The 60,948-nt window shown below is 26.4% G+C and overlaps 1 protein-coding gene across 1 annotated transcript; it reads right to left on the reverse strand.

The window, feature by feature from the left end:
- Nucleotides 1–28,709: 28,709 nt before the first annotated feature.
- On the reverse strand, nt 28,710–42,115 carry LOC145834091 (lysosomal alpha-mannosidase-like). Its single transcript, XM_082941433.1, has 21 exons — nt 42,022–42,115; nt 41,061–41,166; nt 40,238–40,411; nt 39,624–39,817; nt 39,177–39,309; nt 38,598–38,743; nt 38,258–38,374; nt 36,723–36,917; nt 36,284–36,434; nt 35,548–35,660; nt 34,838–35,041; nt 34,118–34,198; nt 33,547–33,685; nt 32,598–32,835; nt 31,717–31,788; nt 31,118–31,286; nt 30,698–30,827; nt 30,153–30,232; nt 29,731–29,883; nt 29,429–29,549; nt 28,710–29,233 (listed from the first exon to the last, which is right to left on the reverse strand). The coding sequence occupies exons 1-21, from the start codon at nt 42,085–42,087 to the stop codon at nt 29,139–29,141; spliced, it is 2,877 nt and encodes a 958-aa protein (XP_082797559.1). The 5' UTR covers nt 42,088–42,115; the 3' UTR covers nt 28,710–29,138.
- Between the last annotated feature and the right edge of the window lie 18,833 nt (nt 42,116–60,948).

The raw sequence follows: 60,948 nt of genomic DNA on the forward strand, positions 1-60,948 counted from the left end.
AAATGTACTAGATTTTTTTAAATCTATTCGAAGTACATCCTGTGATTTTCTGCTTCATGCTATGAGGCAGAGACCAGATATATTGGAATCTCTTAAAATACTTCTAAATGCTTTAGAAGTACAAGTAAGTGATTCTTCTTCTCTCTCTCTCTCTTCCTCAAGCTCTTCTTTTTTGCAACCCCTTAAATTTGGTAAAGATAAATTTTTTCAAACAGTTTCCCAGTCCACTAACAACAACATTAATTTAGAAAGTCAGAATTCGGTAGAACCTATAATAAGTAATTTTTCTTCTCCTACATCTTCTCTCTCTCTTTCTTCCTCAAGTTCTTCTTCTTTTATGCAACCGCTTAACTTGGGTCAAGATAAATTTTTTCAAACAGTTTCCCAGTGCACTAATAACATAATTAATTCAGAAAGTCAGAGTCCTGTAGAACCCATTATAAGTAATTTTTCTTCTCCTACAATAAGCTCATTTACAACACCAATCTCCCCAAACACTAGTGCCAATAACAACTTAACACCTGAAAACCCTGTAAATAATGTCAGTATTACACCAGCTCTTCCTAGTAACTCTGCCCACAACTCATTATTTAAAAAATTAAAACCAAAGGAAGCAGTGCATAAGATTTTAAATTGTAAAAAGTTTCATGATATTGATGAAATGTTAAGTACGGATATTTCTAACAAATATTTTATTTTAGAAAACAACTTTGACCACAAGCATATTGTTTGTGTCTGGAAAGCTGGAAACAGGATTATTCATAAATTTAAATTTTCTCGTGATACTGACACAAATATTTGTTCTTTATTTAATATCAAAAAAGATAACTCCAATTTAATTCCTGTAATTCCTGATAACAATACTATTCAACTTTTTTATAAATCTTATAAAGCTGCATGTGGAAACAACTTCCAGATGCACATATTTCACACAACAGAACTTAAAATTGTTCAATTTTTAGGTGAAAAACCAAATTGTACCTGTTGTAATTTATATGATCAGAAAAAAAAAATTCTTAAAAATAAAAGTTTAACCCCATCAAAAATTTTTTACAAAAACCCTTATGTATATAAGGACACGCAACAGGTGTCAAATATGAAAAGAAAATGTGCTGTAAATGATAGTAGTGGTAATAAGTTTAGAAGATTGAACAATATAGCAGATGAACTGCAATCAATCGAGCGTTTGTCACCAGATGGTTTTTTTCAAAAATCTTTTAAATTAATAAATAACACTGATGACAACTTGATTGATCGCGATTTGCCTGCTGTCATATTATATGATATAAAAATTCTTAAGGAAATGTTGTTTTCTTCACTTAGAAATAAATTGATTCTTTACTTTGACAAAACTTATAACTGCTCAGTATATCATATCAGCACAGTTTCTTTCCTTTCAGAAAGGGTGATAAAAAAAAAAACTAGGTTAGGGCCCAGATACTAGGGATGTATTTATTGCACAAATCCAGCAATAAAAGAATATTTACCCAGTTTTTTTGTCATTTTAAGTCAGTAATGGAGTCCCTTATAAGTAAATACAATTTGAACTATTCCTTTGAGGATCTGTTTGCGTTCTGCACAGATCAGGAAGGAGGAATAGTTTCAGCTTTAAAAGAATGCTTTAATAATATAGACACATTTTATTGTTGTATACATGTAGAAAAAAACATTTCACACAAACTTAATAGTAATTCTAACTTAAAATTTTTGCTAATTAGTTTGACAAAATGTAAAAAAGTAGAAGAATTAAATGATAAATATGCTTTTATAATAAGGTCTGAATATTTTATAAATAGTAATAAAAATATTCAAGATTATGTAAAAAATATGTATTCTAAAATTAAAAATTATGTAATATACCCACTTAATAAATTTTGTAAATGCAGCACTGACCTGTGCAATTGTTCTGCAATAACGAACAATTGTGCAGAGTCAGCAAATGCTAAGATAAAAAATCATTTAAATCATAAAACTTTAACTCCCTTAACACTAATTAAAAGTTTAAGAGAATTAAATAATCAACAACTTAATCACTTCAAGCTAATGTTTTCCAATATGGGTGACTTCATATTTACCGGTGGTAGTTTTGAAATGTTGGGTATAGATAAAGAGTTTATAGATTGTTTGTATGACCAATTTTTTGAAACTGACCTTTTTTCTTCTTCAGTTGAAGAAAGTGTTATCCAACCAATTAGGAGAAGGAATTTTAAATTAAGAGGGGGTAGTACCAGAAAAACCATAAATAATAAGGTCTATGCTGAGTCATCAGATAAGGTTAGTTTGTATCCAATTTCATCATTATCCACAGCCCACAAACCCTGCAATGGGAATAGAAAAACTAGGTCTCCTAAGAAATGATTGCTTTTTTTTCTAACTTACTATTTGAGAGAGTTTTTTTTAATGAGGTAAAACTACAGGTGATGTAATTTAGCTTTAATCATTGTAACATTTTTTGTTGCATGGTAAAAAGTTACTACTGATGTACTTTTGCTCATTTTTCAATCACTTACTGTTTTCTTTTTTCTTTTTAATAAGGCATAAACTAAGTCTGATGAGTTTTTTATTTAAAAGGAAGATTATTTTGGCTCAAGGTTGCTGTGTTTGTTTAGTTTTTTAATTTAAAAGATTATTTTTTTGCTTTAAACTAAGGGTTTTTTAGTTTAGTTAGTGTTTGTTAAGTTTATTAATTAATTTTTTTTTTTTTTTGCTTTAAACTCAGAGTTGCTGTGTTTGGTTAGTTTTTTAATTTATTTTAATTTTTTGGTATTTTTTTTAACTCAGGTAAATTCAGGATGGCAGTGTTTATAATAAGATAGTTATTAATCTTATTATAAAATGTGCACACTTGATAGTACTAAGATTTTTATGTTGTTTAACTTAAAGTTACATTAACATAAATATTTGGTGCTATCATTTCCTTCACGTGGTCACTGCTGTTACGAAGTTTACCAACTACTTTATATTAAGAATATATTATTAATACGATTAGTTTTAATTGTCTTAATGTGATTAGTTTTGTAAACTTCAAACCAAAGTGCACTTAGGAAATAATAACAAAGTATAAAAATTCATTATAGTTTTGTTGACTCCAAATTTGAGACATGAGCAGGGTTGCCACCAGGTCAGGAAATCAGGAAAAACTATCAAAATTGAAAAAGCTCAGGAACAATGGAGGGTTCTTGAAATTTGACAAAATTAAAAAAGAAGTCAGATTTTGTCAGTTTAAGTTTACAAAATTCCTTATTTTTCAAAGCCTTCAAACAGTTTTTGTAAGCTTTTCACTATTGATGATCTGTAGCAAGGACATTTCCATAGTGAAACATATACACAAAAGTTTACCTAGCATAATACTAAAATCAAAGTGTTTTTTTTTTAGTAAATAATTGAGTTCATTATAATTAAGGCCATAGGGGGGTAAGCTGTTGATCATTTTTTTCTAAGATTCAAGATGGTTTTTACCATTTCAAAAAATTTAAATTAGTTTTTGAGATATGACCAGTCAAAGTCGTGCTGCATAATAGGTTACTTATAGGGAGGGTAAACTAAAACAGCAAAAAAATACTATTTTGTTTAAAATCTATCTCATAGATTTTTTAAACAATCTTGTTCAAACTTTCACAGTCTAACCTTTGTACAATAAAAAAAAAAGTTACTTTAGACTTTGAAAATTTTGAGTTAAAATATTTTTTTTTTTTTAATAAAATTTTTATTTTTTTAATTCATTTCGAAATTCAGTAACATTTTTTCTTATTATGTAAGGAACATATTTGATTTAGAAAAGTCAGGAAAATTTTAGTAAAAGGTCAGCAAATTTTTCTCAGCTTGATCTGTGGCAACCCTGTATGAGGGTACAAAGTAGTCCAATAGAATTGTTTTTTTGAATTCTTTTTTAGTGTCCATTTACTGTGGTTAAAGCTTAATGATTTGTTGTAAATAGTTTTTTAACTAATAAAAAAACTATTTTCAAACAGTCATACAGTTAGAAACACACAATCAACAATATTTTGTAGCAATAGGTAAAAATAAAAAATATTGAGAAAACTTTGGTAAAAAGCGCTACAACCCGGTTTCGAACCCACAACCGTCTGATTACAAACGTTACGTGACGAACTATACCACTCGGCTATCGAGGACTCTGTAAAATTGCAAATTTTGCATTTATATATTTACTAAATTTTGCTTTTTGATAACAAAATTATTTATTATTATTTTAGAAATATGTGATAAATCAATTTTTGCTGTTTGTAATTAAATTTTTTTTTTTAGTTAAGGCAAATAACTATATCGTTGTTTGTAAATTAAAAAATGATAAACTAAAACTAAGATATACTATTCAAACTTGTACAAAAATAATTTCTAATTTCATCTGACTTCTTTATTTATACTATTATCTTTCACATTAAAGTCATTGTTAAATTAATTAACTTACTAGTAGTTGTTCACCAATAAAAACTGGTTGCAGAGATTGGTACAACTAGTTAGGAAAGTTAATTGTAAGGGGTATATGTAGCAGAGTGGACTTTTCTCCTTGTGAAATAACTGCTTATACTTAAATAAATACAAGTGTGACGACATTGGGTGTATTTTTTACATATTTACTTTTTATTTTCATCAAACCTAAACATCCGCAAATTAAAAAGCTATTTAGTGAACCAAAAAAACAATCTATACTTGATTTAACACAAGTTTGTTTTTCAGATTGTTTTTGTTCCATAACTTACTATTTTTATAAAGCTAAAGGTCCTGACTGCTGAATATGACATTACTGTTCTGGTGTACGACTTAATAAGTGAAAGGTTTTTTCGTACACCAAGTCCTTGGACAAAACTTTTTGAGCGTATTTTTGTCGTTCAATAAACAATACTGTACATTTGATTACTCTTTCGGGTTAATTTTTTGTTATATAAGTATTATAAGGTATAAGATACAAAAAAACGTAAATTTAGTTCTACTAAATGCAACTTCGTTGATGTAAAAAATTAAGACACAATATTCAAGTTTTTTGTAAAATTGTATCTATTAATATACAAGTCTTTATGATACAGGTAGTACGTATTAATTGATATTACTGTGCTGAAAAATAATAAGTTTTTAGCATTTAATTAAACTACTTATTATATGTTTTAAATACCTAGTAGAACATAATTTTCATAATCACCGATTAATAAGGTGAGGATTCTATTATTATGACTGGACATGTCCTGAAAATAATTTTAAACTGTTTTGGTGTGCGACTCGATAATTGAAAGTTTTTTTTGTACACAAAGCCCCTGGACCAAAGTTTTTGAGCGTATTTTTTTGTCGTTCAATAAATAATAATGCGAAATATATTTCTATCAAATACAATTTTAATAAAAACTAATGAAGGCTAAACAAATCTTGTAACTATCTAGCCTTTTAAATACTAAACCTAATTATTATTTCAAGTATTTATGCTTAAGATTTTTTTTTGTTTGTAGTATTAATGTTAAATTTGTAGTTAGATTAATAGTTTAGTTAGTAAGGTAGTTTTAAGTTAACTAAAAACTGAACAAAAGTTTAAATTTTACTATCTAAAGCAAATTTTCTTTTTAATATTATCTATTTACAAAAAATCGTCAAAGATTTAATGTAATTAGTTTTTAATTAAATTAATTTGAGTTAGTTTTCAATCATTCGAGTAACTATTTACAAAATATATTATAGGTCCGGTTGTTCTTGCCACTACGAAGTGAAAACATTATATTAAGTTAAAAAATCAATTTAATTTTTAACAAAATCAAATATAAGTGTTATAATTTAAAACTAATTTATAAAAAATAACAAAACGGTTCAAAAAAAATTATTACTTGATTTACTGTATCTTCTTCCATAAAAAAAATATTTAAGACAAAATAGAAAAATAATTAATTTAAATGTTTTGTAAGACAAATACGTTATACTTAATCGTTTTTTAAATTTAAATTTCAAACTAAAAAGTTAAATGTTTTTATAGTTACTATCTTTTTTAATTAAGTAGCTTTTTTTTTGTTTGCATAAGTTCTTTAGTTTGTTTAAAAATTAACGATCTTTTATTATTCACTTTCCTTCTTTGTTGCTAAATTGACTTATTAGCTTACATATTGTCTTTAATTTGTTTGAGTTGAACTTTGAAAAATAGTACTTATTTGCATATTATGTGCTTAGTGAAGCTTAGTGAACCAGTAAAAACTGGTGTATATCTAAAGGAAAAAAGTTCACGTTTGGCAAGACACCCAGGCATTTCCACTATTTTTTTCTAAGCTAATCAAAACACTCAAAAATGTAAAATCCCCTTTGATACACAGTAAACTCAGAAAAAAATAAAACTAAAAAACCAGCGCAAAAAAAATTAAACAAAATTACAAATGCAAATAACGAAGTAATACTTTGAAAAAAAATAGCAAAAGTTAAAATTAAAAAAAAATTTCTTATAAGTTGATATTTAAAACTAATTTATATCGGAAAATAAAAGTTGCAAACATAAACTGGTAACAAAGAATTTTTTCTAATAAATTGTGTTTTAAATGATAAATATTATTTTAAATTTAATTCTATGTAAAGTAAACTAATTATTTAAAGTTAAAAAAAAAATTAAATTACAAATCTAATAGTGTACTTAATTAATTTTTTTAAACTCTACCAATTATTTTAAATTTACAGTTTGTTATAACTTTTATAAACTTTAAAATACCGATTTGTCATAAAATTTCTTTTTGCATGTTTATTTAAAAGTTTTACATGATGTATTCAACTGATAATCTCGTTAAATTTAGTTAATTAATTGAAATTGTTTTGTTAATAAGATAAAAGTTTTAAATTGATCATTCTTATGATTATTAAGTCCAGAAATTCCATTGCGATCTATAAAGTCAAAAGTACACGATTTGGTATGGTATATAAAGATCAAGTAAAAAATAAGAAATATTCTAAGCAAATGCGATATATTTTAAATAAGATTACTTTTAAGGAACAATAGATACTAACAAACTTAAATTTAATAATTCTGTAACAGAAGTTTGAATACAACTTTCAATAAAACTAAACAATCTGAATCGTTTTAAATATTTAAAAAAAATTAAAGAAATGTTGAAAAAAAAAGAATTTTGAACTATAATTAGCAACTTTGATTGAATTTTAGTCAAAAAGTAATACATGTTCAAAAATATTAGCTAAATTATTACTACAAAGATTTTATTACTGATTTAAAATTAATTTTATCATAGCGAACATTTTAAAAGACAATGAAATTAATTTAACTTTAATTGTAAAGCTTTTGTCTTAAAAGATTTCAACTAAGAATAATAATATAAACTTAAATATTTTAGTATCTTATATTCAAAACAAAGTCTACACAAAAAATCTTATTAAATTGATAAGTCTAATTATAGTTAAAAGTATAAGTATAGTAAAATACATTATTAGACTGATTCTTTTCTATTTGGGTTTCTTAAATTATTGGTTTTCCTTTTTATTATATCTTAAATATAAAAACACTTTTCCGTTCATTAAAATGCTTGTCAAATTTTTTAGAGCCGACATTTAAGTAGCGACTAGCTACAGTTGTTGCGTTAACCAGCGACCAACTCGCTGTAGGCTAGAGGCTTCAAAAAGCTTAGTTAGAATTATTGTTCACTTCGCATACGGGTTTCATAGTCTTTCAATATCTAAGAACCAATATTTCTATTAAAATAGGTGACGGTAACATTCGCACTGCGAACCTAATCCAAACCTCCAACAGCAGTCTGGCCCAAAAATGTATAATATTTTTAATTTCGTCCACGTGTACACCAAGACCTAGATTGTATTATATAAATTGAACTCTTATTTGTTTTAAATTTCCGTATACAATACTAGTACCAGCTAATTAATTATATTATTAGATTTGTATTTTTATTTTACTTTTTATTTATTTATTAGTTTACTTTAAATAGCATTAAAACTAATATTTCTTATTAAAATTTATTAAAAAAAATTCTTTGTTACCAGTTTATGTCTTGCAACTTTTATTTTCCGATATGAATGAGCATTGAATATAAACTTATATGAATTTTTTTTTCATTTTCAAATTTTACAATTTTTTTTTCAAAGTATTACTTCGTTATTTGCATTTGTATTTTTGTTTACTTTTTTTTGCGCTGGTTTATTAGTTTTATAATCTTTTTAGTTTACTGTGTATTAAAGGGAATTTTACATTTTTGATCGTTTTGATTAGTTTAGAAAAAATTAGTGGAAGTAATAAATATACCTGATCTAAAATTTAGCTTAGGTAATTATCAAAACCATTTTAAAGTAGCTCAAATTTGAAACTATCATCATTTTTTCAAGTAGACTAGTATAAAAGTTAAAATCAAAATAAATACTCAAGTTCACAGTAAACTGAGGTTGATTAATAAACGTTCAAAATTATTTTATTTAAATTTCCTTAAAATAGAATAAAAATTTCAAATTAAAAATACTATAAATTAACATTTATAATAATCATGTTTCAATAAAAGAGTTAATTAGTGAATTTAGCTTTTATAATTTTTTATTTGTATGGTACATATCAAGTGATTTCTATAAAGCCTTATATAATAATTAGCTCCAAACTTAAAATTAAATTATATTGTGGACAGTTTGAAGTCTTGGTTCAAAAAGGATTTTTCTCTGAAAGTTAAGCTACATCACTTAAAATTTTAAAACGTCTTTAATACTGCAATCATGAGGTTAACAAGTAAAATTGTTTTTTTTTTAAAGTTTAACTGTATTTACTTTTCTACAGGTTAGTTTAATTTGTATCATGGATAATTTCAGTGAGGACGTATCTGATCAAGTGGCAGGAAGAAGTACCCCGGCCGAAAATTCATCAATTGTTGTGGAATTCCGTAAAGGTGGAGAAGGCAGATGTGAAAGACCAGGAATAAGTTCTAAGATCAAGAAAGAAAAAGATCAAGAAAACAAAATCAAAGACAGCATGTTTGCCCCAGGTTTCCAGATTACTGTCGAAGATATAGCCAAGCTCAAAGATTGCGATGTGAAATCTTTTGTTGAAGCAGAATTCGGTCAAATCAAAACCTATAAGAGGACAACAGAGTTAAAAAGACCTGTAGGTATGAAACACAGATGGACGAGTCAATGTATTGTCACATTGAAAAAAAACGGTGTTTTTAGAGATCTGTCAAAAACGATCAAATGTAAAATAATGGGTCAAAATGTAGTCGTCAAACGAGTAAGACAGAGTCTGTTAGACGACGACGACAGCAAAATTCAAGTTTTTCTACGGCCAAGACACCGTCATTCATGGAAAAGCAACCCTCACCCAAACAAAAACAGAGAACATCATGTAACAAAGAAAAACAAGAGTTCCTATGTTGAGGGTGAAAAGAAACAATACTACAGAAGTTGGATTGAGGTTGATGACCAACATGATTTGTATGAGCCTCATTTGTATGGAGAAGTCGACAGTGGTGCCTCAAGTGATAATGATGACGAAGAAGTTTATACTGATGATGACAGCGATTATTGAAGTTACCAGTGAAGTTTGTGTAGAGTTTTCATGTTTTCGTTGTATTTTGTACATGCATTTAAGTTAAATATTTTCGTTTTGTATTTTCAATAAATATATATGTTCTAAATGATATATTAATTTACTATTAACTGCTAAAGTATGTCCTTTACCACAGTTCAAATAAGTAGCTATAAAGGGGACGGATTCTAAGTCTCGGTTTGAAAACTCACTTTTAAAATTAAGCTGAATCATTTGTAAAAATGCAAGCTAGAAGTAGCTGCCTATAGATAAAACATAAAATCAATAATAATTACATTTAGTATAGGAAAAAGTGTTGGTATGCTTATATAAAAGCATTTGTATTAAATTTTAACTCATTCTTGTAGTTAATGTGGTGATTAAGTGGTGAATGTCACTAAAACTAAACTGCAATAAGTATTGTACTATTGTAAATTTTTCAGTTTGTTTTTGTTTGAATGTACTATTGCAAATATAATCTTAATTTTTTTATATTTGTTGACCACTGGGTTTTGATCTTGCAATGTTCATCTCAGAGTCCACAAGACCCCTTCACCATCAAGCCACAAATTTTGAAATTTCTTTTAAGAAAAAACAGAATTTTGAAACATGTTAATTATTTAATTCTTATGTATTTAGTAAAGTATTCTGGTTAGTTTATAGTAAGAAAAAGCAGGTATTTAAGTTTTTGTATATCTGTCAACCACTAGTAACCATTGTTGCAATGCTCAAATCAGAAACTGGGTGCACGACTATTTAAATTAGACAATTCATATTCACTAAAATAAATTGAAACAGCCACATATAAAAAAGTAATGTATATTTTTTAAATATAACGTATACCTATGTAGGTCATTTTAATATCTACAAGCCATTTTTTTCTATTTTCAACACATTGAATATTTTTTAAGATATGGCTTAAATAAAGTAAAAAACATAGTTTTTTTAGTAATTTTGAAATATCGTGAAAAGTATTTTATATTTTCAAAAAAGATTCAAATATCTTGTATAAATTAATAAGATCTACATATGTGTTTTTTATTTTTTTCAAATTTATATCACTTTTTGAGATATAGTCTTTTAAATATTTTTTTAAGAATTTGAATTGTCGGAATTTGAGTTGTCGAAATTTGAATTGTCTTGTAACCAATGCTCAAATCAGAAACTTCATTAAATTTATTAATAGCACTCTGTTTTATTAATAGCTGGAAATAGTATTGAAATGCTTATATGTTTTTTGTTGTTAGATAACAACAGCTTATATTTTTTTATTACTCTTTTGTATGTAAATTAAAAAAAAGTTCCATTTGAATTTTAAGTTTCAAATTTTTTTAAACTTTTTTTTTTTTAAACTTTTTTTTCTTAAACTTTTTTTTTGGGCTGATTGCTGTTGGTCTTATAAGCTGGGTGAAGGTAGAGCTGGATTGGTATTGTTTAAAACTGAATTGTTTACAAATCTATAAAACCGTTAAACAATTTTTTTTTGTTCTATTTTTATTTACCTACAAACAAATATACTAGTAATTCAAAGACACTATTTTAAAATACATGGCACTATTTCAGCTTTATGACATTACTAAATATTTTATGTATACTGACATTACTAACTCTCCCCATTTATTTAATTTTGAGATATATGTTGCATTTTTCGTGGTTGCTCTTGTAGAAAGGGCAACAAGAAAAATGTGAATGTACATGATCATAAAAATAGAATTCTAGGGGAGGAGACGGTGTGGAGCCCATGGTAGACTATGGTTTCCATGGTCAATATTGGCAGTAATGGGTTAAAAAAGGGTGCTTACCATTTTTAAAAATTGTATATACATTTACTTTCTAAGTTTTTGTTTTTATTTTTTCATTATTGTTTTAAAGTTAGCTCAAAGAATTAGTTACAAGTAAATGGTGTGCAGCTCGATGACCGAAAGGTTTTTCTCCACACCAATCCATTGACCTTAGTTGTGAGCGTTCACATTTTTCTTTCTTTGCCAGTAGTCCTTTTATTTTAAAACAGGTTTAGTTTTTAAATTTATTCATATTTTTTTTTTAATTTTAAAATAACCAGTTATTCGTCATAAATCTTTACTAATTTTAATATCCAGCCTGTTAAAAATAGTATAACTTTTTTTTGCTAAAAAAGCAGCTGATTATAAAAATAATTTGGTGGGAATTATTAGAATAATCAGATTGCTTGTAATTATTTACTTTTTGTGTTAGTAAAAAATTGCTTGGGGATTTGGGCTTAATGATTTTCCCACACTTAGTGATTTTTAATTTTGAAATTTTAACCAAGCAATTATTTATAGAATGACGTTCCCACCGTGGGATTTTTAGTTAATTTTTTTGGATAAGTTTAATAAGGGAACTGTAAAAAAATATTATGAAGTTTTATTTCTTAAATTAGTTTATATTGTTATAAAAAAAAACCATGACAGGTGATATTTTTCAAAAAACAAAATAACTTAAATAATAGAATACAAAATTTTATACTTATATATTTTACAGATTTATACAAATTAATTGTAGTATAATACAAATTGAAATGACTAAAACACCAGAGCAACTCATGGAATACAGAGTACAGAAAGCATTTGCCATCTCAATTGGGTAAGGAGCTTATAGAAGCAGATCCTTAACCATCTTTAATGGTCGCTCCTCCTTGTAGCAACGAAATATGTAAAATACAACTTACTGAAGACGGATAATGAGCTTTCGAATATGCCCAACGAGTACTTGCTAACTGCAGATGGTTGACACATACAGACTACAGAGGATCAAAAGTAGTTATCTTCATAATTTTATATGTTATCAGCAGTACTAAATTTTTTATGTAAATTTTTATTTGAAGACTTTATACATCTTAAGAATAGTAATTGACAATGATACAAATCATTTTCTATATGTAGTATAACTTTAAATTTTTAGTTTCACTTATTTATTAATGATATAATAAGTAATTTTCTAAAAAAAGTGTATGATAATGATGAATAGTAAATTAATTTTTATTTTCATGTTGTTTTGCATCAAAAAGTTTAAAATTCATAATTTTGTTTATTTATGTTTTATTTTGAAAAACTTACTGAATTGCTTTTTAAATTTATTTGTTTGTTTCGATATTTATCTTTAATCTTAAAAAAAATAAGTCTTAGTTTTAAATGAACATATCTATTTGGTTATTTTTATTTTTATCAATGAATCAATTTAAAGATTTTGATTTAAGTGTTCTCTTTTTAAAGTCAAGTTGAAATTTAGTACAATTTCATCAGTTTTTTTTTCAATTTTTTTTTTTCGGAAATATGTACATTAAAATGTTTTTAAGAATAAAAAAATTGTTTAGTTATTTTTAGGAACATTTGAGATTACATATCAAAAATATTTTGTTAATTTTGTGAATATAATTTAAATTTAACATAATTCATTTTTAAACTTGAAATGCAAGCTTTTTTAATGGTCATACAGGAGTCTAACATTTTTTTTTGATATAAAATTATATTGGTTATAATTTGCAAACTTCAACTGTAAATTACAATACATATTTATTTAAGAAAAAAAAAATCTTTTTTTATTAATACAAGTTACTTTTATTTTTTCAAGTTGTTATGTTTGTTTATTTTGTTATGTTGTGTTTGATTTGATCACTCATATTTCAAAACTTATTTTGAATTTTCTCAAGCTGTTAAAAACTTATGGTACCTATGTTAAAACTCTTAAGAAAAATAAACCATAAGTGGATCCCTAACCCCTATTGTTTTAATTTATAAAATATAATTCATTTTTAAAAGGTTACAATTCAGTATTGTTACATTTTTATGTTCAACAAAACCGAGTTGTATGATAGACTAATAAAATTAAAAAAATTATCAAATATTTTATAAATCCTCAAATAAACTAATTTAAGGACATAGGGGGACTAAAACAGTTTTTTAAAATTCTGTTTTACTTTTTACTTAATCACATAAGCTACATCTTACATTTTACCGCTTGTTAAATTCAAAGTAACTTAAGAGATATATGCGATCAAAGTCAGAGCAATCTACTGTTTTTTAATGGGATGCGCAAGCTAAAAGAGCAAAAATAGACTTTTTTACTAAAAATCTATCTCATTTAATTTTTTAACAGTTGTTTTAAAAAACATTCAGAATAATTGTTAGAATTAAAAAAAAATGTATGTAACAGATTTTTAGATTTTAAGAACTTGAATTGTCAGAAATTGAGTTGTCCGAATTTGATTTGTAATTAATAATAGCCACTTTTATTAAATTTTTCAAATGTTAGAACTTTCCTATGCCCTTAACCTTAACATTTTAAATATTAACCTGTTAAGAGCAAAGTGATGGAAAATAGTAGATACTGAGATAGACAAGACACTTCTAAAAGAATTTATATCTAATATTTTAAAAAACTTTTTACAACTAGTTATATTATAAATCGTTAATTTAAAAAAAACTAGTTTTTTAAAAAATAAATTCAAAATTTTTACCTTTTCCTATGTAAATCGTTTCTCAATCAATGATCTAGATGTCAAAATTTCGAAAGAAAAGCCAAAAAAGACTTAAAAAAAAATTAAATGCTTTTCTTTTATATCAAGCTGCAAGCTATAAATTTAGAATTTATGGTTTCTATTCAAATAGTATGATGTGCAGAAAGGCTGACCTTAGTGACATGTATTTATTGTTATTCATACAATTATTATAAGTTGTTTAAGTAAAAATAATATAATAAAATATAAAAAGTGTAATTGTTAAATGTAATACAAACATTTTTATTTTTTTACTCATACTATGAATAAGTTTTTACAAAATTTTTGAAAACAAACTAGAAATTTGTAGGTTTTTATGTTATATTAGTCATTATAATGAATTAGCCTAGCTGGTATCTTATATGCTTAGTGTACTAGGCTTGTTAGTTCATAAATTATATAGTTTTAGTTATAGTAAACGTGCTTAGATAGAAAAAAATATTAGTAAAAGTTTTTTTCTTAGTAAATTTTAGACCGTATATGAAATATTAACGTTTTTGCTTTATTTAATACCAGTTTTATTTAACTAACTTTATAATTTAAAAGAAAATTGTAAACTTTTTTTGAAATAATTGATAAAAAGCAGTTTTATAAGGTAAATACGGATGTTTATATTTAAAATTTGGTGCTATAAGCGAAATTAAAATTTTTTAACGTCAATTTATTTTTTTAATTAAAAAGTTAGTTTTATGTAAAAAAGTTTGCTTTAGAATAAATATCGTCGATTTGAATTTAGTTAGACAATTTTAATTTCAAATTCAAACTTAGAATTATTTTATAAAAATTCTTGATAATTGATTATACAACTAATATTACAATTTTTTTGTTTATTGTCAAATTAAATTTAGTCTAAAAAAATTAGAAAAAAACTTATAAAATAGTTGAAAGTTAATATTTACTACATTTGTGTAACTACTTGTTAATTGATCGAGTTTGTTAAGTTCAAATACTTTTTTTGGTAAAAAATTAACTTCAAGTTATTAAGTTTGTTAAGAACAATTATTGTTGATTTGAAATTATCAAGACAATTACGACTTTGCTTTCTTTATCAAAAGTATTGATTTAGAATTTATTTTAATTAGTTATTATTAAATTAATTAGTTCTAAAAAATTAACAAAGAAGTTAAAAAATTGTTAAGAGTTAGGATTTTATTATAATTATATAATTATCAATTATTTGATCAATTATGTTAAAATTAACTTTGCGATTTATAACACATACATAGATCAGATAAAAAATAGAATGATTTTATTTTCTGTAGTACTTCTTTTAGTCTATTAATAGTTTGTTTAAAGTTTATTAAAACCTTTACTACTTTTTTCTGTTTTCAAGCCCTGATTTTACTATTCACAATCACAACTATCGTTGTGAATAGTTAGTTTTGATATAAGTGAAATATACAAACCGAGGGTTAGAATCCCGCTATATAGCCATAAATCTTTGTAAAAAAATGGCTTTTTTGGAAGGTAGCAATAAGTAAGCTTTAAGCTATCAAATTATAGCTAAAAGTGATTTTGCACTATAAGCTTATGGAAAAAAATATTACTGTTTAAAATAAAAACCCCCTTTTTTAAAACCTTAAAATTTTTTTATCTATGATGACTATAACATTTAGCTTAACAAAAAATAGCTTTGTGCTTTAAAACAACCTATCACATAAAATAAAACAACATCAATAACTAATAAACAGGGAATAAAAAAGTATAATAATGAAAAATATGTTAAATATGAAGTTTATGTTGACTAAATTTATAGTATCTTTTTTTAAAGGTCTTGTTCAATAATTTAAGTAAAATTGTTACAATCAATTTTGAAAATTTATAAAACTGATTGAAAGCTGTTATTAAAAGGTTAAGTAAATTATAATCTTTTTTTTTTGTTTAAAATAATAAAAGTAATTCCATAACTAGAATAAAATAGGGATAGAGCTTGATGAGACTGATTTTTTTTAACATTAAGAAAAATATCAAATAGTTCAATTGATAAGTATATTAGTTGAGAAACTCAATAACTTTTAAAACAAATTAGTCTCCTTAATTTTTATTTAACTATTTGTATATACTACATCTTTAAAGTCTATTCTTTTTGATAGAAAGTATTTTATCATTTCAATTTATACAAGTTATTTCTTAAAAGTTGATTTTTTAAACTTCAAACAAAAATTTCCGAAATATTGATCCATAAGCAGCGTGAAAAAGCAAATTTTTTAACTCAATTTTTCACTTAAAACTTTTTTTTTAATATTCTTTCATTTAATTTACTTAAATCAAACCAAATTATATAGAAGTTGAACTTATTAATTTTTTGGTCAATAAAACAAGTTTACAATGCAACAAAACAGTTAAGCAAGTATTCTAAATTTTTACCTACCTACATATACAAAAATTTATAGACACTATTTGAATACATCTACTCTTACAGCATTATGAATATACTAAATATTTTATTGTAGTGACACTGCCTGTTCTTTCCTCTTATTTAATTTTGAGTAATTAGTTGCAGTTTTTAGTTGCTCATGTAAAAAGAGCAACAAGAAAAGTGTAAATGATTATAAAACTAAAAATCTAGGGTAGGAGACAGTGTGGGTGGAGCCCATGGTAGACTATGCTTATCATAGTTAATGTTTGCAGTAATGGGTTAAAAGGGTGCTTACCATTTTTTTATTGTGTATAAAATTATTTTTTAAGTTTATTGTTTATTTTCAGGGTTGCCACTTTACCTGGAATTCTAGAAAAACCTGGAATTTGGTAATTTAGGCAAAAAAAAACCTGGAATTTAGAAATTTTGAAAAAAAACTGGAATAACTTTGAATTTTAACAATTTAACATGTTCAGTAATGAAATTTCGATTTGACTCACAAAATCTGTCATATAAATAGAAAATTTTGTCATCATCAAAATTTTTTTTATTAAAAAACATAAAAAGTGCCTATACAGTATCTGACAGAAACTGTGTTAAGGGCATAGGGGGGATAAACACCCTTTTTTGGTTTTTGATCTTATTTTTTTTAATTTTTTACTAAGCTACAAGATGCTTCTTACAGATTTTAAAAATTCAAAAAAACTTTTGAGCTATAGCCAATCAAAGCCGGAGGCAACAATAGGATCCTTATGGGAGGCGCAAACTAAAACAGCAAATAATAAACTATTTCACTAAAAATCTATCTTCTTCTACGTTTTTTGAGATAAATATCTCAAATTTTTAGGAAATGTTCCTTGATATATTTAGAAAATTCTGTCAGAAGGAATTTAAAAAAATTAAAAATAAGAGTTTTATATAAAAATAAACAAAAAACAGTTTGTTTTTATTTTTTTATTATAAAATTTTTTTTTATTAATTTTTTTTAAATATTGTTGAGACAAGTTTTTAAAATATTAAATGGAACATTTCTTGAAAATTTGAGGTAGTTATCTCAAAAAATGTAGGAAGAGACAGATTTTTAGTGATTTCTAGTTATTTGCTGTTTTAGTTTGCGCCTCCCATAAGGATCCTATTGTTGCCTCCGACTTTGACCGCTTATATCTCAAAAATTATTTTGAATTTTTAAAATCTGTAAAAAACATCTTGTAGCTTAGTAAAAACTATATAAAATAAGGTCAAAAATCTAAAAAAGGTGTTTACCCCCCTATGCCATTAACACAGTTTCTTACCATTAACTTTATATTAAACTAAGAATAAACCGAAAAATGTGTACTTTTTAAAACCTAGAAGAAGTTTGGAAAGCCTAGAAAAAAATAATAAGTGGCAACCCTGTATTTTTATTTTTTATATTTTTTAATTTAGCTCAAAGTACTAGTTACAATCAAATGGTGCACAGCTAATGACTAAAAAGTCTTTCTGCACTCCAATCCATCGACCTTAGTTGTGAGCCTCACAGTTTTCTTTTTTCTTTCTTTCTTAATAAATGTTAAGTTAGAGATTGAAAATGTGCTTTTTCTTTGGTTGCTTATGGACTTACATTTTGAACAAACTTTGTATGAGGTTAAAAAAATTGAATTTCTGGTAAATTAGTTTATGATTATAACTTTTTAAGTGTTACAAAAGAACAGTCTTTGAAATATATTTTTATACAAAAAAATAAATAGAAGGGATCTATCTTGATATAGAAGTGATATATGTATATGTTTTTTAATTCTACTTGTAGTTACAATATTGCACATTTTAGTTTAACAATTAAACTTGTACTTTAAAAATAAAATGTTGAACAAAATCATATAACTTGGAAGAAATTTTTACAAAATAAATGGCCACCGCTTTTATTATTTAAAAAATTCCAAAAAGGTGGTATGGAATGTACAACAGACCCAATTAATAAGTTATTATTGAAATTAAGTGAAACAAATAAAATACACTTTTGACAGAGTGGCTAAAAACCTTGAATCCTGGAAAAATTTGGAATATCTAAAACAAATCACTAGAAAAACTGGAGTTTTAAACAATTTTACATTTTAAAGGCATAGGGGAGTGAATTTTTTTTTTACTTAAAAAATATTAGACCTTATATTAAAGCCTTAAGTACAAACTAGTTTTTATAGTATTAAAAATTCTTTATAACTTTTGAGATATAGAATTTTTATAAAAAGTTTCTACTACTGACTACAAACTTTTCTGGGTCAATTTTTTCAGAAGTTTACAAAATCACTATAAATCTATTTTCTCCTTCAATTTTGAGCTAGATACCTCAAACTTTTAGAAAACATTCCTTTATAGTTTAAAAGACTTTGACTGTTGCAATTTTGAAAATATTAATAAATAAAAGTTTTAGATAGAAAAAAAACAGATGATTTTTTTTGCAACAAAAATTATATTTTTCAAAATTAAAAAAAAATCCTGCCTTCAATCTTTTTAGAATTTTTAATAGACTTTCTGTGAAAGTTTGAAGAAGATTACTGAAAAAATGAAGGGATGATAGATTTTTAGTGAAATGGTTGTTTTTTGCGTTTTTAGTTTGCACCTTCTAATATAGGAACCTATTGAGGTCACCACTTATGATCGCTCATGTCTTAAAAATTACTTTGAATTTTTTCAAGTGGTTAAAAATTTCTAATAGCCCAGATAAAAATCTATAAAATTAGATCAACTTGTAAAAGTCAAGGTGGATCCCTCTATGCCCTTAAGTAGTAAAATTTTGGTTTCACATGAGAAATATTTTATATAGATAAAAAGAAATATTGACATCATCAAAAGCTTTTTTTTTAACAAACTTGAAGTAACTTAACCATATATTTTCATGTTGTTATACTACTTGACACAGTTTTTAAACTTTAGTTTAAAAATAAACCCAATAATGTTTACTTTCAAAAATCTGGATGAAATTTCTCAAAAACTAGTGACCCACTGTGTTTTAATAAACTCTTGTAATTCTCTAACTCTAACAATCTGTGCTGAGTACATAAATATTTTTTTGTTAACACAACATGATCATAAAATATGGTTACATGGCAATTCAAATTCGGACAACTCGAACTCTGACAATTCAAATTCTTGAAAAAATATTCAAAAGACTATATTTCAATAAGTAATATAAGTTTCAAAAAAATAAAAAATACATATGTGGATCTTATTAATATCTACAAGCAATTTTTTTTTATTTGCTAAATCTTAAATATGTTTCAAGATATTTTAAAATTACTAAAAACAACTATGTTTTTTACTTTATTTAAGCCATATCTCAAAAAATATTTAATGTTTTGCAAAAAGAAAAAAAAATACTTGTAGATATTAATAGGACCTAAATATGTATTTTTTACATTTGACAAATATACATTACTTTTTTAGTAGTGGCCCTTTCATTTTTTCTTTTGAATTTAAATTGTTGGAATTTGAATAGTCGTGCACCCATAAAATATTTAAAAAATATTATATGCATGGTTTGTTAAAACCTTTCAAAATTGAGTAAAACTTAATTAAGTATATTTTTTTTTTTAAATCAAGTTGTCTATCATAATTATTTTAGTTAATATCACTATCCTAGAATTTTTCTGAAATTTCAGTTGAAACTCTGATTTATTATCTAAAAGTTTTCTTAAGGTATATAACTTTAATTTCAAACCCTACCCTTTGCAAGAGTAGTTGCTTTCTGAGCAAAATTGAATGTGTTACATCATGTCTAATTTTTTCACCTGTCCCTTTAATCTCGAACTTATAAATACTAAAATAAGCTTAATTTTTAACAAGTTTAGAAATACCTAAAATACCTTAAAGAACATTCTCAATTTAAAGTTTCAACACCAAAAAAAAACAAGTTATAAATAATTACTCAAATGAACAAGATTAAAAAGATATCTTGCAATAGAATAAAATCAATTTTAGGTAACAATACAGTATATATTTAGTTATTTTAAACAATCAAAGAACTTTATTTGAAGGTAATATTTCTACACTAAAGAATTAAGAAATGTATTTTAAAATAGTTTTATTTTATATATAGTACCCACTTCATTTGAAAACTCTAGACTATATGATTGTATTTTACAAAGAAAAAATATTCTGAATTATGCTTTAAGATAAAAAAAAATTTGATTAATGTTTATTTATTATAGAAGCTAGTTTTATCAAAAGTTAGCATATGAATAAAAGTATGAGAAAGTTAGCAGCTAATGAAGTTTAAAGAGGATTTAAGAATTAAGATGTCACTAAAGGTAATAATTGAATTAGAAATAAATAGGATTACAAATTTAAAACTTTAAACTACATAATAATCATAATTAAATTAAATATAAACTTAAAGCTTTTTGAACTATTTACAGTCTTACCTTTTTATAGCTCATTTTTGTTGTAAAATGATAACTGTACAAATAAGTGAACATAGCTGGACCAAAAAACAAAATTTTTTCAGTAACTGAAAAAGTAATCCAGAGTTTAAAAGTAATCTTAATTATTGATTCTATTAAAATTTTATTTACATATTTTACTTATTTTTCATCCTAGGTTGGATTTTACCAGATCCCAAAAACATTTATTTTGCAAAATGTAAGTTTTGAATGAAATGCCTTTAAGCAAAAGAACACATTGCTTAAAAACTCATGCAAAATCTTCCAAAAATTTAGCAAATGTTGGTTGATTAGATTATTATCTAGAAGTTATTTAAATTTTTGTTTTACTTACTACACTACTAAAACCATAATTTAATTTTCAAATATCACGAAAACTTTTTGAAAAAAATTATTTATTAATTAATTTAGATCACTTATAAAAAAACAAGTCCTTTTTTGTTAAATTTATAATCTAAAATGATAAGTGAAAGTTTTTAACAAACTGTAACAGTATTTTAATATTGAGTTAACAATATTTTTTTTTAATTAGGGCATTAAAAGTTCCAGTACTTAGATTACAACAATTGATTTTTGCTTTTTTTAAACATAAACTCTGTACTAAAAAGTTCTGTGTTGCATAGAGAAAAAGTTTGGTTCCATAAAAATTTTTTTGTTTACTTTAAGTTTTTGCTTAAAGAAATCTAAATAAATTTAAAACAGGTTCCTTCTACTTCTAAAACATCAGTTGAAGATACATAGTGTCGGCAAACAGCTGTAATTGAAGCTAAAATTGCAATGCATCTTGCTATACATGGAAACATGGCCACTAGTTGTTTAAAGCATGAGGTTGTTCAGTCTGCACATTTTGCAAGAACAAACTGTACTGTAGTAGTGAAGTGTGTTCTCATGCCAATGTGCAAAAAAAATGTTTTACAAGACATTAACTGTAGACCATTTTCAATATTTGTTGATGAGGCTACAGATAAGGCTGTCGAAATCAGCTATTTTGGTAAGCATCGAAAAATTGTAACTATTTTTTAGATAAAAACTTTATTAACATTATGTAATTTTGGATTTGTTTGTTAAGAGTTAAAATGTTTTTAAGAACTTAAATAAGTTTTTTTAGTTAGTTATTAAGTATAAAGATTTTAATTTTTTACCTAATTTTGCAATTTTTATTTTTTTAAATTTATAATAGTATTATATATAATCAGTGTTGATTTATAATCGTTTTGAAACCTTTTTTACGAGTCTTGTAACATAAATGGGTTTAACCAAGTAACAGTTTTTTATACAAAAAACTTGTTATTTTAAAATGTTAATGTTACCTAAATTATAAAGCAGTAAAAGTTATTTTAAGCAAATTAAGTAAAACATGCAACAAAAGTTATATGTATACATTGTAACGCTGTTCTAATGAAATAATTTTAGAAAATAGTCAACTTTAGTTCTGTTAATCACCTAGAATAATTAAATAGTATTTTCTAAATCTGTTTATAAAATAAATTAACAAATTTTGACTTTTATTTTGTTACGTGATTGGTCTACTTGAATGCCCTTGTTTATGCACTTTTCATAACAAGTATATATATACTAAAGGGGCTTAGTTAATTTATTATTGTTTAGACTGGTATGAAAAATACTACCAATGATAGTGGTTGGATAGTTCAAAATCTAAAAACCTTAAATTTGCTTCTTTGTCCGAAATGAAATAGTTCAAATCAAAAAACAGCAGACCCACACCACATGCTTCAACTACCCAAGAGTATAATTAAAGAAGTTTGAAACTTGTTGTTTTAGAATATGTTTTAATAATAAAAAAACATTTTTAAATGATTAAGCTAAAAGTTTTATCTAGTTAAAAAAATAAATTACTTTTACATGTCTTGTAATTAAAGATTAGAGTATGTAATGTTATAAACGAGTTATTGTATTTTCTAGAAGCTTTGCAATTTTAATTAAGATTTAACCGTGAAATTACAAACTTCAGAGCTTGGTATACTTGAAATATTGAAATAGTTTGTTTTTAATGTTTTATTTAAGCTGAGTTTCTAGAAAAATAGAACTTTTTAGAGATTTTCTATATTTACTTAGTTTAATACATATTTATAGTTTTATAAAGTCATAGTAACTCACAGTTTTTAAAATAATTAAACTTAGTTTTTTATAATAAAATTGAATTTAAAATCTTAATAAAATATTTTTCTTTTGTTTTATCATGATATTAGAGTTGAGCTTTATCACTCACTGATTTGTGTAACAATCTTAACAACTAGATAAAGTATTGTTTTTTAAATTTAAATATGTTTTAAATCTCCTACATAATTTTATTTTTTGTTGTATTAGACTATTAGAGTATGTAAATCTATTTTAAATTGAACAAAAAGATATATTGTTGCTGTTTGTTTTTTTCTTCATGTTAATAACGAATCAAATACATAACATTTTTATCATTGTAGTGTTGATAACACTTTAAAGAGTTTTATATTGAAAGGTAAAATTTTCAAAAGAAAATTCCTTCTTGTGTGAATTTTGTTTTAACTTTGATGTTAATTTATTTTGATAAAACAAAGTAAGTGTCTTAAAAAAAAGTTACTGTTTAAAGCAATTTAGTTGTTGATTGCATTAAACGCTTCTTTACTTTTTAAGTCAACTGAAATATCTACAAAATGGTTATGACTGATTTTTTTCTACTTTTAATTAATAAACTACATTTAACTAAGTTTTTGTTTAAAAACTGATTTCAAAATTCTAAGTTTTAATTGATTTTCATTTTTATGTAGAACAAACAAAATTACTCAAGCTTGCAATTTAAAATACTTTTAAAAGCTTTGTTATTTAAAACTAATTTGAAAGTTGTATTGTAGTAAGTTATTTTAAATATATAGTACGATTTTTTTAATCTCAGAAAAAAATCTTTTAAGAGAGATTTCATATATACTACATGAACAAATATGTTGTGTAGTAAATTGTAAGTTTATTAGATTAAAGGATCATGTATTTATTCCTTTTTTTTTGCAAAGTACTACCATATTGTTAATTGCTGTGCATAAACTAAGCCCATGTAGTGTTTTAAACATTTTTATTAAATTTTTTTTTAATCTCTTTTTTTTCGTATCATTGGTAGTATGTGAATGCTTAAAACTAAGTATACTTTTTACATTGTACATAGGAGGTTTAGTGTGTAATTGAAGGTAATGTTGTAACTTTTGATACTTATTTTTATATAAGTGTGAAAATTATTTTAAGCTGTATGTTCCCATCAAATTTATTTATTTTAAAAGTAATTTTTTTTATTACAGAAGTATTTAATTGAATTTTTAAAACTAAAACTTTAAGCTATACATTTTGGTTTAAATTTAGCTATTAGGAATACCAGTGTAGGTGATATTCTTAATCAACTTTTTGTTAACTTCTAAGTATATTTACTGATGTTGTTTGATTTCCTAAGTTAATGAAATAAAACTATTAGACAAAGAATGTAACTAATATATATATTTTTTTGTAAATACCAATAGAAGTAATTTTTAAAGTAGCTTTAATCTATATGTTTTTTCATTTTTATGATTAACATAAAGGGTTATAAGACCAGATCAAAATTAAAACTAAAGCTTCTATGTAACTTTCATTGTTTAATAGATTTCACTGATTTTAGGATTCATTCACAGTTTTAGTTTTGCTTTGTTATAAATAGTCAACTGTTTTATAACTTTTTCAGCTTATATATCGACATTGACATTTTGTTTCATTCAAATAAAAATTCACTAAAATAATTTAGGTATTAATTAAGTTCTGAACATTTAATGCAACACTTTTTATAGGTCTAAAATAAGCTAGGTTTGTAATAAAGAAACAAAATTATTTATGGAATTATTTGTTTTTAAAAGCATAAGTATTGATTACTAATATTTTGAAATTGAGTTTTAAAATATCGCTAAAATTGTGAACTTGCGAATGGTTTTTATTGATTAGACCATTTAATGCTAATTAAATTTTTACATTGTATCATAATAATTTTTTGTATATTTCGTTCAAGTATATTAAATAGAAATTGTTGAGTTAAAAATAACTACATTAAAATAAAAGATTTCAAGTTTAATTTACTTAGCGAAAATAGAAAAAAAAACTTTTAACACAATTTCTTAAAATGCAAACTTAAGCAGCAGTACGAACTCATAACTTGCACATTTAACCGACTGTGCAAACTCACAAAATTCTCCATTTAGAAATAATTATCAGTTTTATAAACAAAAAACTATAATTTTTGAAAGTAGCTTTTCAATCACCTAAAAAACAGTAATAGAATTAGTTCTGCTTTTATGCAAAAGTTATAGTTTAAGTATTTAGTCATGAAAAAGTTTACTTTCATAAACTGGAGATTTGTGAGAAAAGCACTATACTATAAGTTTTTAACAGTAAGCTAAGCATTCATTGATATTCAAAAAAAGTCAAACTTAGCTCCTGGGCGATACCAAACGGTTAAAATGTTTTGTATGTCAAATTTTCCTTAAAAATAATATAAGGGCAAAAATAGCTATAAAATTCTGGCAACTGTGTCCTTAACTACTGTAAAAATTTGACCGTCTTTTTAAATGACTATGACTTTTTAAATGAGGATAAGGTATTAAAAGACAGACTTTGCTTACATGTCAGACTTATATGAGAAGATCAAAAACTGAACAAAACTTTACAAGGTAAAAACTTGAACCTTGTAAAAGTCAAAACCAAGATAACCAGTTTCAGAAACCAACTTAAAATTAGCTGTGTAGTTTAGTATTGTCTAAGAGTTAATTTTTTTATCGGAATCCGAGTCTTTTTTAATAACTTTGAATGTATTAAAGAAAACTAATTAAGCTCTTTTATTAAATCATTAAATTGAAAAATAGTGATTGTTTTAAACTATTTTATTAATATTGTCTTTTACTTATTAGAAAGACCAGACGCAGATAAATTACGACTCATAAAACGAACATGTGTAGTTAAAGATAATATTTTTTTTTAAAAGTACATATTTTAAAATACTTTGAAATAAAAATGGTAAAAGTTTAAAGTTATTAATATTTTTATAATAAGTTACTTTTAATGGCTCATTTTGCACATCTCAACACATTTTTGGGGTAAATGATACTTTTACTATAACGATGTCTATATAAAAACAAAAAAGGGCTCAAAATTTTTAGTCATAAGACCTAGTATACGAAAAAAAAACCTTTCAGTTACTAAATTGTACAGCAATTTCATATAGCTTAAGGTCTTGACCACGACATAATAATTAATTAATAAATAATAACAATAACTACAAACATATTAGATATCTGTGGTCCAAGGAAGACTTTTTTTTCTATGCAGTTCGCGAGGAAATTGCGTTAAGTAAAACATTTCTCACATCTGTAAAGATCCAATTTTGCCTATTTATACTGTGTCCTTATTTTACTATTAAAAGATTAAATGTTAATATTTATTACAATACTTTAATTATTTTGAGTCTTAAACTATGTTTTCGATTAGTTAGGGTAGAATAGAAGTTTTCTTTCTATCTGTAAAAGGTGTAGTTGTCGAAAATGTTTATACTTTAAATTTTGTTAACACTTTTTTAAATACTTTAGATCAGTGCTTCTGAACCTTTTCTAGTGGCGGAACCCTTTTCCAAAGTTCAACTTTTCCGCGGAACCCCTAATTTTAATTTTACATAAAATGTTTAATTTAATAAATGTTCTTTTTTAAATTTCGAAAGGCTTCGCGGAACCCCTGAGAGTCGTCGCGGAACCCTATTTAAGAAGCACTGCTTTAGATCGTTTATTTATTTTATTTAAATACTATTTCGTATTAATTAGTATAATATTATACATAAACTGTTTGATGTATAGAAAAAGAAATGTTTAATTAAAATGTACTAAACTTTTAGTACATATGGCTTTAAAGTTTATTCATTACATAACTTAAGGTTGATATTTAATTTAACTATTTTGATTAAGTGTTTTATTTCTGGTAATGTTTAGTAGAGAATAAAAACAATTTTATCGGCAAATTACTAATAAAAAAAAACTAAAGTTGAGTTATACTGAAACAAATCGATAATATTTTTTATAAAAAATTAAACATCTCATAGCTTTGAGTAATACTTAATATTAGAATCCTTTTAATACTTTAGAACTTCTAAGCTTTTTTTTTGCAAACCTCAATCATTCACTTTCTTATTTTATTTGTACTTTTAAGCATCCTAAAAGTGTGGCAAAACTGTGTATATAAAAAAAAGTACTACCCAGTTTTTTCAATAACAACATACATTTTTATAAGAATAAATAAAACATTCACTTTAATACTTACTAATGATTAACTTGAAATTTCGTTTTAAACAATCTTTTTCAAAATAGTAATCTAAATGCCTTATATGGGTTGCTTCTTATTAAACAGAAAACTCGCTTGGTTTCAAAAATAAAAGTTTCAATGCTGGCCTAAAAAATAATCAAACTTTATTGCATACATGTATGTTATCAATAAAAAAAATAATAATTCGACTACAATTAACTTATTGCTTTTTTGGCTGTATTACATTCAAGTTTAAAATAGTCTGAAATAAAAGTTACTAAAAAACGTAAAGTATATAAATTACAAAAGATGAAACCAGCTGCTTTTTCAAATAAAACTTGAACATACTTTCTGCTTAACTTTTAATTTCCTTCAGACACAAAATTTCTTACATGAAATTAATGTTGGTTGTTTATGCTACTAAACTCGTCAATATTTCTAAATTAAGCATTGTAATTTTTTTAAAATATATTTTTGATTTAAGTAAATAAATACTGGATTTAGGTAATACAAATTAGACCATTTTGAGTTTTATGAGATGTTCATGCCCATGCTCAGATAAGTTCTAAAAAAAAATCTTGCGAGTTGCTGTAAATGCTTTTATTTTTAAAAATAAAGTTCAAAAAAATTGTACTGAAACATCTAGGTTTTTTATTCTTAGCTTAGTTAAGATGAGTCATGTTTAACTTTTTATTTTAACAAAGCTTAATTTAGTTAAAATAAACAGGGTTGCCACAGGTCAAGCTGAGAAAAATTTTCTGACTTTTTATTATAATTCTCCTGAATTTTCTAAGCAGTTTTTCCAAGTTGTTCCTGACCTTGTGGCAACCCTGAATAAAAGACGTTTTACAAAAATATTTAACCTGACAAGACAAAACTTAGTTTATTATATACAAAGAAAACATAGTACATTTTAATAAATATACATTAAAGATGTTCTGATATTATTACAAACAAAACGTAAGTTAACCAAAGAGTGAAAAATAAAGTTTGAATTCAACTGAATAGGAAAGATATCCTAAACATAATATTACCCACTTCACGCTTTATAACTGCATAATTCAAGCTTTTTATGTTACACTTTACAATAAAAAAGAAATAGTTAAACAACAATTTTCAATGATATCTATGTACAATAAGTCTATTATACAAAAGTTATTGGATTTATAAATTATTTTTCTAATTATTTTTTATCTCAATGTTAAGGTTAAATTAGAAAAAATTTTAGCATTTACAGCAGTAAAAATATTTCTAAATTAAATTTGTTCGAAAAATTTATAAATGTAGAAATGAAAAAAAGTTTATTGCACACCAATAAGTAGAAATATATTCGAATGAAAAAAGAAAAAAAAAATTTAAAACTAATTAGTGAAAAAAAAAATTATATTAATAAGCTTCAATAAGCAACAATGTCAATTAGCTATTTAGATTGCTTTGATTAAAAACTAATGTACTCCAATTGAGAAAGTTTAAACTTAACTGTCTTAGATTTTAAATTATAGTCTAAAAAAATCTCATGTCAAACTTTAGTACTTAAAAGCATAGTTTTGACTTAGTGACGAAAGAATTTCAAAATATCTAATTAAAAATTATTTAAAAAATTATTACTGTTAAAGTCCAGTGAGAACGTACTGATATAATTTGATTTATGTACAAATATGTTTTGTCAAACTATACTAAACATAAAAACAGAATTTTAAAAACTAGTTCACAGAAATGTGTATAGAATTTGAAAATGTCGTCAAAATTTAGCTTTAAGCTCAAAACTTATGTACAAATGTGTTTTATTAAATTATAGTTAAGGTTAAAAACGTTACTTATTTAAATTAATAGTTCACAGAAATGTGTAAAGAATAAGTACAGTAAGTAAAAATTTATAAAATCAAGTTAAAGCACTTTACTGGTTAAATGATGATTAATCTTTTGAAAAAATTAATGTCAAGTTATGAGAATTATTGTTACTAAAATGGCATGTATGAAAAAAAAGCAAACTATGTCTAACAGTATAGAACATAAAAAAAACGGTATTAACAAGTATCAATTTGTTGTTATTCATCTCAATATGAAAGATCTAATTTGCATTGGCTGCAAATTTATTGTGAATTTATCTGAACTTTTAAATCTCGGCTTTGTAAATTCAAGTACTTCTGTTTAGAATGTATCAGAAATTACTAAAGTTTTATACTAAGCATTTATCACACATTAAACAAAATCATTTACCAACTTATAAATATCCATATAAATTAAACTAAAACGATTAAATTGCTGTAAATTTTATGGTTAGGAAGAAAATTTTAATAACTTTATATTATGCACACAATTATTTTATGAATGTAAAATACCTCTTTTGCTTCTTTTATTTTCTTTACTTTTCCACTTTAGCCTGTTCACGTCCTCAATATTGGCGTTCGCCGCCAATGATACTTCTTGTATGTCGGTGTATGTGAAATTCTTCAGTATTTTCTAAAAAATGTGACATTGTTATTAATCTTAGATCTGATTGTCATTATACAATTCAACTTTACGATGCCTTATGTCCTTTTTAATTTAATTTATATTTTGATAAAAAAAAACTAACCCTTGAAATAACAGTTGCTGATATACAAATCTCACTTATATTAACAGTGAAATGTATAAAACTAACCCTTATATTAACAGTAGCTGGTTGGGACAGTTGAAAATCTTCGCCAATTTCAAACTGGTGTTCCAGCCTGATGAGAGTGCTTCCATCAGGCATTGTGCTCAATGTCAACAAGTGAACATTTTGTGGCAGTTCTTCGTTCAACAGCGATATGTGCTGTGTACAAAAAATCAGTAATTGACTTATGTATATCTAAGCATTTACAGTTAAATTCCTCTTTTAAAATAACTAGTTTCACCATTGAATAAAGAGTATTATTGGACTTACTGTGATCGATATAGAAAACGTTAGACTAACCTGCAAGGCCGTAGAAGGAAGTACAATAAAATTTTCAGTTCTAAAGTTTATTTAAAAAAAAAACTCACTAACACTAAGCTTTGAAACAACCTTAAGGTTTATGGAATAAGAACTAAGAAAAAACTGACCTGAGGAATATTTTGCATTTCAGCGAAGGCAACAACACTCTGCATGAATATTTCTTCACCCAGTATTCGGTGCTTCTTACCTGATAAAATTTTATAATCAACATTTCGGTTAATAAAAGTTAATTTAAAAGTGGCTTAACATAATCAAAATGTCTCATTGATTAAGTACATATCACTGATAATCCTAAAGCATAAAAAAAATTCAACAGCTAACTGTGAAATAAATAATCCCAATTTTCTATAAGTTCTTTTATACGGTGCTACTTACCTGAGAAAATTAATACTTTACACATTTTCGATCACAAGTTAATTTTTAATAAATTTTTACTGATGTAACATAAAACGTTCCAGTGATTAAAAACGCTACTTATAATGCAAAAAAAAAGTTACTGATAACTCAACATTAAACAGTAAAATAAACAAAAACCAGTTTTATAACAGTCAAAATAAAATATAAAATAATTCAACTAATACTAATAAACGAATATTACTTTTTAAAATGAGTGACTTATGTTTAATTTTTTTAATTAATACCAATAAAATACCTGAATTGGCCGGGGTGTCGAACATCAGGTAGTGGCTGCCCTCCACAACGATCCCCTCCCCATCTGATGACGTTTCGTTCAACGCCTCCCCAACTCCCTTCTGGTCCTCCCCCAGCACCCTCCGGTGGATCTGTTTGGGGGGTTTTTTGCAACATTTTGGTCGTTTTTGATAAAAATGTGTTTAAACTTTATGTTTTTTTCAATGAGTAAGAAAAATACTTTTTATTAAAAGAAGAGGAGACTAAATAAAAGAAGAATAAAAAAGTAAAACAGCAGTGACAACTTGAATTTTTATTGTAATTACTGTGATGTGCTACTCAATATAACAGTAAATTATACTTCGATTTAAAACTATTTTAAAAATAAAAATAAAACTAGTTACTGTTAGCTTAACTATTACAAAAACAAAATAATTTCTACCATGATTTCAATTTGTCCATTTTTCAAGCTGCTGCCGCCCTGGCTTCTGTCGTTCAACACGGTCAGCTGCGATTGGTCGTCCCTGATGTAAGCGCGCGTGTTGATTGGATAATAATTTCCCGCCACTTCCTCGCTGTTATTGAAGTTCCACGTGGGCCGGTAGTCAATTCTGGCGTGAGAAAAATTTGGTTGTGAACCGAGCAGGGGTGAGAAAAGTTGCCATTACGTACTCTCAGTTGTGTTTATTTTATTATTGTATATTTTTATTATTTATAACATTTAAGAAGTTAATTACTTAATTAATGGCTAAGAAAATGAAGGTGTTTATTTGCATTTTATTTAACCATTTACACAATATATTTTAAAAATTGAAAGAAGTAAACAAAATAATTATCTGTATAAATCTCAAGCTTTTCAAAACAAAAAAGACAACACAACCAAATCATTTTAGTTAGTAATTACTGAAAAACGAGGCTTAATCAAAGTATTTTAAGTAAAATTTTTGACACAAACTTTGTAGTAACCATTTGAAAAACTAAGTAAATATTTACTACCATTTTATTTGTTATCAAAATTGTATTTATTTTAAATTAACAAACTTTCTTTCTAGCATTTCCCTTCCATTTGAATCGGTGTAAAAAATTCCATCGTTTTTTATTTCAGTTTCATACCTATAATTGTTATCAATATTAATAATACAAGCTTCGCATGTTTTCATTTAATAAAAAAAACTATAAAACTTAAAGATGTAAACTGTCAAGTTTATTTACGACTAATAAATAAAATCACAACTAGTTTTAACATTTAATAGTTAAGAATAAAATATCCCCAACAAATAAAAAAAAAACTAATATGAGTTCTAAATGACGCAAAAAATTTAGTTGAGATTGAAAAAAGGTAATTTTTTCCAAATTAAATATTCAAACAATGACTAAATACATTAATTATACTTCATAAACCAAAATTAAACTAGTTAATTTTTTAAAAAAGCATACAATGCAGCAAAAAAAATATTGCCCTTATTTTTAATCACATTTAAAAAATTTAAAACAATAACAACACGTGAAACTATAAGGAAATAAACGTGATAAAAAACCAAATAAGAACTATACAATCATATACGTAAATATCTGTAAGTAATGTTATACAGGTAATTTTTTACATGTAGATATTAACATTTTAAACTTTTTTTCTTCAATTTTAAACAAATATATTTTCAAATGAATTTATTCTTTCAGAAATTTATTTTACAATCTAAGTTTCGGTCACAGACCTCGTCAGTGCTTAAATAAATCTTTTTAAAAACTCTATTTAAATAAGACTTATTTAAGCACTGACGAGGTCTTTGACCGAAACTTAGTTTGTAAAATAAAGTCTTGAAAGAATAAATTCATTATTTCTTGTCTAGTAGTTGAGATCTCTTTATTTTTTTTCTTAAAACAGAAACGTATAATAACAAGTTTTTTTTTATTTTACAAACTTGGTGATAACTTCCTTGCCCAAACCGTCATCGATGGGAATCGGTCCCACAGTGAACTTTACGTGCACGTGGTCTAATCCCTTGTACAAAGTCACCACTTGGTGGCACCACCGAGACGTAGTGAGAGTTAATCGCTCGTACAGCGGCGTCCTGGTGACTACAGGAGGTCGTTGTGACGTCATAGTGGACGGTTGGCACGGAAACAGCTCGGACGAGTTCGGTCTGAACACGTATGCGCCTTTGGTGGTGAAAAATATATTAAAAATTTAATTATTAAATTGCTTGTAAACTGTGTGAAATATTTTTTGGCATTGAGAAGCTGGAAAGTTTAAACTTTTTAAATAATAGAACGCCCAAAATAAAGTTTCCAACTGAAGCGCTCTAGCTTTGTTGAATTTATAAATTTGCTTTTTAATTCAATTCAGTAATAAATACATTTTTAAATTGTCCATCTATTTTCATAAACATTGAATCTCTTGCAGTATGTTTTAAGAGATATGAAAATTTAAATGTAATGTTTACGGAAAAAAATAATATCCCAATTAGTTTTAAATAAATATAACTTGGTGTAAAAAGCCATAACTGTTAAGCATTGTAGATAAAACATAAAAATTATAATAAATATAACTCAATAACATATCATATTTATGTAAAAAATAACTGTAGCATTCACTTATAATGAAGAAAAAAATTAACTGTGTTATAGCTAAAATTTATTTAGCATAAAATTTATGTTTTAAACAATGCCTAGGAAAGAAATATTAACTAATAACATTTGAATTTAATGATATAATTAGGTTCATCTTTATCGAATCTACGCGCATTGTTTTCGCAGCAAAAGCGCGTAACTAAACGAGTGCGTAGATTCGCTAGAGGTGAGTGTTTAAAAAAAAAAGTTTAAAAATATTTATTGTTTATTAAATAAATATATAATTATTAAAAATCTAACCGCTTTGCTGGAAACTTTTAGCATCTCCGACGCTTGAATTGTACCAGTAGAAATTTTGCTTGAAATTTGTGGATATTTTCGATTTCAAATTCGTCAGTTTGCTCATACTGCCGTTTGAATGGAACTCAACTTGGTAGAACTGTTTAAGGGTTTTTGAATTTTTTAAAACTGAATACAAGCAGCTGAAACTTCAAAGCAGAGTAATATTTTAGAACTTTATTTCAACAAAATTCAATTATTTCAACCATTGAATTCATATTTTATATATATATATATATGAAACTATAGAAAGAAGTTACCTTGAACATATTTTTTAAATTTTTACTTTGTTAGATTTGCCGAAGAAAACTTCAAAAATATATGTTCAAAAAAAAACAATTAAAAAAACTATAAAAATAGTATTAAAATACTGACTTTTTTAGTAAAAAATTAGATTTGTTCTTGAAATTTATTAGCTTTAGATAAATACTAAAATAAGTTATATGAAAAGTTGTACAACAAAATAAATGTAGTTGACATTAAGAAAAAAACTATATTTATCAAAACATCATAATAAACAAATAATACGAACCTCATTTGATATTGTTAAATCTTCACTGTTTTTGTTTATTGTTTCTTCTTTGTTTTCTATTAATTTGTTTGTTTTCATTACCTAAAAGTTTATATTCAGTTTACTAAACGTATGTTACAAATCTAAACATATAAATTAAATGTAGTAATTAAAAAGTTTAATTATTAATATTTAATATAAATTCTTAAAAGTTTTAGATTGTATTCAAAAACTAGATTTTTTATACCCTTACAATTAATTCAATCCAAATAGTCTGTCAAGTTTTTAAACAAGTATGTTATAACCTTTTATATGTAACATAAAATTTAAGTATGGAACGAAAATTTTATGTTAAACTTTTAACTAGATCAAGGTTAGTGGCCCCCTTGGGGGCCGTGAGCAGCAAAGGAGCCAAAGGGGACCATGATGTTGTTGATGAAGAGCAAAAAAAAAGGTCTTAGGTGTTTATTATAGTAGTTTTTGAGTAATCTTGGTACAGGAGGGCCATAGCTTTTTTAATTTCTTTAAATAGGACCATTTGAAAAAAAGTTTGGAACTAAATTGTCAAAAACTAACTCTGCTAAGCAATTCCACTAAAATAATTTACCAAAAAAGGATTTTTATTAAAATAAAAAACCGGAAAAATACTACTTAAATTTCAAACTATACTCTAGTGTTCATTGTCATTATTTCAATCTTTTAACAATCTTTAACTAAAAAAAATATTAAATAAAAACAAACCTCGTACACGGAAGACGACAGCGGATCCATCTCGGCTCTGAACACCAGCTCGTTGCCTTGTGACGTCATAATGTTGTGTTGCCTGGCAACCCGGTCTCCCGTCGCGTGGTGGCGCACTTCAGATTCGCGCTGTGACGTCATGAGGGGAATTGTGACGTATTTGCTCGTCTTTCTTGCCAGAGGATTGTAGACTATCACCAGGAACTGTAAGAAGAAAATATTACTTCTGTTTTTCTTAAAAAAAAAATTGCTTGAAAAAAAAAAACTTTGAACTAGACTTAATTTCAAATTTTACGACAAATAAAAGGTATGACTATTTTACTTAGGTATATAAAAAGTCTTTTTTTTTAAATTAGTCCAGCTAAGTTTAAGTTCTTTTAGGGTTTGGATCAAAACAAATGCATATTTGTATTAAAAATTATATACAACTTTATAGAAGTAATTTATATCAGTTCTAGCGAAAAGAACAAATCTGAAATTTTAAAATGATTAATCTTTATACTGTAAATTAAAGCCCGGTACGAGTAAAAGTAGAAGGGTATGAAACAAAAAACAATAAAGAAGGTGGTTAAAAACTTATAAAAATATCATAAAAAAAAGACACACATATGTGTTTTGAAGAAAACGCTACATAATTCTACAAATCAATGTTATTTTAATTAAAACATTCGCACACATAATATTTAAAGATGTATAAACAAAATACAAACGTTGTCATTATTTTGAGTGAATTCGCATTTTGAAATGTTGAGGTAATCGCAGAATATTAATTTATTTTCCAAACTCATCGCTTCAGCTACCACTTTTTTGCACTCTTCTCTGCCTATAAAAAATATTTTATTCACACAAGTTAATAGCAATGTTTTTTATTGTAGTTTAATTATTAATTAGTTTTTTTTCATTCAACAGATTTGTTATTTTGTTTTAAGGCAGAAAACCTTATGCCTTATTTTTAGATAAAAGAACTTAATATTTAGTTTTTTTAAAAAAGATATTCAAAGACCTTGGTCTGTATTTACAACTGAGTTACTGATTTGGTAGTTTTTTCTTAATTACTTAGAAGCATTTCCATTAGGGTGAAAGCATTATATGAAAAATAAACAATTAAATGAAGTTGTTAATATGTTAATAGAAATATAAACTAAACTTGAATAAAAAAGGAATATAGTAATAGAAAAATTACAGCAAAAACATTCTGTTACGAACAGAAAAATTGTAAGCAACAAAAATAGTTTCAACTCATTGCCATTCATTAGTATTTCGTAAAAATAAAATTACACAAAATTTCAGCTGTAAGCTTAGTAATGACTTTTTATCAAACATAATAATAAAATTATCATTTTAGAGCCTTATTCTTTCACTGATACTAATGAATTTCTCACTTACAATAAAATACTTATTCATATAAACCAAATATATATATACAGTTTTAAACAAACTACAAACCATTGAAGAGCCTCAACGCGTAGTCATTAGCAACGTGCTGCTTGCTGGTTCCGGAAACCGCGTCATGATGTTGGGCCACCCCCATCGCTTTCCGCAGTTTCCATGACGACGAAGATGACGTCATCATCTGCGACTCGATTTGCGTGCAAGCCTGGTGGAAATTTAAATAATTAAATATTTTAAAAACATAAATTGTACTTATACAGTTGCTTTTTGAATATTGTGATATCCGAAAGTTGATACAAATACCAAACAAGCTTGAATAACTTTTAAACTTTTTAGATAAGCAGTAGACTTTATTAGTCAACTGCTGAAAGTATAAACACACAAAATACGAACAATGCAATTTCAAGTTTTACTATTTTTCCATAAACTAATCAGCTTTTCAAAAAAAAATCCTTTTAAGCCGAGCATACAAAAACACATAAAACAAACAAACTTGCAAGAAAGCGCTTGTTTCCCTGGTGTACCTCTTCAGCAACGGCCTGCTAGTGAAGTAGCCGGTCCAAAAGGAGTGCGGGGCTTCGGCGTACGGGAAGAAGTCATCGTGTTTCACGCTCCACTGGTTATCAGCTTGGTGGAGTGCGTTCAAGTATATCGACGGGGTTGAATAGAAAGTTGTTATGTTGGCCGTCTGTTTGTTAATTATTTTTTTTTAAGATTTATTTTTTATTTCATATTTCAAATAAAAAACTTTTAGTATATTGATGGTGTGGAACATAAAAGAATTTGTTTAATTAATTATAAATAACTTTTATTTAAAGTGAAAACCTTTAGGTATATTGATGGTGTGGAACATAAAATAATTTGTTTAATTATTTATAAATAACTTTTATTTAAAGCAAAAACCTTTAGGTATATTGATGGTGTGGAACATAAAATAATTTGTTTAATTAATTATAAATAACTTTTATTTAAATTGAAAACCTTTAGGTATATTGATGGTGTGGAACATAAAATAATTTGTTTAATTATTTATAAATAACTTTTATTTAAAGCAAAAACCTTTAGGTATATTGATGGGGTTTTACAGAATGATGTTATGTTGCTCGTCTGTTTGATTATTACTTTAAATAAATATTTATTACTTAACATATCAAAAAAGAACTTGCAAGTATTAATTATTGCTTTAAATACTTGTTTTTTTTTTATTTCAAATAAACAATTGCAAGTATATTGAGGGGGTTGAGTTGTACGATTTAAAACATGAAACAGTTTTTAAGCAATTAAAACAGCGTTATCAGAATTATTTTGTCAACCAGGTTAAACAGGACTTGTAAATTAAGACGTTTTCAAAAAACGCATTTCGTTATAAAAAAAAAGTACTTATTAGCACGTTTTTGCTGACTATAACACCAACTAAACGACAGACAAACTTAAATGAACTAAATGAAAACAAACAAAACAATGTTTAAAACAAACAAGAAGTGCCGACTACTTACTGCATATTTCGAATATTATAGTATAACAAAAATGTACTTGGTTATGATAACATACACTACTTGCATACATTGTTATTTTAGTTGACTGCAATTCAGTTTAACAGCAGACAAAACTAATTAAACTAGCTAAAAACAAACAAAATAATGCTTAAAACAAACAATAAGTGCCGGTTACTGCATATTATGATGATAAGTTGAAAATTTACTTGGTTGTGGATAAATTTATATTATCTCAATTGATGCTGATAAATTGCATTTTTCATTTTCTTAGTTTTTTATATCATAAAACACTTAGATACATAAAAACACTTAAAGTAGCTGAGAACTGTACTAGCATAGTTATTCGGTTGTTAATACATTTTAGATTAAGATTAATTTCTTATTATCTCAAAAATGTATAACTAGTTACTGACTTAAAATACACCTAACGAAAATATAGCTGAATGTACACAAACTGTTAAATATTTTTTCCAACATTTTTTGATTAAAGCATTATTTTCAACAACTTTTTAAATAAATTAATGAAACTAACGGCATTGTTGACGTATTTGATAATTTTGTCCATGTTTTTGAACCACATGTTAGCATTGCTGTACTGAAAATCGCTTCCCATCGTCCACATAATGTGATTTGTGGCGTAATGTTTTGCCTGTTAAAGTAGGAAAATATTTAAAAAAATAATAATTAAGAAAGTTTACTGTAAAACGTAAAACAAACCTTAATATATTTATTTGTATCTCATTATTTTGAAAACAGTTAGTTATAAAACTTTGCCACACTATACATTTGAAAAGTTGCTTTAAAATTTGAAAATATTTAGCAGTACAAAAAATATACACAACTAAACATAAATTTTGAAAACTAAATATAACCTGATCGGTGGCCCTCTTGATGAAGAGTTGAATTTTGTGATCGAGATTGTAATCGTGCAAGGTAGGGTCGTCCATGACCGGCTGATCCGCGCAATACTCATCGAAACAAAAACCGTCTGGTGGATTGTAACCGTTCTGGTTCACTCCTGATGTGTGTTAGTAAACTATTATTTGAAACATTTTACTATAAGTTAATTGACATTTAAGAAATTATAACTTGTTTGCTAATAGTCCTACGCTTTGCAGTACTTAAAGTGGTTCAGTCAGTGTCACATTTGCAAGGATATAAAAACCCTGTAACTTTAAAACTTTAACTTTACAAAACATCCCATGCAATTATAACACGTTGACCACATGATTAGATTAAACAAAAATTTTAGCAAATATTTAATCTATAAAACAATCCAATAAGCAGATAGTGTTTGTAAATAACTTTAAATAAACTTAAAACATCTAGCTAGATAAAATCAGTGAAAAGATTTTTTGTAAAAGATTCATTAGCAACTCAATTTACTTTTTACAGTTTATAAATAGACGGTGGGAGAAAACTGTTAATAAATTAAATCAATTTAAACTAACCAGTGAATAGATCAGCATGTGGGGGCTGCAAGTTTGCGCTGCCCCTCCAAATTCCCTCCATATTCCTCTCTTTTTCCCGCTTATCTTTGTCCTGGTAGTCAAGACGACCAAAAAACAACCCGTCGAATCCCATCTGCTCAAAAAAAATAAATAACTTTGTGTGGTTGGTAATATCTTTAACCAGTTTTGCAAACTGATTACTACTTGTTTCAAATACTCATTTAGATATCAGTAGTGTGTCCGGACAGACAACTAAAAATAGATCAGTAATATCATTTTAAAAGAAAAACTGAATTTAGTTAGTTGATTAAAACAAACAAAAAAATTATCATAACTTGTGCAAGTAACAAATATGATGTTTACTACATATAATTAAACACTTACCTTAAAATAAAACAAAATTTATTTTCTATATATAATTCATATATGTTATAAAATATAATATACTTGTGCAAACAGCGAGGCCTGTTCCCTGCTGTGTCCGAACGGGTCGATCTGCCACGCCACGGTGGGCCTGGCCTCGTCGCCGAATGTTTGTTGGATGAACTGCAGTCCCACCGTCATCTGGTCGATGATGGCGGCGTAGTGGGTCGACGCCTCGTCGTTCATGCACCACCCGCCCAGGATGAACTCCAGTCGGCCTGAATAAGTAATGTTAAATTGATTGAGATATTTACGTATATTAGTATAATATAATTTGTTAATATACCCAAGATGAACTCCAGTCGGCCTGTGAAGGTTAATTTGAACAGATAAAATTAACTTAGCACAATAAGCTGTGTTAAAGATTACTTTGAAATTCTACAAACATAAAATACTACCTGAAACTAAAACTTGGTTTGAAAGCAGACACTTTTTGTTTGGTTTTTTATTAACCGACACAAGCAAACAGAAAATACTTGAACTGAAAATTAGGAAGGAATTTTTGGGATAAAACCAGTTCAAAAAAACCAACGTTCTTTTTTAATTAGATAACAATAGTAAAAAAAAACTTAAAATTTATTCAATTGACAATAATAAAACACCTAAGATATTTTTTAAACTAATAACAATAAACCAACGTTCTTTCACCAGCATTTTGACCTGATCCTTCATGTAATCGCCCTGTTCGTTCCACCACCTGGTAAAGAAGGCCATCTCCACGTATATGAACTTCTTGGACGGGTCCTTCAGCAGTTCCTGCACCACCCCGTCTATTATGTACTGCACCGCCCCTTGTTGGATCGTCACGTTTGCTGTACAATTAATAATAAATCAACAATAAATTATTAAATAATTGGTTAAAGAGTTATAACGTTTTAAGAGGTTGCACTTTTTACAACCAAGTTAATTAGACAGTATTATAACTTTCAAGTAAATCTAAACTGAACTTTGGGTGATAATAAATACTAAAATGTATTGCCTTGCTGGATCGTCACGTTTGCTGTTTGATAATAAACATTAATCTAATTTCGATCAAAATGTTGAAAGAAACGTTGCACTTTTGACAACCAAGTTAATTAGACTGTATTATGACTTTTAAGCTAATCAAGTATGACCCCAACTTAATTTTGGTGAAATCAAGAAAATTTATTGCCTTGCTGGATCGTAACGTTTACTGTTTGATGTGTTGTTTCGTTTGATGAAGTAACTAGGCAGAACTATTAAGTGCTTTTAATCTAGTTATAACTGAATACTAAGTTGGTGAAACTAAAGGCTAAAGTGTATACTTCTGCTTTTAATATGTTGACTTACGTAAATTGAGTAATTATGTTCACTAACACAAATTACACTTTTATGTGTTTTACATTACATACCTCCGTAATAATTTTCAACAAGTCGTAACAAAACTTGACTACATGTGAAATGTTTTTAAGAAATTTTATTCTTTAACAACTCAAATACCTCCGTAATAATATTGATCAACAGTTTTCAGCCAACCAACATCGTTGTGGGTATGGGGAACCAAATGTACATGCAGTTTGTTAGGGTTGTATTTCACTTCATCTTTCTGTGTGAACAATTAATTTAAATCTAATAAATGTTAATTAAAATAAACACATAAGACAGGATTGCTACTCTTTAAAACAAAAAAAAAACAAGCCTGAGTAACAAAGCTCAAACAAGTTACATTAAACTAGCCTGAGTTTTTAAAATAATTGAAAAAAGTATTAAGAGCCAAAACACCGACTTTGTTAACTGAAAACCAATTTTGAGTATTCAAAAAGTCATATTAAAATCATAAGGACTTATTGCTTGGTTACATGACAATTCAAATTGGGACAATTCAAATTCTTAAAAAAATATTTAAAAGTCTATATCTCAATAAGTGTTACAAACTTGAAAAAAAATAAAAAAACACATATTTAGATCTTATTGGTATCTACAAGCCACTTTTTTCTTTTTTGTTAAATCTTAAATTTTTTATTATATCTTAAAAAATTACTAAAAATAACTATGTTTTTTACTTTTTTTAAGCCATATCTCAAAAAATAGTTTAATGTTTTGCAAAATTAAAAAAAAATGGTTTATAGATATTAATAAGATCATGTATTTTTGATACTTGACAAGTATACATTACTTTTTTGGTTGTGGCCCTTTCAATTTTTTTTTTTTAAATTTGAATAGCCGGAATTTAAAATGTCCGAATTTGAATAGTCGTGCACCCTTGTTGCTTAAAAGAATAAACTAAATATTTAAACACAAAAAATAATTTTAATTATATAAACTAGCTTGAGGCCTCAAGAGATTTATAAAATAATTCAAACTAGACTGTGAATTAAAATGATAATTTAAATGTCAATGATAACAAGTCTGAGTTTTATAAGCAGGGTAATTAAGAATTTAAAAACATTTCAAATCTTACTTTTGGTGCACACGTGGTAACAGTAAGTAATGAAGTCAAGACAATTGTTAAAATTAAAATTTTCATGATAATTCTTTTACATAATATCTACTTAAAATATAAACTATAAGCACATAGTGAAATTAATTCAAATAAAAATAATATCATAGATTAAAAAGTGAGCAAAATTTATTTAACTAAAAGTCAATTAATAAAATACTTTACTATTAGCATAACGTTAAAGATCAATAAATTCAAGTCTTCATTACTAATTTCATGTAAAAAAACATAAAAAAGCAAAATAGTTTTTAAATTCAGTTGTATAATTTAAAATTACACTGTGCTTGCTTTTAGAAGTTTTTTTATCAAAATGTAATTAATTATAATACATCAAAACCATCACAATTACAAGAATTGAATAAGTTTTGTTTAAAAATTAGATTTTTAAGACACTTAAAGTTTGTAAAAAAAATCATAAAAGGTAAAAAAACACAATCAATTAAAATCATGTATGTAGTTTAAAAGTTACTTAACTCACAAACACAAAATCTTATTAACTTTTAATCTAAACTTTTTATGAACTATTAAAACAGCTTTGTATAAATTCACAATATAAATAAACGCCCAATAAAAATAACATGTACAAACATTTTGGTCAATTGTTTACAGTCTTAAGAATAGTTCAGATGGATTTCAATATAATTTAAACGCTAAAAAACAACACAAATGTAGTTATAAACCTTTTATTAAATCATAAAACAACTCAAGTTGTTTTTAATATTCTCAAAAAATAAAAAACAAAACAGAAAATGATAGTTTGTTTTCTTAATATAGTTAATGACACTTTTATAATTCAAAAACTGTTAATAACATCATTGTTTAAGCTTTAAAAATTTATTAAAAAATATATTAGTTTGTTATTCAAAAAACAGCTGATTTATGGTTTGTACAACTTAAAACAAAAACAAAACAGTTTGATGCATTTCATTATCATATAAATCTATCTATTCTGGTTCTATAAACTTAAATGTAAAATAGTTGTTATCAATAAAACTTTTTATAACTAATATTTCCGTGACACTCTTAATCAACATGCAGTTTTCCAAAGGTCTTTAAACTTTTAAAATTAAATTTTTCCACCAAATTATTGAAATTTATAAAATAATTAAAAAAACGCTTCAACAACTAAAAAAGATTTAAAACTTAATTTTTGATTAAATTACTAAGTTAAAATTAAGTTTTATATTTTTCGGAAAAGTGACTTTTTCCTCAAGAAGCACTTCTTAAATATTTAAATTAAGGAGAAATAAATTTCAAACAATCAACAGTTGAGCGACACTTTCCTGAGCACGTGGTTCTGCACTTTCCTGTTGAACCGCTTCATGTTCTCCCTGTTGGCCGCGTACTCCTGCCGCCTCCTCCTCTCAACCTTCTTCTGCTTCACCTCCGGCAGGTCCAGGTACTTCTCCTTGGAGTACCTCAGCATCTCCGACCTCGTCATGGGAGCCCTCTTCTTCATCAGCGGCGTCCTTGATGTTGGAAAAGGGGACTTTTTCGGGTTCTTTTTCCCTCTGATGCTCCTCCCAAACAGCTTCTCCCTGTCTGACCTCCACACCGCTTGCAGCTTCCTCTCCTCCGCTGTGATCGTCAGCAGCTTCTGGCGCTCGTGAAGCCTCGAGATGAACCCTGGTTTTGAGGCCACCAGCAGGTCCTGCAAGGAGCTCGGCTTTTTGGACTCCAACTTTCTGGCTTGAGGCAAGGTGTCTGAGCTGATTGGCTCGTACCAAGCAAGGTTGTGGCGGTTCTTGTACAAGAAATCTTTTTTCTCTTTCTCTTCTGGCTTTTTCTCTGGGGTTGCTTCAACAGCTTTTGCTGGGTTTTCACTATTTGTTTTCGTCTCAGTTGCATCAGGCACGTCCAGACTTGTGTTGGATATTGTCTTTGTCAGTTCAAATGTTTCATTTTCTTCGTTGCTCTGAACACAAGCTTCCTTACTTTTACTTTCCTCAGCTACAACTGCTTCTGTTTGAATTGCCTGGTCTTTGATGTAAACCCTTTCAACCTGCTTCTCCACAACTCTTTCCCGCTTGCCTCTGGACCTCTTGTCCTCCTCCACCAGCTTGTAGCAGGACACCGGCTTGGCCACCCGCTTTTGGGATCTTGTCTTGACCAGCTGCAGCACCTTTGGCGGGTTCTCATAAGCCGAGCTGATTGTGGTCGAGGTCGTGTCCGTGTAGCTCTCTTCCAAGTACTTGACCTTTCTGGAGGTGTTCCTCTTGTACCTCGACTCTATTTTGCTTATGAGCTTCTGCAGTATTTCCTCAGCTTTCTTGTCGCTCGAGCTTTGCTTTTTGGTCTCCTTCTTTTTTCTGAGTGGCTTTTCTGGAGACTTTTTCTTTGGGTTGGGCAGCTCATAGTACTTGTTTTCCATGTCCATGACATCCGCGGTGTTTGCAGCAGAAACATTTTCCTTGCCATGCACATACTTTTTAGTCACTGTCTTGAGATCAATGGTCTGATTCTCATTCAGCAACTCTCTGTTCTTAGCCAGCTTGTCATTCTGGAACCAGTTGAGTATTTCCAGAGCCAGGTTGAACTGGGGGCTCTTGGTGAAGCTGTTAAAGTCAAAAGAAGGTTGCTTTCTGACTTCTTCAGAGTCAATGTTTGGGATGCTGCCCACACTGGGAACGTTCTCAGTGCTGGGGATGTTTTCTGCCTCTGAAGAGGTTACTTTGTTGGAGTAGCTGGAGTCTGTGTCAATCGGTGAGGGGTTGTTTTCAGAGAGTTCGTTTTTTGAGTTAAATAGCGCCACCTGGTGAGAGCCATCGTCGCCGTCAACTGCTCTTAGCGAATCACAGGGCTTTGTTTCACTCTTGCTCATTTAGAGGGTTTGATTGAAGAGCTTTGTTGTAAATTACTTTGTAAAATTGTGCTGAAATGTTAATCTCAATAACATATTAAAACAGATTTGGGGGAAAAAGTTTATTTACAATTATTTATGTTTATTTATGGTTTAGTTCTAATTATAAATTTTGTTGAATGTTATGCAGTAGGTTTACCATAAATAAAGAAGTCGCATATGTAACAAGTACAAAAGCACTAGTTTGTTTTAGTTTAAACTGTCGTTCTAGAGTAGTTGTGTGGTCATATGTTTGTGGCAACTCTGCTATGCAGTATGAACTTTTAAAACTCAAAATCAAGTTTCCAAGATTTTAGTCTAACATAAATTTAGAAGTTATGTATAATTTAGTTTCTAAAACTTAGACCTGATCTGTTAAATATGCTGTGTGCAAAATCCTTTAAATTATTTTTCAACATTAATAATATATTTTTGAAGGCCATAGGGGTGAGACAGCTTTTTACAAGTTGGGTCTTATTTTGTGAATTTTAACAAAACCATAAGTTGCTTTTTGCTATTTTAAAAACTAAAGTAACGCTTCAGAAACAACAGATAAAAGTTAGATTCAATAGGTACCCAATTAAAGGAGCATACAATTTTTCATAAAATATATATGCTATTAACTTTTAATTTTTTTAATCCAATCGATAACCAAAATAAATAAGTCAATTGTGGGATGTTTTTTTTTATTAATTTTGTTTTAATTAGAAAACATTTATATATCTTTTAATAACTTTTTGTAATAAAATAGTTATTAACTTATTTCAAAAATACTGCATTAGATTTTTTATAACCATGCTAAAACATATTTCTTCTTTTTATATAGAACTTTCTTCTATAATTTTATGGGGAAATACTTTAATTATGTTTGTAAGTTAATAATTATTGTCTTCCAACTGGTATTTATGTTTTAACAAAAAATTTAACAACAATGTTTTAAAAACTTGTTACATAAAATATAATGTTTTAGTTTTAATTGCATAAAATCTTTGTTTAAGTTATAGTTTAGCTTTATATTATAGTAGTTAAAGATAGTTTTAGATACTAGTTACTGTATTTAATACAGTTTTAACTAACAAAAAATTTAGAACAAAAGTATTTTTGCTACAAAGTACTTTCTATGAAATTTACAATGAATGATGTGTAGTAGAAGTACTAACAATTGTTATCACATATTTTAAACAAATTGCTTTAATTACTAGAGCATGAATTTTTTTACACTTTAGTGGGCAATTGACATAGCAACAGCTAGCATTTTGACAACTCTGGTTCTTACACTCTATTGTTAGATTTAAAAAAAAGTACTTTGAGTTTTACTATAGAAGTACTTTAACTTGAAAACAAGTTTGTACATATAGAGTTGAAATAAATAAACCATACATTACAGTGTCTGTTACAACGTTCAAGTTAAAATTTACAGTTGGTAAATTTTTACTAAACAAATTTTTAATCATATTTCATGAGTTCTTGCAGTATCATATGCACTTGATTCTAAGCTTATGGAGAATTTAACATTCAATTTTACTTATTCAGTTTATTTTAAGTGATCAAAACTGTTTTTGTATAATTTATAAATGTATGTACTTGATTTTAAAACAAGAATATTTATACATCATGTTCTAACTTTATGACCAAAAATCAAAGTTTAAATTAGATAAATACTACTCTTTTTTAATATGAAACACTTATAAAGCTGTTTTCATTTTTAGAACACTATGTTCTGGATAACTTTTATTCAAGTAATATGGTTGTTGTATTAATGATTTCCATCTTTAAGGATAAGAAAACTAGCTCAAGTGAAAACAGATTAGCCTGAGTTTAATAGTTAAAATTATAAAACATTAACAAACTAAAACAAGTGGGAAAACTTTTTAGTCCAATTATTTCATTAGTTAAGGGTAGCCAAGTATTCCATTTTAAGTTTTTTGATTTTTTTTTAAGTTTTCTAAAGTACAAGCTTCCTTGCTTTTTTATTAGTAGAAAATTAAACTTAATGTTAAAAAATTAATTAAATTTCTGAAAAGCATTGCAATGCTACTTTTAATATGTTTTATAAAACAAATGCTTAATAAAAAAATTTAGTTTGTGTATTTCTTACTTTAACCTAAAGTTTAGTATTATAAAAGTTTTTTTTAACCTCAAAGTTTTTTTATTATTATATTTCAAATTTGAGGTTTTTTTATTATATTTTTATTCACACATTTTTGCAATTTTGAATAAATTTAATAGATATGGCCCCTTAAAAATAATATTACAAGAACTTGAAGTGTCTTTTAAGAAATATAGACTTAACTTTTTTAATATTTTTACAACAGCACTTTTTTTAGTTTGAAATAATTTAGTTTTGATAAATAAAGAAAGCTAAAACATTTTAATAAGCTTCTACAGTTTGTAACTTTTGTTTTAACAGGAATTTTTTTTGTTCAGAGTGAAAAACTTAACTCTAATATTCATTTTCAAATCACAAAAAATTACAAGCTTTTTTTGATAAATCTTCTCATATTGCTTTCATGATATTAAAACTATATTTTTACTTTATTCAAAATAAATTTAAAACATTACATTCTACTAAAAAGAGTTGATTTTTATTTTATTTTGAAGTTCACAAGTTTTTGGGTGCACAACAACTCAAATTCTGACAACTCAAATTCTTTAAAAAAATTTAAGAGGCTACAACTCAAAGAATTAAATATTCTGAGAAAAATTAAAAACACGCATGTAAGTTTAATTAATACCTACATACCATCTTTTGTTTTTGCAAAATATTATATATTTATTGAGATATTGATAAAACAAGTTCTAAAAAAAAAAAGTAATTTTTTAGTAAATTTTTAAGTTCTCATTTAATAATTTATGTTTTCAGATTTTTTTTAACATCATAATCTTATTGATACTATTTTTTTATTTTATAAATTAATTACTTTCTTTTGAACAAAGAAATTTTTTTTTAGAATTTTGTTTGTCATGTGACCAAAGTTTTCAAGTATTTGAATATACAAAATATGACATTTTGCCAATATTTCAAATAAATAATCTCAATAAAAGAAGATTTAGCCTGACACATATAAACCATAATAATAATACTTTGTTATTTAATATCTAATTTCTATACTTAATAACTAATTAAATTTTGTTTAGCCTAGTAAGTTTTACAAATAATTTCAACTAAATTGCTAAATATTAAATAATTCCACACAATTGTTTTCTTAAGTCTTTGCGTTTTCTGTTTAAACAAACTTAAGAACTAGAAGATTTATGTTTGATCATAGTAGTACATGGGGTTGCCAAATTTCTTTAGCAAATTTTCTCCAGATTTTCTGAATTTATTCAGGTTTCTGAAAGTACTTTTTTTGGGTTTATTCAAAGTTTAAATAGTTAATAAAATAAGTACAAGGTAAAAAACTATGTCAAATAGTATAAAAACATTGAAAAAATACTGAAAACATACTATAAATGTGTTATTTAACAAAAAAGTTTTTGATGATGATAGAATCCAAATCAAAATTTTTTTAGTTAACATATAAAAATTGTTTAAAACTTCAGGTTTTGGCAGAGTTTTTTTTTTAATTCAAGGTTTTTCCAGGTTGTTTAGAACTCTTGTAATATATCTATTGATTGTTAATATTTACATTAAAAGTACTAAAAATTGAAACTTTATTATCAAAGATCATGGACTAATGAAAACTTGATGTATGAGTAATAAAAATATATTAATAGAAAATGGCCATAGCCATGTTTTTTACAAGTTGATCTTATTTTATAGAGTTTTTACTAAGCTTCAAGATGCTTTTTACCGTATTGGATAATTCAAAATAGTTTTGATATATGACCGGTCAAAGTTGGGCCACATAATAGGTTCCCTATGGGAAGAGAAAACTAAAACTGCAAAAAAAAGACTGTTTTATTTAAAATCTATCTCCTCTTAAATTTTTCAAGGTTCTTCAAACTTTCACAGTGTAATCTTTATATAATAACAAAAAAAGTTATTTTTGACATGAAAATTTTAAGTAAAGTTCTTAATATTTTTTTTTAATTATCTAAGTTCATTAGTAACATTTTTTCATATAATGCAAGGAACATTTTCTGAAAATTCAAAGAAGATTGCTTGGAAAATGAAGAAGAAGATAGATGTTTAGGAATTTTTTTTAAATTTAAAGAAAATTGACATTAAAAACAAAATATCTCAAAAGTTAAACTTTATTTTTGAATTTTATAAAAACAGGCTCGTAGTTTGTACTTAAAAGCTTCCATATAAATACCCAAAAAAAATTTTAATGTGTTAGACCTGACCCCCTTTATATGGCCTTAAGGACTAATATTATAAAATTTGTTGAATTACTTTTATTATTTTTTTTTTTCAAATTTAGATAATAAGTGGTCATAAGTTAACAAGCACAATTATAGTTAAAAAAATTTCAAAATTAACCAATTGTTATTAATAGATTATAACTAAACTAATCTAAAGAAAATCACACAAAATCCTACAATAAGTAATCTGATTTTTTATAATTCAAACTAGTCTGAGCCAGCTTGAGTATGTGGTGACCTGATACAATATTAACTGTTTGAATCCAGCAGTATTCAAAAGCTCTAAGTTTTGAAGTAAAACAATATTTATTTTAATTATCATTTTATAGCCAGTTAACAACAGATGTAACAATTGTAATATAGAATATTAAGCAACAAAATAAAAACACTAAAATTTTTAGTCCCAGGACCTGGTGCACAAAAAAACCTTTCGATTATCAAGTGTCACACACCATGGATACCTTTTAATGTCTTGTTAAATAACTTAACCAGGAATAAGTGGTTAAGTTATAGCAAGTTGGATCTCTAAACAATAAGAATAATTTATTGAACAGAATTTAAGTTAAAAAGTATTTTTAAGAACTTGTTTTACAATTTTTTGATTGAAATCTGTATGGTTAAATACACTTTAAATTTGTTGAAAATAATCATTTTAAGAGTTAATATACTTGTAGTCAGCTGTTAATTTTTAAATTTTTCAGTTGAGTTTGTAAACAAACATTAAAATGGTGTTTTTCTATAAAAAGTCAGTTGTATTGAAAAATCGAAAAATTAAGTCAACTATAAAAAGACAGGTACAATTTTTGAAAATGTGTTACTGTCTTATACTATTATAAGTTTGAAAAAAAAACACTCTTTCTATTCATATAACATTTTCTTTTTCAAAACATGTTTAAAAAGATAATTATAGTAAGTTTTTTATTGTTTAAAGGTGAAATTTTAAGCAGATTAAGCACTTACAAAAGTAATAACTTGACTTTAAAAATTAAAACACAGTTTGTTTTTTATTAATATAAAAAAAAAATAAGGCCCGCTATCAGCCGAGATCGGCTATGCGTGTTGTGAACAGAGAAAAAAATAAAAAAAATACATGTTTAAAAAAAAAAAACATACACAGTGATGCAAAAAACAAAACACAAACACACAAAAAAACAATTAAATTCATTCTGCTTCTTATTTCTTCATCTTCTTCTTCATTTTTCTAAAATATTCCTTTTCTCTTTCTTACAGTCTTTTGTGTATAGTTGATCTTCATTTGGCACGGTCATTTGCAAGCAACTCCCAATCATCAGTTCCAATGTTCAAGCTTTTTAGGTCGCGCTTGCATACATCCTTAAAACGTAATTTTGGACGTCCTTGGTTTCGTTTGCCAACGACCAACTCGCCATACAATAGAAACTTTGGGATCCGCTCAGTTTTCATTCTCAGGATATGACCGAGCCAGCGAAGCCTGCGCTGACTGAGGGTAAAGTACATAGTGGTAAGACCAGTACGTCTCAATACTTCCTCATTGGTGATCTTTTGCTGCCATGTAATTCCAAGAATGCGACGAAGGCATCGTAGGTGGAAGGTATTGATTTTCATCTCCTGTACGCTAGGTAACGTCCATGTCTCGCTACCGTAAAGCAGAGTACTGCAGACACAGGAACGGTAAACGTTAGCCTTTGTTCGAATGCTTAGCTTTTGGTTATCCCAAACTCTTGCAGTCAAGCGAGCGAAAGTGCCTGATGCTTTGCCAATGCGACTATTTATTTCTTTGTCCAATGATGCGTTTGACGCAACATTTGAGCCAAGGTATACAAAGTTATCTACATTCTCGATATCCTTACAATTGATCTTGATTGATGGTAAAATATTTGTTCCTTGACTTAGAATTTTAGTCTTCTTAAGGCTTATAGTAAGGCCGAAATCCGAGCATGCCGAAGAAAACTGATTCAGCAGTGTCCGCAGGTCTTGGGCAGAGTGAGCCACGAGTGCAGCATCGTCAGCAAATAAAAGATCACGTATGGTGACTTTCTTCAGATTTCGCTTAGTTCTTAGATTTGAAGGGTTGAAAAGGTGTCCGTCAGTTCTTGTATGAAGCTTGATTCCAGTGGTTAATGAATTAAAAGCATGCTTTAATAGCATCGAAAAGAAGATTCCAAACAAAGTTGGAGCAAGTACGCAGCCTTGCTTTACCCCACTTTTGATTTCAAATGAATCAGATACAATACCATCATATTGAATGTTTGCCCTTGTGTTTGTATGAAAAGACTTCACAATATTGAATAATTTTGGAGGACATCCAATTTTCAGCAGTATAGCACATAGTCCTTCTCTACTTACCAAGTCAAAGGCTTTAGTGAGGTCAATAAAAGCGATGTACAAAGGCATGTTCTGCTCATTACATTTCTCTTGTAACTGACGTACAGAAAAAATCATGTCGGTGGTAGATCTTTTAGACCTAAATCCACATTGAGACTCAGGATATACTCTTTCAGCCAGCTTCTGAATACGAGGAAGAACCACTCTTGCAAAAACTTTACCAGCAATCGCAAGAAGAGAAATTCCCCTGTAACTATTAATATAAATCTTATACTAAAATTTACGACAAAAACAATCGCTAAATTGTGAAAGTATGCTAGATTTAACTATAATTAATGTTATGTAATAACTTACAAATAACACATCAGCGACAGTTATCTAGGCAAATATCGGAGTATAAATTTGCACAATTCAACTTTAATTTTCATTATATAACTTTGATCTTTAGAGCATGTATACTAAACAGACTAATACCTAAAGTTTTTTTGTTTTTCGGAGACTCGTCAAATGGTTAACTTCAAGTTAAAACAATACTAAAAACATTAAAATTAAAACTAGTCTGTTAAAACTTTAAATGTATAAAAGTTTCTCAGAATACAAAAAAAAACAAGTTGAAATACTTATTGATAACTTTCACTTAAAAAAACTCTGTCTAAAATAAAATTATAAATAAAAGACTAAACTTTTTACTAATATAAAGTTGAAGTGTATGTCAAAAATAAATATGAATACAAATAAACACAAATGTTTAATTTTGTTTAATCAGTAATATATTGAAAAAATTAAAAGTCTTACATTATACGCTTAGCAAAGAAAAATTAAACAATTTTTACAGTTATATAAAAAACTATAACTGTTAAAAAAATGCGTTGTTTACAACATTACTTTATACAATAAAGTTTAACATTATTTAGACTAAATATATAGTCTAAGTTTTAATCTACTTAAGTGGCAATTTCAAAGTCTTAAACATACATATATAACAGTTTACAATAGTGTTGTTACCGACCTAAACAATTAATATAGCCTGATTGAAAAAAGCTTATATAAATGTATGTCATAATTTTTAGAAAATATCTCAGAAATACAAACTATAGAACTTTAAAAAAAATATGTTTATAAGAAAAATATTGCTATTCTGATTAAAACAAAAAAGTTACTTGAAAAATTTGGACATTAAACAAATTAGAAAAATCTGATACCAATAAAAAAGTCTAGTTATATTCATGCAAAAAAAACACTGTTTCGTACCTTGATTATCAAAATCTTCCCTGTACATTTTGCAATTGTAAGTAGTTACAAAGTAAATATATTTTAAAGTTTATAATACATACTATTTATACTTATTTAATATTCTAGCCTTGTGAAAATGACAATTACAATTTTTAATAAATTCGGTTTATGCCGACACAATAAAAAACACTTTTTTTTTCTTATGAAATATTAAAACTTGGTCTAAAACTGATGAAACAGCTTAAAATCAATAATGCATAAAAAACTATTGTTGGTTTTATATTAACACATTAAGTTAATTATCAACAAGGACTTGTGGGTCTAGTTGTTGGCTGCTTAAAATCAACGTCTTTTGGTTTAGGCGGTCCTGGGTTTAACACCTGTACAGGTTACATTTTTGGGAAACTAACTCATGTAATTATCTCGTTTATGTAAAAAGGGTTTTTATAGTTTTTTATTTCAGAAATAAAAATATCGCACCCACTCAACACAGTTCCGATAGTATTTAGTACAACTTTTAAATCTCCCGTAAATTTCAGAAGTCTAACCTTAGTTTTTATTTAGAATAGCAAGAATATATAAAGTAAGTTATTCTTTGCCTCTGTACCATTTTAGCCCCCTTTTTGTGTTAAAATTCAAAACAGCCTGTCATTTGCTGATTATTAGATAGTGCTCTCCGTCTTACTGAAAATGCTCCTAACCTACCTACTTTTGAAAAGAGCGATATTAACCATACAAACCTAAAGAGAGTTTGAAATACTCACATCAAAAGACTTGTATGGTTGTAGTACAGTTTTCTAACACAATAATAAACAAATAATTTTAATACTAACTAATTATAAAAGTTACTCATGCTATTTTTTATAAACAAGCCATAACAAAGTAGTGTTTATGTTATATTATAAAAAACACCAAATGATAAACAATCTGGTAATATAAAAAAAAACTTTTTACTATAGATATTATTATAGTAGAGCTATAACCTCAACACATAAACTAAGTCTTACAGAGTTATATCTAAAGAAATGTTTAGACTAAAATAAGAATTAGCTACTTGTTGTATAATTTGTAAAGCATTTGTAAGAAGTTAACATCGTTATATAAAACAAAGTTTGCTAATGAAAATTTATAAATGTTTTTCAACTCTCTCCATACATTGTTTGTTCTACTTACTTTTAATCTAGTTCTCTTGAGCATTTCATTCAGGTTTTAGCTGGTTGCGGGCCACTAATGTTAATTGTATTAGTAATGTCTAATTCTAATATGAAAAAGTATAAAAGTAAAAGAAAAAGAGAAAATCTTGATAAATTTATGTTGGAAAAACATTATAAATTGCATTACTAGTTTTTACTTTAGATTAAAAAATTTCGGTCTAGTATGCATTTAAATATAATTAAATGAATTTTTAATAAATGCAGTACTAATATTTTAGACTTAAAGACTTAAGAGCATCCCTATAAGGGCTAAATGTTACTACTACTACTTTTAATACTTCACTAAATCTTGTAGTAGTTTACCGGAAATAATTATCTTTTTTTGACTAGGAATGATCTCAGTAATGTGATAATTTTTTTAAAAGTTTTAACAAAACAGAATTACCTGCAACACAAATATTGTGTTGAAAACTTTATTAAAAACTATAAAAAAATTTCGATAAACAAAAATTAAAGATGAACGTATTTAACGTCTCATCCATGAGCTTTTCATCAGTTTTTCGTGAGTGAAACTGTCATCAAAAATACTCTTAAGCATATCTGTAATAAAGTTTTTAAACGGTTTAGATCCATTTTCTCCTTTCAGCGTGAAGTCCTTTTTAGTTTTCAAAGTATAATCATCGTTTTCGAAAATGAGCAGATCTTCAACTAGCTCGTACAAAGTGACTATCAGGCTCCATACGTCAGCAGTGGCGTAACTCTTCTTGGAGAGTATCCCGGGTGAAATGTATCCTTCCGTGCCGATGGTGTCCCAACGGTCAAAAGGCTGAATGGTAAACTTAAAATTAACTTTTTGTGACCAAATTATTATCGTAGATATTTTTAAAAGATTTTCTAGGCAATTAGTTTATGATAAGCCATAAAAGCATAATCAGTTTTAAATAATTAAGCGTCTTTTTTTACAATTGTGAGTTTTTAATGCTGAAGATATGCTATCTAAGTAAAAATAAAAATAGCTTTGTACACCACAACTTAATTTGAAGAATTAAAGACAATAAAGATAAAAGCTTTTAAAACTTGTACTATTAAACAAGTAACCATAGATTAGTAACGACTAAAACAACTAAGTATAAACAATTACACTTTTCTAGCCTTCACTGTGCTACTGACTACATATTTATATACAACTTTTTCATTCATTTCAAAATAGTGTATCTAAAACACGTCAATATTAGAAAAAAATACCAAGTTTCACTATATCTTACAAATGGTTGAAAACTTGTGCTATGAACGTACCGGGTTGTGAAATTCAAAGTAGGTGTGCCCAAAGTCTATGATTTTAAACACGTATTCCTCGTTAACTTTTTTCAGCAGAAAATTTTCCAGCTTAATATCCAGATGATAAACTCGAAAGTTATTTATACGACGAATTGTTTTGTACATCTAAAAGTTTAGCTAATGTTAGAAAGTTGTTAAACTAAAATTAAGCAACGGTTTGATTTTGACTTCTTTAGTCCGTTTTTTTATAGTTTTATAAGTTTAATCGTAATAAGACTCACTTAGTTTACTTAATTGTTAGTTTGGTGCATTCAAACTCCGACACTTTAACTTCTTAAAAACAAAGAATCACTAATAAAAAAGTAATGTATATTTTGAAAATAGAAACATTTATGTACGTCTTCTAAATATCTACAACTAATTTTTTTTTTATTTAAAAATGTTTAATTTTTTTGAGATGTGCCTAAAATAATTTTTTAAGCATGTTTGGTTTTAGTAATGTTTAAATATCTCAAAAAATAAATATTGCAGAAAAGAAAAAACGGGTTGTAAATGTTATAAAATCTACTTATTATTTTTTTTAATTTTGAAAATATGTTTTATTCTTTTAGATATTTACTACTAAATTTTTTTTTTGAATTTTAGTTGTCGGAATTCGAACTGCTACGTAAGCTGGTATTTCATAGGTAAAAATTATTGATTTTGCTTAAATTGAGAAAAAATCAAACTATCTTAATAGTGGTATACATTCCACAAACCTTTTTAAACAAATCTTTAGCATGTTTTTCCTCAATGCACCCGTATTTGTTCACATACCTCACCATGTCCTCGAACCCCTCCAAATACTCCATCACAATGACGTAGTAGTCTTTGTAAACGTACCAATCGACTAGTTTCACTATGTCTGCAATAAAACAATGGTAAATTACCAAGGTTGATATAAAAAATGTGAACAAATTAATAAAATGAAAACTGACTTTTTGCGTGAATTGAGTTTTTTACTGCGTGTATGACCTCCCGGTGAGCTTCTATTTCTCTGGGCATGTCTTTGCTGCTTGAAGTGCTGTACTTGATGGCAACATGTTCGTTTGTGTTTATGTTTGAACCTAATAGTAGTTGTACAATATAATAGCTAATCGAGTTTAAAAATTGTTAGTCTTAAAACGATTATCAATGATATAGTTTATTAGGTTATCACCAAAAATATGAAAATTAAAGCTTCATTAAAAAGCTAACAAAACTAAATATATTGTTTAAAAAAAAGTATTTTTCAGCTCAAGTGTAAACATAAACAGTAAAGCGTTTATGTTTATGATTTAAAGTTTATAATAAGTTTGAACCCTAAACTTTTTACTTTAATTATTTATAGAAGTTTTTTAAGATACAGACTATCTTTTATAAATTAAGTTGTTACTGCCAATAGCTATCTTCTTTAGTTCTGATAATTTAGCGGTGTAGGAAACAAACCAATTTATAAATTAATTAAATTATTTAGATTTATTGACCTTTAAACACAGCGCCGTTTCCGCCCTGCTTTATCAACTCTCCAATTTTGTATTTTCTGAAAAACGCCATTTCAGTACTAGATTTTTTCAGCTGCAGGTCGTTGATGGTGACTTCTCCGCCTATCAACTTCAGAGTCTGCTCTGTCGGTTTTCTTAAAACTGCTCTTAATTGTTTTTTCTTGGTTTGTTTTGTTTTGTTTTTCTTTTTGTTTGTTTTACGAGTAAATAATACTTTACAATCCATTTTTGCTTCTTTTATTGTTTTTAAAAAATATAAACCTTACTTCTGTAAAAGAGTTAGATACTCAGCATTTGACTAAAAAAAAATAAGTTTAAGTAATAAAATTTTGAATCAAACTTAATTGTCGAAGACAAGATTTTTAGTTGTCTATCAAACCAATACTCTATATCATTGCAATAAACACTTACAATAACCTCTCCCTTATTTACGCACATTGTGTCCACAGAGAAAAATGCGTAAATATACGAGAGATCGTAAAGATACGAGTGGTACCAAGTATACTTACTATGATGGCTGTTTTTTATATTGCTTCTAGTTAAGAGCAGACTGGAGACTTCCCAATTTTAACAATTTGTTTAATTTAGATATAAATATCAAAACAAAAGAAAAAAATGTACATATATTAAAAAAAAAAAAATTAAATTTATATAAACTAATAATACTTTTAGAAAAATTTTACTGATTCTAATAATAAGTAGATTTTATTTTCATCTTTATTTATACGTGACTTATTTGATACTTAATATTTATATTCTATTCTACTTAGCAATACAGTTTATAATACTGAGGTATAACTAAATGTTTATCAATTATTCAAAGAGCATAAGTTTACAAAGTCTAAAGATATAGATATATAAGTTAGCATTTATAAACACATTTCAAATTTTAAAAATACAATAAACCTAACTTGTGCAATATTAAAAAAAAGCAAAAAAAAATATTTTTGAATTTGTTAGAATTCTAAAATGCGTAATTAAACGAGAGTTCGCAACGTCATGAGCACGTAAAGATGCGAGAGGTTATTGTAATTACTTTTGCTGATGTAAAAAAACGTTTTTACTAAAATATAAAAACAAAAATGTGACACTCATTTGTATAAGAACAGATTAAAGTTATTAAAACCGCAATTGGTATTTACTGTAGGATAACAGATTAATAATTAAGCTTATAACCAGCATGTTTTGCCCTGCACGCTCTTTATCCTTAACACAAATACTTTTTAAGTACTTTACTATTTCAATCCCATAATAATATTACTGGTTTTACAAACGTTATTACAATATTAATAATATGGTGATAATACATATTAAATGAAATCACAACATGAACCGTAGATTAAGACGAGGTACTTTTGTTTAATAGATGCCATCTGTTGATATGCTTTTGATGAAACATGATGTGCTTTTTATGTTATTTGTTTTAAAATTGAATAAGCTACTTGTTAAACTCTAAAGTTTGAATTAATAATAACTTATTTGTACTCAGTTTTAAGAAATTAAACACTAACCATTGATGAAATATGAGAAGGTTATATTCAGCGTATTTTATAACATGATCGTTTTCAGCTTAACTTTTAGTAAGCAAAAACTAAAGTTTAAAAAATTAAATAAAACTAATAAACGCAAAGTAACAACTGTCTTTTTCCATTTATTTCTCCAGGCATGCTTAAACCCTAAAATTTGACTTTTTCCTAAATATACAAACCTCTATATTTATTTCTACAGGAAAATATTTTACAAAACGTAAAACAGTCTGAGACATTTTAACTATCGAATTATAACATAATGTATCTATTTCTCCCTAAAATGCTTTTCTTTTAGTTTTATAAAACTTAATATTAAAAACAATCAAATGTACCTCGTTATTTAGTTTTATTAAATACTTTTATAATTAAACTTCCTGTTGGATTGTTAAAAATTTAATGCTTATGTAGTTCAGTAGTTAACATCATAAGTATAAAAAAAATTAGAATAAAAACCTTTTTTGTTGCTGCTTAGAAATTGATTAGCTTAAGTGTTCATTTTAAAAGAAAAAAGAAACTATTTTATAAATAACTCTAAAGAACCATAAATGAAAATCTAACAAAGTATTTAAAATGAAAAACTAAGATATTCTTGTCCTTTTATGTTCTGGTTACTAAATACAAAATGTTCCGTTTTGTAAATTATAAACAGTTGTGTTCATACTTTTCTAGTTGCTTGATCCCATTTGCTTGTTATAACTCAAGTCTATTTGTTCTGTTCATTTTCTAAAGCTTACCAACTTGAATAAGCTCTTTGTCAAAAAACAAAGTTAAGTTAAGACAATTCTTCTTTATTTTTATTTCAAGCTCATGACTGCTAGCTTGTAGTTTTAAATGTTATAATCCCTGTCAGCGTGTAGCAGATTACAAAAGTATGGAGAAATTTACAAAAAAAATAGCCAAGAGAAATAATTGAGCAAATCTAAAAAAATCTATATTTCTTCGGAACTCAATTTAATTTTATTGACATCTTAGATACTTGAAATCTCTGATATTCAAAAAAAAATTTTTTTAATTGTTTCAGCTTAAACTCTAATGACGCTTTAATTATTAATGCCTAGTTTTATTAAAGCTTAAAGAATGTGTTGAATTTTTGTAAATATTTACAGATAATTTACACTTTTGCGGGTCAGATAAAAAACTATAAAGTGTTTAACATTTTTAACTGTCTATACTAGCTTTCTTTTAAGTTATAATAAATATTAATTTTTTTTTGCTGTTTTTAAAAACTGTTCGTACTATAAAATAAAAACAGAGCTGTAACTCTCATCTATAAAAAAATACAATTAAAAAATTAACTTTATAAAAACCACAATTGAATATAAATTTTAGGTAAAAAGATTAATAACTAAGCTTGTAACTTGCATTCTTTTGTTCTACACGCTCTGTGGCCTTATTACAAAGAGTTTTAAAGCACTTTAACTTTTTAATCCAATTAATAGATTACTGGTGTTACAATGTTAATAAACTGTGAATTGAGACAAGGTACTTTTATTTTACAAAAACCATCTGTTAAATGTATTGGAACATGATCAGTTTTAAGAACATTAACACTAATTAGTGATGAAAAATGACACTTGTATACTCAGCGTAAATTTGAATATAAATGCTTTAAAACTTAATTTTTAGTAAGCAAAAATTCAAATTTAAAAAAGTTTAATCAAAATAAAAAATGCAAGATAAGAACTATCTGTTTATATTTATTTCTCCAGACATACTTATTTCTTTAACTTGACTTTGTTCTAAATATACAATTCTCTATATTCATTTTTACATGAGTATGTTTTATAGAATCTATAATAAATGTAGAAACTGTTTTATTTTGACAACATGTATTTTTTTTTAATGTTTTTCTTTTAGTTTTAGAATGTTATTAAATTGAATTTTTTAAGTAAAAATAACTTTAATTATTATAGCTGTTATAACTTTACTCTGCTTATAAATCGGTAGTTAAGATCATAAGTGAAGTTGAAATAAAATAAAAACTTTTTCTAGGCAGTTTTGAATATTTTTCGCTTAAACATTCATTTTGATAAAAGTATATGAAGCAACGTTCTGAATAACTTTAAAAGAATAAACAAAAATTGAAAGCTCAACAAATTATTTTACTGAAAAAACTAAAACATTTATATCCTTCTCTGTTCTCTTCCTAAATACAAAATGTTCGATTGCGTAAATTAGTAATAATTATATTAAGACTAATTTTTTTACAAAGTCCCATTTGCTAGTTACAACATCACACTATTCTTTCTATTATTTCTAAAGCTTGCTAACTTAATTGTGCTTTTTGTCAAATAAAACAAGTGTACTCTTTAGACAATTGCCCTTTACTCAAGATTCTAACTACTAATCACTTATTTAAAATATTTTATCCCAGTTAGAGTTAAACAGATTGTAAGAGTATGGAGAAACTTACAAAGTAGTGGCAAAATGAAACACGTGAGCCAATCTTTAAGAATAAGCTATTTATTGTGAGATCTTACAATAATTTCATTATCAGTTATAAGATTTAATACTTTGTTATTTTAATGTGATTACTTTAATTCATAGTTGACTAGTTATGCATCCGCTACTTATACCTAGATATAACAGAAATTAACTTATCAATTTTTAATTTATTTAAATTTTCTAAATATGTAGAGTTTTTTGATATGTAGTAGTTTTTTTAGCGTGTCAGACCATAAGGTTGTTAAATTTTTATTAATTTATAATCATGTATACTA

This window comes from Thalia democratica, chromosome 4, assembly GCF_965202585.1.
Source record: "Thalia democratica chromosome 4, ktThaDemo2.hap1.1, whole genome shotgun sequence".
NCBI classification, from domain to species: domain Eukaryota; kingdom Metazoa; phylum Chordata; class Thaliacea; order Salpida; family Salpidae; genus Thalia; species Thalia democratica.

Coding starts and splice junctions, on each gene's coding strand:
- LOC145834091 (XM_082941433.1), bottom strand. CDS start 42,087: ATGAAAATTTTAATTTTAACAATTGTCTTGACTTCATTACTTACTGTT. Junction 35,661..36,283: donor CGCGTTGAGGCTCTTCAATG/GTTTGTAGTTTG, acceptor TATTTTTTATAG/GCAGAGAAGAGTGCAAAAAA. Junction 34,199..34,837: donor TGTCGTCTTCCGTGTACGAG/GTTTGTTTTTAT, acceptor ATAAACTTTTAG/GTAATGAAAACAAACAAATT.